This window comes from Macaca fascicularis, chromosome 10, assembly GCF_037993035.2.
Source record: "Macaca fascicularis isolate 582-1 chromosome 10, T2T-MFA8v1.1".
Classification (NCBI taxonomy): Eukaryota; Metazoa; Chordata; class Mammalia; order Primates; family Cercopithecidae; genus Macaca; species Macaca fascicularis.
The window spans coordinates 64,586,902-64,658,990 of record NC_088384.1 but is presented as its reverse complement, the minus strand read 5'-3'; the positions used below and the strand labels follow the sequence as shown (position 1 = coordinate 64,658,990).

Sequence of the window (72,089 nt, the reverse complement as noted above, 5' to 3'; positions counted from 1 at the left end):
TTGCCCACTTCCCATCCTTTTCCCCAAGTCCCCAGAGTCCACTGTATCATTCTTATGCCTTTGTGTCCTCATAGCTTAGCTTCCACATATCAGTGAGAACATATGATGTTTGGTTTTCTATTCCTGAGTTACTTAACTTATTATAATAATTTCCAATCTCACCCAGGTCACTTCAAATGTCATTAATTCATTCCTCTTTATGGCTGAGAAGTATCCCATCGTATATACATATACCACAGTTTCTTTATTCACTCATTGATTGATGGGCATTTGGTTTGGTTCCATGATTCTGCAATTGCGAATAGACTGATCTTCAACAAAGCAAACAAAAACATAAAGTGAGGAAAGGGCACCCTTTTCAAAAAATGGTGCTGGGATAATTGGCTAGCCACATGTAAGAGAATGAAACTGGATCTTCATCTCTCACCTTATGCAAAAATCAACTCAAGATGAATTAAGGACTTAAATCTAAGACGGGAAACTATAAAAATTTTAGAAGATGACTTTGGAAAAACCCTCCTAGACGTTGGCTTAGGCAAGGATTTCATGACCAAGGACCCAAAAGCAAATGCAACAAAAACAAAGATAAATAGTTGGGACTTAATTAAACTAAAGAACTTTTGCACGGCAAAAGGAACAGTCAGCAAAGTAAACAGACAACCCACAGAGTCAGAGAAAATCTTCACATTATACATCTGACAGAAGAGTGATATCCAGAATCTACAAGGAACTCAAACATATCAGTAACAACAGCAACAAAAAACAAACAATCCCAACAAAAAGTGGACTAACGATACAGTCAGATATTTTTCTGAAACATTGTGTTCTCAGCATCCACCTTAGAGAGCCTCATTGAGCTTTAGTTTATTTATCTCTGAAGAATTGTACAGAAAACCTAACAACATAGTATCTGAGTCTGGGTTCTCCCAGTGCAGACCCAGAAATAAGGTTGTACTTGTAAGTAGTTATTTGGGAGGTGATGCTGGGAAGCACTGCTAGGAAGTAGGGAAGTGAGACACAGGGGCCAGCAGCCAGTAGAACACATATGGTTAAGTAGGTTACTGCTGAGGAACTCAGTCCGGCTGGGGACTTCTGAGAGATGGTGGAGACATCACAGTGGTGAGAAAGGCAGAGTGGTAACCCACCCTTCAATCCATCACCCACTGAGGGAGGTTCCTGAAGCATTCACCCCAGGCTGCTCCAGCCTGACTTGAGCACACTGAGACAAAGCCCTCAGGCAGTGAGTTTTAGGGCTCTGCAATGAGAGGCCACAAGCATGTAATGGACAGATAGGTGTTTTGGGGATGTGGGTGCGCACTCTCAACTCTGCTACATTCAGTATTTCTCAAGTTTGACCACACAATGTCCTTTTCCTGTCTCTCCCCTGTGGATATTCCCCCACCTTTTGATAAGAGCTATCAATATTCCATGGACCCAATGTTTTGTTCCATGTCTTTGGGATCACTATAGTGTTAGGTTATGGTTTTTCTTCCCCAGATCAACATCACAACCAGGTAATGAGAGGTCCATAAAATTTGTTTTTGTAAAATAATGTCTAACCCAAAAGTAGAAACATCTTTTTTCTTTTTAACTTTTATTTGAGTTTTAGAGGTACAGATGCAGGTTTGTTATATAAATTGTATGTTGTGGGGGTTTGCTGTACATATCTTTTTGTTACTCAGGTAATAAGCACAGGGCTGGATACATGGTTTTTAGATCCTCACCCTTCTCTCCCACTCCTAAGTAGGCCTCAGTGTCTGTTGTTCCCTTCTTTGAGTCCATGTCTATTCAATGTTTAGTTCTCCCTTATAAGAGCACATGTGGTGTTTGGTTTTCTGTTCCTGCATTAGTTCATTTAGGATAACGGCCTCCAGCTCCATCCATGTTGCTGCAAAGGACACTATCTCCTTCTTTTTTTATGGCTGCATACTATTCCATGGTGTATATGTGCCACATTTTTTTTTAAATCCAGGCTAGCACTGATGGGACTCCAGGTTGATTCCATGTCTTTTCTATTGGGAATAGTGCTGTGATGAACATACACATGCATATGTCTTTATGGTAGAACGATTTATGTTCCTTTGAGTGGATACCCAGTAATGAGATGGCTAGGTAGAGTGATAGTTTGGTTTTATGTTCTTTGAGAAGTCAACAAACTGCTTCCCACAGTGGCTGAACTAATTTTCATTCCCACCAATAGTGTATAAGCATTCCCTTTTCTCCACAACCTCACCAGCATCTTTTATTTTTAAAATTTTTATAATAGCCATTCTAACTGATGTGAGATGCTGTCTCATTGTGGTTTTGACTTGCATTTCTCTAATAATTAGTGGTGTTGAGCATTTTTTCATAGGCTTGTTGGCTGTATGCATGTCTTCTTTTAAAAAGAAGAAACCTGTCTGTTCACGTCCTTCGCCCACGTTTTAATGGTGTTGTTTTTTTGCTTATTAATTTGTTCTTTACAGATGCTGGATATTAGACCTTTGTCAGATGCATAGTTTGCAAATGTTTTCTCCCATTCTGTGTGTTGTCTACTTACATCGTTAATAGTTTATTTTGCTGTGCAGAAACTCTTTAGTTTAATTAGTTCTCATTTGTTAATTTTTTGTTTTTGTTGCAACTGCTTTTGGCATCTTTATCATAAAATCTTTGCTAGGGTCTATGTCTAGAATGGCATTTCCTTGGTTTTTTTCAAGGGTTTCTTTTTAGTTTTAGGTTTTACATTTAAGTCTTTAATCTATCTTGAGTTGATTTTTGTATATGGTGTAAGGAAGGGGTCCTGTTTCAATCTTCTGCATATAGCTAGCCAGTTATCCCACTACCATCTGTTAAATAAGAAATCCCTTCACCATTGCTTGTTTTTGTTACCTTTGTCAAAGATCAGATAGTTGTAGGTGTGTGGCTTTATTTCTGGGCTCTCTATTATGTTCCATTGGTTGATGTGTCTGTTTTTGTACTACAGTCAAGCTCTTTTGGTTATTATGGCCTTGTAGTATAGTTTGAAGTCAGATAATGTGATGCCTCTAGCTTTGTTCTTTTTGCTTAGGATTGTTTTAGCTATTCAGTTTTTTTGACTCCATATGGACTTTAGGATATAGCTTTTTCTAATTCTGTGAAGAGCGTCACTGGTAGTTTGATAGAAATAGCATTGAGTCTGTACAATGCTTTGGGCAGTATTGCCATTTTAACAATTCAAAAGAACAAACTTCTACCTCTGTTTGCCATCTCCACTGCTAAGCCCCACATGCAAATATATCCCTCGGAGAATGTCTTATGCCACTGCCTGCTCCACTTACTCTGGTCATGCAATCACCTACATCCAAAATTAATGGCTTAAAACATGACATCTATTAAACTTACAGAGCCTGTAAGTTGGCTTAGACAGAGCACAATGAAGTTGGCTGGTCTCCGCTCTGCAATGTCGCGGCCTCACATGGAAGATGCAAGGCTGGTCTGGAGTCATCTGTTCCTCCCTCACATGGCTAGGACCAGCACTGGGGAGATTCACACAGAGAGGAGCTGGAACACTGGGGGCTCCCCGGGCGTGTCTGTCTCCAGGTGGCCTCTCAGCATGGCAGCCTTAAGGTAGGGAGGCTTCTTCCCTGAAGGCTCTGGGCTCCCAAGGTGGGGGTCTCAAGGGAGAGCCGGCCAGGTGGAAACATCACCTTTTATGATCTAACGTCAGGAGCCATGCATCATCACTTCTGCATGTTCTATCCGTCAGGATAGTTACACAGGTGTGCCCAGGTGTACAGTGAGGAAATACAGGCCCCACCTCTCATGAGGAAGTGGCGTTGCATTGAAAGGGCAGTGTGTGGAACAAGAGAGGTAAGAACGCAGCTGTCTCTGAAAAATGCAGCCCCCAACCCTGCCTAGGAATCTCAACAGGAGACAAGTGAGGTGCACCTCTCTAGAGTTTGGGGAAACTGCTCCCACTTCCCGGTCCCCAAGCCATGTTGGACTCTGCCACACAGAAAGAACGGCCGTCCTCCTCTTTTTATCCACGGGGTCTGGAAATGTCTTCTTTTTTGTTTCATTTTCTGCACTTGGCATCATGCTGCACACAGTAGGAGTGAAAGATCATGTTTGAGTGAATGAGTGCGTTGCCTCCTGCTTTATTTTAGCATCTCTTGTCAGGAGAAAAGGGCAGAGGAAACAGCACAAATGCCCAGCTTTGTGGAATTTAGTGGGAGAGCCGATGCCATCGACTTTCCCTTGGTGCCTGTTGCGGTGCTGGGGCTCCAGGGCCTCCCTTGCTCTGCTCCTCCTGACATTCATGGAACAAGCGCTCAAACCCTCTCCCTCCTCTTGTATGTGGAGGGGACTCATATGCAGAGATTCTGACTGCGATTCCCAAAGCATACAGGCACGAGGAGGAAGGGAACCCAAGTTTGCCTGATAGAAGAGTTCAGGCTTTCTTCCTGGAGCCCATATTCCTTTAGAAGGAGGAACTAGACCCCCAGGAGCTCTATTTCAAAGTCCTTCCCTCTGATCTCCTCCAGATGGATGGCACCGGGCTGGGGAGGGGCTGTGTCGGCTCCCTGCGCTCCCAAGCTGGGCTTACACCTCCTGCTCTGTGAGACCGACTCCTCCCCATTCTCTAAATGCCACCGTATATTGGAGTCTTCACCGCTCAGTTCAACATTCAGGAACTTCACTTCATTTTAATATGTTTTGCTCTGACAGAAAATTCATTTCCCTGGAGCTGAAGCTGCTCCCCCTGCCAAGAGCTGAACTGGCTGGTGCCAGTACCAAGGCTCTGGCTGTGCCAAGTTCAAGGATGAAGGGTAGGTCCCTTCTCCTGCCATTTACCTTCCCAGATTCTTTCACAAGTTGGGTTGGAACCAGGAACTGGAAGTCCAGGAGGGTGTTTTGTTTCTCCCATTGAGGTTTTCTGGTGAGTCCCACCCTGAACCCCACATGCGAAGAGGGACCCAAATGACTCACCGTGCAGGGGTGGAGCAGGGGCCTCCGCAGTCCTGAGCCTAACCTCCACCAGGGCAGCCTGAGCCTGCAGCCTGATCTCCACCCCTCATGGAAACAGCCTGGCTGCAAAGATTTTACTGCCCAAGAGACGCGGGGAAAAGGCCACCCCTCTGCCGCATATGAGTCACTGGTCTATAAACAGCTGCTGGGGCCTGAATGCCCCTCAAACTTCGTTTGCCAGCCCGAAAGCCTCATCGTTCCCTGCAACGAACTGCTACTTTTTTAGGATTGTAGGAGTTTTACAAGCTTTAAGAAGTTTATAGTGTCAGATTAAGTAAGATCTAGCACTAAGAATTCCATTTAATGTTTTCAAGAGAATTCATACACGTGGCTCATAAATTCCGGAACAAGGTCCCTGCAGACTCCAGCATAACTGATCTAGGAGAAACTCTCTATGAAACCTTTCTCTTTGGTGAGCTATGGAAAATATTTGCTGCCTACAGCCTGGGGTGATGGCAAACATTCTTGTGCAGGCCTGGTGTCGGGGTGCACCGTGATGTGGCACAGCTGTGACCATGCCGGTTGGTCTCCAGCTTGCGGCCTGTCACAGGGTGTTTACCTGAGAATGAATCTGAGAGGCCACAGGGCTGGAATTGTGTCTCGCGGGCGGAGGAAAATGTGCACAGCTATTTTAAAGCCGAGGGCTGTACATCTTGTCCACGGCCTGCTGTTCACATGGACAAACAGGGCTCACCTAAGGAGAGGGACAGTCTTTAAACAAACCCCGTTACACTTCAAGAGTCGCTTTCAAATTGGAAAGAAAGGGGGACAAAAGGGTCTTACATGCGTCTATGATGAATGAGACACACAGTCTCAGAAGCAGCGGCAGACTCACATTCTCCTCGCTGCTGGGGAGCCTGAGAGACAGCCTGGTGTGGATACGCATGTGCACATCGTCATACAGATCAGCCTCACACACAGATATGCACACATGCACACACATGGACACGACACACATAGCCACACACACCTGTACACGCACAGATGTATACAAACCTACACACACGCACATGCTCACACACAGATACACACACATGCACACAGATACACATCCACACACACCCATACACGCATGGCTACAAATCCACACACAAGGAAATGCTCACGCACAGATATACACACAGCCACACATCCACACACACCAAATCCACACACACCCATGCTCACACACAGATATACACACATGCACACAGACACACATCCACACACACCCATACACACGTAGATACACAAATCCACTCACACGCCCAGGCTCACACACAGATATACACACATGCACACAGACACACATCCACACACACCCATACACACGTAGATACACAAATCCACCCACACGCCCAGGCTCACACACAGATATACACACATGCACACAGACACACATCCACACACACCCATACACACGTAGATATACAAATCCACCCACACGCCCAGGCTCACACACAGATATACACACATGCACACAGACACACATCCACACACACCCATACACACGTAGATATACAAATCCACCCACATGCCCATGCTCACACACAGATATACACACATGCACACAAATGCACAAGGCACACACTCATATACACCACAGATATATACACATCTGCACACGTGCACATGCTCACATACAGACATACACACAAATTCATGTAAATGTATATACATGTGCAAGCACAGAGATATACACAGTCGCACATGCACACGTGCACACATACAGACACATGGAGATATGCATACACATTCACACATATAGACACACACACACACAAATTCACACACGTCCACATTCACACTCAGATAGATATACACACAAATTTACACATACATACATTTTCAAACATATATACATTCATACATGCACACACATGCACATAGATGCACACCGACATGCACACACACACATATGTATACAACATGTGCACTCACATAGATATACACACAAATTCACACACATTCATAGACATACATTCACACACACTTGCATACAAATCTAAAAACACAGACAAGTATAAACATGTGTTCGATACACGGAGATGCTCAAGCATATACATGCTCTCACTCATGCACACTCACATGCACACACACTCATCAGCACTGCACATGCATGCTCACCTCAGAGACTGACACACACTCCCACACATGCACACACAGTCTCACACTGCCTCATACACACCCCCACACCCACATACACATTTGTAAGCTCATTTCTTTACATGTAAGCCTTCACGCACGTTCTCACCTACGCACTCACACACTCCCTTACACACTCATACACACACAATTTGCACTCAAACACAAGAATGTCATGTCTCTGGTTCTTCTGAACATTTTTAGAAAGTGTTGTTGTCCCCAGCTCTGGGAACACCCTCCCCTTGGAGGCCCGCGTGGGCCCGTCTGCCTTAGTGTGCCCACCCACGCGCGAAGGAGTCTAGGTCAAAAGGTTTCTGCCACTTTCTCCCTCCTGTGTCCTCCATGAGGAAGACGGTGACTACTATGGTGGTTTTGAGGCCACCCGGGGAGCTGCAGATAGATTCTCCTTGGTCGGTTGAATCTTCATGGCCAGGTTCACTGACTCTGAGAAGTTAATGAGCAATTTGCATTTTCCTGTTTGATTACCTGTATTTTGTCAGCTGAAGTTTATTTTATGCAAACGGGTCACCTCTCTGCACCCTTCCATTCTTCCCAGGTGTTTTCATGTGCTACCTACAATGATGCAGACGAAATAATTTTTTGAGTGGGTCCCTGGCTCTTCTTCTACCTCGAGTTGTCTTGAAAAACACAACTCTAGTAAATGCCAGTTTGACTGCAGGAGGCTGTGACTCAGCTGTGTTTCGATATTGTTTTGGCTACAGATGGCGAGTCAGGGCACTTTCCCTGTATTATCCAAATAATTGTGTATTTTTACACGTTTAAATTACGTAAGCATTTAAATTATAATTTTATTAACACAAAAAGGAGTAAATTTCTCTTTAAACCCATTAAATAGTTTTGATATTGTCATAATTCCTTTCAGTTTCTTATACATATAACCATAAGTAAGCTAAATGGAGTTTTATAATTTGTATTAAAATTCTTATCTGAATCCCTGGGTTCTAATCCTTATTCTTTGGAATGATCAGATATCCTTCCATGTAAACGTTGATGTTGTTGGAGCAGCTGGTAAAACAGAAAAACAGAAAGGGACAGGCCGGCACAAGGATCATCATCTTTTTTGTTGTGTGTTAAAATACATAATACAGTTTATTATCTTAACCATTTTAAATGTACAGTTCAGTGACATAAAGTGCATTCACATTGTTATGCAACCAGCACCACCATTCATTTCTAGAACTTTCTCATCTTGCAAAATCAAAACTCGGTAACCATTAGACAACAATTCCTCATTTCCCCTCCTGCTATGTCTAGCACCCACCCTTTTACTCTCTGTCTCTATGAATTTGACTACTCTAGGTACCTCAAGTAAGTGGGATCGTATAGTATTTGTTCTTTTGTGACTGACTTATATCACTTAGCCTAATGTTCTCAAGGCTCATCCGTATTTTAACATGTGAGAACTTCCCTCCTTTTTGAGGCTGTATAATATTCCATTGTGTGGAGATCACCACATTTTGTACATCCATTCATCCACTGATTGATGAACACTTGAGTTGCTTTCATCTTTTGGGTATTGTGAGTAATCCTTCTGTGAACATGGGTGTTGACAGACTGTTGTTGCTGTTTTTTTAAAGACCTGACACTGTAGATTTGTTTTTTAAAAAAATTATTATTTTCTTTAGAGACTGATGAGAGTTGGAGCTGACACGTGGGTTTTCCAGAAGCTCTCCCCTCCCCATGATTCTAATGGGCAGCCAATATTGTCATCCACTAGGTGACAGGAAACCCAGATCTCCTTCAGGAACAATGTCCCCTACACCTGTGAAGTGGGGTGGGGAAGGGTCCTTGCCAAACTTCATAAGTCTGGTTTTCTCTTTACATCTATGAGCTCAATTTTTAGTTTCCACATTTAAGTGAGAACATGCAGGATGTGTCTGTCTATGCCTTGCTTATTTCGCTTAGCCTAATGTTCTCCAGGATCCTTCACGTTGCTGCAAAAGACAGGATTTCATTCTTCTTATGGCTGAATAGTATTCCACTGTGTATATATACCACGTTTTCTTCATTCATCTGTGGATGGATATTTAATATTTAGGTTGATTCCATATCTTAGCTATTGTGAATAGTGCTTCTATTATTTTTAAAAATAAATAGACAACAGCTAGATCATAAAACCTCATTTGGCCTAAATGCATTAGCCCCGATTCCCAGGGGCAAGCACGTCAGTTCCTCCTTAGTTGTTCCAGGGCCTTTTCTAAGCACCAGCGTCATGGGTGATCAGTAGAGTGTGTGGTGATGTCACAACTCCAAGCACACAAGTTCAGGCCTAGAGTGCTCTATTCCCTTGGTTGATGCTTCCCTTTTTGTCCTCCCCACAGGAGTAGTATGGATGGCCCACAAGTGTGGGGGCCAGTTCTGGAGTTTATACCCATCCACTGGGATGAGAAATGAGGGCTTGGAGCTCTAACTACAAAAATCTTTTTTTCTCACCTCTATCTGAAGCGTTACTTTTCATATCTGGATCCTGGCAGCGAAACGACAATTAGAAAACAAATGGAAACCAATTCCAACAAGAAAAGACCACCTGAGGGGCACTTACAGTCTTTCTTGGTTGAGTTTTCTCAGGACTCATTGGCTTAGAACTGTATCTGGAAATGGTTGCAGAGACGAGAAGGGATGTGTGGAGATAGGAGGGTGTATTGGAAGGGGGAGTTGGGTGACATCTTCCAGAATTTCCAGCTTGCTTTCTTTAAAACCACTCAAGGACTAACCACAGCAAGTATACAACGACAGTAATAGATGATTATATTTGGTTAATGCCTACCATTGCCTTATACTGTGCTTTATTTTCATTATCAGGTTTACTGTGTGGATGAATAAAGCAAGACAAGCAATTGTGTCTCTGTTTTACCAGTGAGGAAACTGAGGCTCAGAAGGGTAACTCACTTGCCCAAGGCAACACATTAGAAACCGACCTGAGAAGGTGCACATCAGACTTTGCTTTTCTTTCTCCCTCTGGAAATGCCTCCCTTCTTGTTTACTTACTGTTTACTTACCTCTCCTCCTCGGGGGCTGTCTGGGGTGGTGACAATCACAGACTCTGCGTTGGACCAGATGCTGGGTAATTTATCAGCCCTGCAACCTGGAAGAGGGATGTAACCACTGTAAAATGGGACAATAAGATCATGAATGTGAGATCGTAAACAAAAAGGACCCAGAAGATGGAGGATGTTCAATAAATCAGTGTTTTTAAGATTGTGGGTCACATCTAATTAATGGGATGCAGGCAGAATTTTTTTCAGGTGGACTTGAACTCCATCCTTCAGCCTCTGGCTCAAACTCTCTTGTGCTTATCTCAGTTTAAATGATCTTCCACTGCCTCCTCTGAAATTTTTCGAACCCTCTAAGTGGGATCTCACAGTGTATTATTCTATTCTCCAAATGCTTCAATAAATGGTAAATTCTTGAATTCAGTTTATTACCTGGTTTAATAATTTTTGGAATGTTGTGCTGGGTTCACAGTGAGTTCCATAAGGACATTCTGGCCATTGATCCGTCTAAACACTAGCTCTGTCTTTGCTGGAATTGGGAGAAACTCTGGAGGTGTTTCTTGGGACTTGGGCACCATGCTTGGTGTTTACAAAACCAAACCTGAAATTGCAAAGTCTCCCCAGCAACAATGAGTGAGAAATCCACCAGATGCACACATCCCCACTGAGAGCAGGACTATTTACTTTGTTACATTTTATACCCAGGAACAACTTGGTGAATATAAACAACAGGATACATCAAAGCAATTTCCCAGTCTAGGGGGCAGAGAAGATCCCTGGGGTAAAGTAGAATGATTCTGGGGAGCCTGGAAATCAGACTACCAGGTATGGCCTGTGGGCTGAGTAAACACTACACTTTCTGCCCAAGGTGTATTTCATCAAATTTAGGATACCATTGATTGTAAAGCCCACCGTTATTTATGTACTACTAGAAAATAAACACTGACATTATACCGTTGGCACAATGACTAAGATATCATCAATTCTCAACGACACACCAACACTACCAATGTTAAAGTTTTGTAAAATGAGAAAATGTGGTAAAATTCATCAAATAGGTTGTGCACTATTTTTGAAGTGAGAGTAGGCATTCCGTTAAAGGAAATTTGTAAAATTCAGATGGATTTGAAAATGTTACAGAATTCATAATAGCATTGTCCCTTTCTTCAATGATTGCTAAAAATACAACTATTAAGTGTTTTGACCTTAAAAGGAGCCTTGATTCTCAATAATTTTGAAACCATTAGTGAGGATTTCTTTCTCTCTGCCTTCTCTCTGGGGGTTCTTGTGAAAAATCATTGACTCTCCAGGGAGCAAATCAAATTCTAAAGAGGGTCCCAGAGGAGCTGCTAATTGGAAACAATCAACAAACGATTGGGTCTATTAGGAAGTGTGCTATGTCAGCACTTAGCTTGTTACCCTCCTAAGTGAATATAATTTCCAGAAAAATCCCAGAATGCAACAAAATATCCTAAGAAATGTTACACTTGGGGAAGTAAAGAACACGGGACTTAAGTTGTCAAAAATTAAAACCTTTCCCTAAGCACTCAGCTCTATCAGGTTTTTTAAAAGTACATTCTCAGATCCATTATCATATTTTAATCTCACAAATCTGACCAGAAAATTCATGGGAGACCTCTGTGACTATTCACATGTGGGACGGACATTCAGAAAATGCATTGCAAAGAGCATGGAAGTAAAGGCCACCAAGAGGTCACTGGAATCAATGGCAGCCTTTCCAAAAACATTCCAAATTCTTAACAACCGTGACTTAGATTTTCACAACTTGGTTTTTAAGGACCAGATGACTGTGTCTCAAATATTGAAATTTCCAATAAACAATGAAAAGTCTAAGTGTTTAGTGGGTTCAAAGGAACACAGCAGTAACAAATATTTAGAAAGATCAATGTCAGATAATTTGATGGGATTTTATAGAAGTGTTAGTATCACAGATTTAGTGATGTTTAAGATGATGGCCCATGAGTTTACTTTCTGGTTCCTTAAATAAAATGCCCGACAGTGCATTGTCCTATCTCATCTCTGTGTTTAGGCCACTGCCATGCAGAAGCACCCCTTCTTTCACAGGCAGACGGCACCCACAGGTGTGAATCCAGAAGGCAACGGCATCTGCACTTTCAGAAAATCTACCCGACTTTCCCACAAGATTGAGGTTTCAGAACCCACAAAACTAACTGTGGTTCATGTTACCAGATTCACCCCCAGTGTCTGCTCTGGACCAAAAGGACAAAAATCAAGTCATCTGGATAAGTGGCTGCTAGTCCTGTCCTTCCACTGACAATTAATTGAATCTGTTTGTACAGGTCTCTGGACTTCATCTGAAAGGTAGTTGCAGAAAGCAAGAGGAGCTGATGATTCTCTCTCTGCTTTCTTTTCAGGCCTAACCATCTGTTTTCATTTTAGTTTCTCTAGAGGATTTAATGGACTTGATAGAGACAATGCACCCTATTCCATCCTAACACCCCAGAATCATTAGAAATGAGACAGGCAGCCAGGCATGGTGACTCACGCCTGTAATCCCAGCACTTAGGGAGGCCGAGGCAGGTGGATCACTTGAGGTCAGGAGTTTGAGAGCAGCCTGGCCAACTTGGTGAAACCCCGTCTCTACTAAAAATACAAAAATTAGCAGGATATGGTGGTGCACGCCTGTAGTACCAGCTACTCGGGAGGGTGAGGCAGAGAATTGCTTGAACCTGTGAGCAGAGATCACACCAGTGTACTCTAGCCTGGGCGACAGAGTGAGACTCTGTCTCAAAAAAAAAGAAAAGAAATAAATAAAAAGACTCGGTGGCCAGGCACGGTGGCTCATGCCTATAATCCCAGAACTTTGGGAACCCAAGGTGGGTGGATCACCTCAGGGCAAGAGTTTGAGAAATAAGGCTCACCGGATGTCAAGAGGCATTTGGTGACACCAGATTTTCCTAAAACTTGCCAGAAAGATAATTTTATCTGATAAAAAAACTTGCCAGAAAGACATATGACATGTGGTAAAAACTCTCTATAGTTTTTAAAGTTTTTTTTTTCTTTTCTTTTCTTTTCTTTTCTTTTTTTTTTTTTTTTTTTGAGACGGAGATTTGCTCTTGTCACCTAGGCTGTAATACAGTGGCACGATCTCAGCTCACTGTAACCTCTGCCTCCTGGGTTCAAGAGAGTCTCCTGCCTAAGTCTCCCAAGTAGCTGGGATTACAGGCGCCCACCACCATGCCTGGCTAATTTTTGTATTTTCAGTAGAGATGGGTTTTCGCTATGTCAGCCCGGCTGGTCTCGAACTCCTGACCTCAAATGATCCACTTGCCGCAGCCTCCCACGGTGCTGGGATTACAGGCGTCAGCTACCATGCCCGGCCTGAATGGAAATTCTTGACGCCAGAGAGTTATTAAAGCTAGACAGAAATACACTTTTGGATCTCTTTTGCTGAAAGTCACCAGGCCTGGCAAAACTATAACTATTCAGCCACAGCATTTAGAGGCTGGGCCGCAGCATTTAATGGGAGCAATTCCTGCTGAAATAACTGGCAATGCCCAGACTCTAAGAGAAGGCCAAATACTAGTATCAATCAATGGGTGCTTCCTTAGTGCCTGCTATAGATACGACACATGCTACACACCTGGTCCTGACAACTAGTCTTAACTAAGAGCCAACCATTTTGGCCCATTAGACAATCTCTAAGAAGGGCACCATGACTACCTAGGACTCAAATGAGAGACCAAAGCCCCAGAAGCTAGAACCAACTGACAAAAAGTTTCTGAGAATTTGCTAATATTTTACTTGCTCTTATTATTGTGGAAGCTGAAATTTAGGTCTTGGTAAAAAAAAAAAAAAAAAAAAAATTAATTTATTTGATTAGAAAATGGTTATTGGGGTACTGGTATGTATGAGCCAGTATGGAAAGCAAAATCAATGTTGGCCTTGCTTTCTAGAAGTGCAGGTGTTTGTGATGCCACCTGAGAAGAACATGTTATGATACAGATGTTGCACATCTGGAATGCAGAGCTCATTTTATTTATTTATTTTTCTTTTTTTGTTTATATTCTTTTTGTGTAAATTTATGCAGTACATGAGAATTTTTTTTACAAGGTATGTAATGCATAGTGATCAAGTCAGGGTACTTAGGGTGTGTGTGTGTGTGTGTGTGTGTGTGTATATATATATATATATATTATTTTTTTTTTTGAAACAGGGTATCTTTGGCTCCCAGGCTGGAATGCAATGGCGCAATCTCCGCTCACTGCAATCTCTGCCTCCTGGGTTCAAGCAATTCTCCTGCCTAGTCTACTGAGTAGCTGGGACTACAGGCATGAGCCACCATGCCCGGCTAATTTTTTTGTACTTTTAGTAGAGATGAGGTTTCAATCCTGACCTCAAATGATCTGCCTGCTTTGGCCTCCCAAAGTGTTGGGATTACAGGTGTGAGCCACCGTGCCTGGCCACAGTGTATTTTTAAGTGTAGTCATCCTACTTTGGTATCAGACATTGAGTGTCTTCCTTCTATCTTCCTGTATGTTCGTACACTCTATCTCTCTCCTCTGCATCCCCTCCTTCCCTGCACTTGCCCTTCCCAGTGTGTTATCTGTTTTTCCACTCTGGACTTCCACGCATTTACATTTTTTAGCTCCCACGTATAAGTGACAAGATGTGACAGTTGTCCTTTTGTGCCTGGCTTATTTTTGCTTTAAAGTGAGAGCTGCGGTCAGCTTGCACATGGCAGCTCCCAGGATTGTGATCTGAGGATCTCCGCAGAGCATGGCTCAGAAGTACAGGCTTCTTAGACCAGTTAATACAGGAGTGGGGCCAGGAGAGTGCTGTCCCGTCAGCTCCAGTGGGTGGCTGCCCACCCAGAGCAAGCCTACAGCTGCCACCTGCCTCCTCCCTTCACCATGAAGTTGTACTCCCTGTGAAACTCCCATGTTTACTGTTGGTAACACCCTCACATTGTGTCCGGTTTCTGTCACTTTCCTATCTCAGTGCATAAAGTGCAGCCTGCCTGTGGTGTTTGTGATCTTGTCTTGTTTTAAGTCTCTGGGCAACTGTCTTTTCTCTAGTTTCTTCTCTCAATTCTTGACAATTTCTAGATTGATTTCAAAACAGGCAAATCGTCCCTCCCCATAACCTCTGATTATGGAGGAACAGAGCCGTGTGCAAAGGACCTATTCCCAACACCAGGACACCCCAAGCTGCTGCATTCCTGTTGCACTCCAACAGGCAGCATGTCCATCTCCATGGAAAAGAAAGGCATGATTTCCTAGGGCAACAGCTCCTAGCATATGAACTGCCTCTGACTTTGGTGTTGGGAGCAGACCTCTAATTTGTACGTTTTATGAGGAATCAGCAGGATACAACAGCAAATTTCCTACCGACAGCAGCTTTATTCCCCTGTGGCCAGGCCGGGTCCCTTAGTGTTGCCTTGCTGAGCTTTGGCCATCCTCAGGCAACCCTGCAGCACAGCCAAGAGGCACTGAGGTCCTCAGAGTATCACCTCATCAGCTCCCTGGGGTCTCAGACAAACACAGCCTTCCTAGTCAAGGAAATAATGTCCCCCTTGTGATGCAAAGCCCCCTGGAGGGACTGCAAGGAGCTTCCTGGCTTCACTTTGAGTGCACCTGTCCTCAGTTCCTCCTGCGAAGCAGTGGGGAATGGGTGGCCTGGCTGGGCTCAGGTGGGCAAACAGTCCTTCTGAAGGGAGAGACACCGGGCCGGGGATGTGTATTCAGCCCCTCAGGAAGTGTCCAGGTTCCATGCTGCTCCGTGTGCCATGGAGATGCAGATTTCCTCTCAGCTGCCCGATTTCAAAGCCAGACCTGGCTGGAGACTTTTTAGAGCATCACACCTGGGACCTACTCCTTCCAGAAAAAAAGGACTTCCACCGACTTTTCAGGGAGGTTGGCTGAACTCTGAACTCTGAGTCTCTTCAAGAAGAAGCACATTTTGTGGGAAGGAAGAGGGGTGTCTAAAGGGCTTTTTTTGACTGCATTAAAGCAGTGACTGGTTCTCTTAACTTTCAAGTTGCCTTCCCTAATTTCCTTAGTGAGCAATTTAAGATACATTTGAAGATTCCTGCCTTTGCCTTTTCTCCCCTTCACTGGATACACTTCTTAAAAACAAAATGAAAACTCTTCTACATTGTGCCATTTTGATTCTCAAGAACCTGCTATAGCTCCCTATTATCCGAGAATGAAATGAACCTGATTTCCTCAGGGACACCTATGTAGCCTGCAGGTTACACGTATGTCACGTCTTCAGGAAAGTCTCCCCACTATCTGACCCTAGGCAAAGTCAGTGTCTTCCTGCACTGCATATTTATGTGTAGTCCATGAGAGGAGACTCAGGTCAGGTTTGCCTGCTGCTGGCTCCTGATGCCTAACTCAGTGCTGCGCACGGCAGGCTTATCAAACTTGAATTACGCATTTTTTTTAAAGGAGTCTCAGGCTGCCAGGCTAACACACAACATATCCTTACTTCCCTGATAACTGGTTTCTGCTCCAAAATACCCACAAATTATCCATTCTTTGAAGCCCAGCTTGTCATATTTTCTCCAAGCAATTTTCTAATGACTGTAGCTCATGCTATTGTTTTCATTTTCACACACCTATTCACAGGTTACCATGAGGTATAAATTAGCATCTAAGCATCTTTCTCAGTTTGTTTTCTGCTGTGCTAATGGAATACCACAGACTGGGTAATTTATAAAAACTGGAAGTCTATTTGGTTCATAGTTCTGGAGACCAGGAAGTCCAAGAGCATAGTGCTGGCATCTGGTGAGGATCATCCCATGGTGGAAGGCTTCACGTGGCAATTGAGAACACAAGATAAACAGAAAAAAATGGGAGCCAAATTAAATTTTTTTAAGATGAGGTCTCACTCTGCTGCCCAGTCTGGAGTGCAGTGGCACCATCACAAGCCATGGCAGCCTCAAACTCCTGGCCTTGAGCGATCCTCCTGCCTCTACCTCCCAAAGTGCTGGGATCACAGGCATGAGATGCCATGCTCGGTGGAACTTATCCTTTTAGCAGGAGCTCACTCTCACAACAACTAACCTACTCCCCCAAGATAATGGCATTAATTCGTTAATGAAGGCAGAACCCTCGTGAGGTAATCACCTCTTAAGCGTCCCTGTTTTTAATACCATTGCAATGGCAATTAAGTTTCGACATAAGTTTCCAACATTCAGCCATAGTATTCCATCCCTGGTCCCCCCCACCAAAAAAAACCTCATGGCTTTCTTACATACAAAATACGTTCATTTCATCCCAATAGCCCCTAAAGTCCTAAGTGTTCTGGCATTGACTCAAAAGTCCAAACTCCAAAGCCTCATCCACATCAGCAATGTGTGAGGCTCAAGGCATGATAAATCTTCGGGCAAATTTCCCTCCAGCTGTGAGCCTATAAAATTAAAACAAGTTATCTGCTTCTAAAATATAGTAATGGAACAGACATAGGTTAGATGTTGTCATTTCAAAAGGGAGAAAAGGCAAGAAGAAAGGAGCAACTGGTCTCAAGTAAATTTAAAACCCAACAGCAAAAACAACTTTAAGTGTTAAAGTTGGAGAAAAATCTCCTATGATTCCTGTCCTACATTCTGGGTACACTGGGGTGGTCCCCAAGACCTTAAGCAGCCTAACCTCTCTGGCTTTGCTGGGTTGGAATCTCATGCCTGCCGCTTTTCTAGGCTAGAGTTGCATGCTGGTGGTCCTACGCTTCTGGGGTTTTTCAGGTAGTCCCACTTCCATAACTACACTTGGCATTACCCTAGTGGATGGCTCTGCCTCTGCAGCAGGTCTCCGCCTGGGTCCCCAAGCAGCCCATGGCATTCTTTAAAATGTAGGTGGAGGAACTTGTGGTTCCAAAGTTCCTGCATTCTGGGAGCCTGTGGAATTACCACCACATGGACACTGCCAGAGTTTGCTACTTATATCTTTTGGAGCATCTAGTCGAGTCACACCTGGGCCCACTGGAACCATGGCTTGAGGTGTCAAGGAGTGCTGTGCTGGAATGTGAGAAGCAGAGTCTCCAGCTGACCATGGGCAGTGCGCCCCACAAAGGTGCCCCAGGTTCATTTCCTGAAACCACTCTGCCTGCCTAGAGCTCTGGGCCTGTGATGGGAGGGGCAGCCTCAAAGACGGCTGAAATGTCTCTGGGGTCTTTCTCCCATTGTCTTGATGAACAGCACTTGCCTCTGTTCTATCCATGATAATCTCTTTAGTAAACAATCAGTTCACCACACCCTCGGTTTGTTCTCCCGAAGAGACACCTCTACACTATTTACATGGCTGAAAATTTTCTATATTTCCCATTTTACTTACCTTTTAATTATAAATTCTGTCTTTAAATAAGTTTTCTTCACTTGCCTCTTACCATATACAGTTAAAAGTAGCCACACAGCTGCCTGAATGCTTTACTTCTTAGATTTTTTTTTTTTTTTTTGCCAGATATCCTAGTTTAGTAGTACTCTAAAGTTTTGCATTCCACAAAACCCTCGGGCCAGTATACAATTCAGCCGCAGCTTTTGGTACTTTGCTACAAGGATTTTCTTTTAGTTCAGTTTCCGATACTTTGTTCCTCAGTTCCATCTGAGTCCTCATCAGAATGGCCTTTACCTTCCATATTTTGACCAATGTTTTGGTCACAAACATGTAAGTAATCTCTAAGAAGTTTCAGATTTCCCCTACAGCTATCCTTTCCTTCTGAGCCTTCATTAGAATTGCCCTTAACATGGCTGGGCGGGGTGGCTCATGCCTGTAATCCTAGCACTTTGGGAGGCCGAGGTGGGCGGATCATGAGGTCAGGAGACCAAGATCATCTTGGCTAACACAGTGAAACCCCATGTCTACTAAAAACACAAAAAATTAGCTGGGCGTGGTGGCGGGCACCTGTAGTCACAGCTACTCAGGAGGCTGAGGCAGGAGAATGGTGTGAACCCAGGAGGAGGAGCTTGCAGTGAGCTGAGATTGTGCCATTGCACTCCAGCTTGGGGGAAAGAGCCAGACTCGGTCTCAAAAAAAAATACAAAAAAAGAATCTCCCTTAACGTGTTATTCACAGTAATCTAGGCTTTTCCTAACCAGCTACTTCAAAATCTGTCCATACCTTTCACAGGTATTTTCAGCCTCTGTCCATTACTCAGTTTCAAAGCTGCTTCCACATTTTCAGGTATTTGTTACAGCAAAAACTCCACTTCTCGGTACCATTTCATTTCTTCATCTATTTGCTGCTACTATAACAGAATACCACAGACTGAGTAACTTACAAAAAACAGGGGTTTATTTGGCTCATGGTTCTGGAGGCTGGAAAGTACAAGAGCGTGGCATCAGCATCTGGTCAGGGTCATGCCGTTGCAGAAGGCTGTGCGTAGCAAGGAAGTGTGCAAGACAGAGAGGGAAAATGGGGGCCAAATGCATCCTCTTATCAGGACACTCCCATGATAACTAACACACTCCCATAATAATAGTATTAATCACCTTTTAAAGGTTTCACTTCTTAATATTGTCACAATGGCAATTAAATTTCAATGTGAGTTTTGGAGGGGACATTCAAACAATAGCAGAATCTGTTCTCTCTCTAAACTCTTTGTACTGTCTTATGTTCTGAAAAAATATGTCAGAAAAATGTATAAATATGCACTTATCTATGACAGGCAAACATACTTAGAAATTGATGCTGCATTATTTACAAATCTTTCAGTGAATATGTCAAATGTGTTCAGTTTTACTATAAGCTCCCAGTAGGGAGACATTATGGTGTGTTTTTCTTTTATGACTTGTAGATCTTAGCATTGTCCCAGGAGTATAATATATCATAAACTAGTGTTTTTGAATGAATTTGTTTATTGGTTTTACATGGGAAATAACTTTGGCATGCAATCACACCTCCTACCAAAACTCTGTATTAGCTGGATGTCACTGAATCCCCAAGTCTGGATGTGACATGATCCATGTGATGCTCTTATTATGGGAGAAATCATTTATTGGTGACAATCTGTGGGAGGCTGACCACATTTTTAGCCTCCCTTGCAGTTAGATGTGATCATGTGACTGATCCACCAATTAAATATGGGCACAGGGATGTACACTACTTTCTAGGCCTACTGCATAAAACTTTCTGATGTATCACCCTTTCTGTCTTCCTCTGTTTATTGGATTGACTCTCAGTGTGGCCATAGAATTTGCATGCTGAAGATGACTAAGCCACTGTGTGGAGTATACTTTCTGTACCCAACCCAACCCTCCATCACCTATCTTGATGGCTCATTTTGGACTTTACATGAGTGAGAAATAAACTTCATCACAGGGGCTAGTACTTGTCTTAATAAATAGATTGTGGGGACAGCCCTCCTTTCCCAGAAACTAATTTAGAATGTTCAAAATAACCTTTTACTTTATATGACCCTCTAGGAATCTATGGCTTTTGTTAGGGACAGGTGGACAGCATCTCAGGATGTCAGAACTCTACATAGGATTATGTATTTATAAGCTCTTACTCATCATATACTCCAACTCTCTCATTTTCAACATTGACGTGAAACTCTTATGTACATTTTTGTGGAAGCATTTTTAAATGATAGAAAGTCATTTATATATATGCAAATTCCTTTTAACTATGAAAATAATATTTTCAGAGAAACTTTACTTCTCAATTTTGTCAGCTGAGATTCAATTTTTAATCATCCCCACCTCAATTCATTTGAATTAGCAGACTCTTCCATTCCCTTTGACCTCAAATTCTCTGCAGGAACTGAAGGAGAAATCAGAGAGAGTATCTGAGTCTGAAGGGTGAGATTATATTAATGCCCATGGTCTTTGAAGCCCTAGCAAAATGCTCCTCCATAGATCCTACAGTTGATTTCAAAGCTTATGATCTGTTGGCTTTTTTTTCAAGAAGATTTGATGTAGCAGGTTTGTTTTTAGCTGGTGCCTGGGGACCTAAGCCAGCCTCTAAAGGAATTAAATTACTAACTGATCCTTGAAGCACAGTGGAAACTTTGGACGAGATTGTCAATCAACAAACATGTCCTCTGCTCCTTAAATGAGTGAGGCAGAATCTAAGTCCTGAAGGAGTTTCAGAGGATGTCAGTCAAAGTGGTTCTGTGGTCAAGGATGCTACAATTAAGTTGGAATATAGAAAGGCGTTGTGAAGGTGTCATATCAGGCAGTTTTTGCTGGATAAGAAATCAACTCAAATATAGAGATTTAAAGTAAGAAATATTACATATCTGTCAGGTTCCCTTGGTTATTGGACAGTGTTTCTGCTCTGTATCAGCTGATCTGAAACTGGGTTATCTTAGATGGTCACAGTCACATGCCTGGTGGTTAGCTTGATGTTATCTGAACAATAGCCATGTGACTCTCTTCCTTCAACAGGACAACCCAGTCTCATTTTCTTGGAGGCAGAAGTATCTTGAGCAACAAAAGAGGCCAAGATCCAATGAACAAGCACTTTTCAAATCTTCACTGTGCCATATTTTCTAATGTCTCCTTAGCCAAAGCATTTGTCCAATCTGGATTTAAGAGGCATCAAATTGACTCCATCTCTTGATGGAAATTGAGTCAGATTGCAAACAGGTGTGGATATATGCTTGGGAGGAGCTTTGGGGCCACTTCTGCAAGCCATTTATCACATGTGCTAGGGGCTCAAGGAAGAGCTAGGGAGTCAAGGCAGGTCAGCAAGGAACATGAACACTGCTTTGAATGGTGGTGAGATGTCAACAAAGAAGGATGGGTTGAAGTGAAAGGCAGCCCAAGCAGAGGCAGCATGAGAGGAATGCTCTGGAGAAGAGAAAATTTTGAGCCTGGTAAAGGAATAACTACAGTGTCATTAGAGTGAAAGGATAGTATCAAGAAACCAGAGGAGCAAAGCAGAAAGATGGGAAAATAGAAAATAAACTACCTCAATGAAATTTCAACATCAGCATAGGGATGTACAACAAATGCCATGTCTCACTCTGCATTCTGTTTGATATATAAAGTGTGTAAAAAAAGATTTTTTTCAGGATGCATACAACTTACCAAGATTGAACTATGAAAAAATAGATCAATAGACTAAATAGAACGATAATGACAAAAGGGACTGAATTGATAATAAAACATCTTCCATCAAAGAAAAGCCCAGGACCTGATGGCTTCACTGCTGAATTCCACCAAACATTTAAAGAAGAATTAATACCAACTTTTAAAAACTAGGCCAAAAACTTGAACAAAAGGAAATTATTTCAAACCAATTTTGTAAGGCAAGTATTACCCTGATAGCAAAACCAGACAAGGATACAACAACAAAAAAATAAACTACAAGCCAATATCCCTGATGAAAATAGATGTAAAAATCCTCAGCAAAATACTAGAAAACCAAGTTCAATAGTATGACACAAAGATCATTCAGCAGGATCAAGTGGGATTCATCCTAGGAATGCAAGGATAGTTCAACATACTCAAATCAATAAACATAATACATCACATTAACAGAATGAAGGATAAAAACCATATGATTATTTCAATAGATGCAGAAAAAGTATTTGACAAAAATCAACATCTCCTTCATGATAAAAAAGAAAAGAAATTAGGTGTAGAAGGAATGTACCTCAACACAATAAAGGCTTTGTTATATATGAAAAACACACAGCTAACATCATTCTGGAAGGCAAAAAGTTGAAAGCTGTTTCTCTAATATTAGAAACAAGACAAGGATGCCCACTTTTACCACTTTTATTCAACAAAGTACTGAGAGTACTAGACAGAGAAAATAGGCAAGAGAAATAAATAGAAAGTATCCAAGTCAAAAGGAATAAAGTTAAATTGTTCCTGCTTATTGATGACATGAGCTTATAGATAGAAAATCCTAAGCACTTCACTAAATAGCTGTTAGAACTAATAAACCAATTCAGTAAAGTTGCAGGTTCCAAAAATCAACATACAAAAGTCAATAGCATTTCTGTATGCTAATAACAAACTATCTGAAAAAGAAGTATAGAAAACAATTCCATTTACAATAGTTACAAAAATACCTAGGAAAAAATTTATGAAAGAGGTGAAATGTCTCTGCAATAAAAACTATTAAACATTGGTGAAACAAATTTAAGAAGATATAAATAAATGTAAAGGAGGTTCCATGTTCATGGATTAGAGGAATTAATATTGTTGAAATGTCTATACTACTAAAAATATTTATAGATTTAATGCCATCTGTATCAAAGTATCAATGATATTCTTCACAGAAATATAAACAACAATTATAAAATTTACATAAAATCACAAAAGACCCCCCAATAGCCAAAACAATCTTAGGCAAAAAGAACAAAGCTGTAAGGCATCACACTACCTGACTTCAAAGTACACTATAAAGCTATGATAACCAAATCAGCATGGTACTGGCACAAAATCAGACAGATGGACTAATGGAACACAAAAGAGAACACAGCAATAAATCTATACACTTACAGCCAATTAATTTTAGACAAAGATGCCCAAGAACACACGATGGGAAAAGGACAGTCTGTTCAATAAGTAGTGTTGGTAAAACTGGGTGTCCAAAGTAGAAGAATGAAATTAGATTCTTACCTGTCATCATATATAAAATCAACAAAAATTAACTCAAGTGGATTAAAAACTTAAATGTAGGCTGGCGTGGTGGCTCAAGCCTTTAATCCCAGCACTTTGAGAGGCCAAGGTGGGCATATCACGAGGTCAAGAGATCAAGACCATCCTGGCCAACATGGTGAAACCCCATCTCTGCTAAAAATACAAAAATTAGCTGAGTGTGGTGGTGTGCGTCTGTAGCCGCAGCTACTCAAGAGCTGAAGCAGGAGAATCTCTTGAACCCAGGAGGCAGAGGTTGCAGTGAGCTGAGATCGCACCACTGCACTCCAGCCTGGTGACAGAGCAACACTCCATCTCAAAACAAACAAACAAACAAACAAATAAACAAGAATTTAAATGTAAGACCTAGAACTATAAAATTCCTAGAAGAAAACACAGAGGAAGTGCTTTATGACATTGATCTGAGCAAATATTTTTTGGGAGAAGACCAACACAGAGAATAAAAGCAAACATAGACAAATGAGATCACATCAAACCTAAAAGCTTCTGCACAGCAAAGGAAACAATCAACAGAGTGAAGATACAACCTACAGAATGGGAAAAAATACTGGCAAACTATACATCTGACAAGAGGACAATATCTAAACTATATAAGAAACTCAAACAACTCAATAGCAAAAAGAAAACAAAACAAATTTAAAAACCTTATAAAGTTAAAGAAGAGCAAAATACTTGAATAGGCATTTCTCAAAGGAAGACACACAAATGACCAACTGGTATATGAAAAAATGCTCAACATCACTAATCATAGGGAAAATGTAAATTGAAACCAAAATAAGATATCATCTCACCCAGGTTAGAATAGCCACTATCAAAAAGACAATAAATAATAACTGCTGGTTAGGATGTAGAGAAAGGGGTAACCCTTTTATATTGCTGGTGGGAATGTGCATTAGTGCAGTCATAATATTAGTAGTTTTACTTTCAATTATTTTAAAGGAACCTCCTTATCTTTTACTACATACCCCACCCTCAAAGCCCTGGTAGACGGTGGCCTCCATATTTCTTCATTCACTCTGCAGGTGGTAGCAGAGCAAGGAAGCAAATGCCAGCCTCTCAACTTTCTGGAAGCTTTCAGGAAAAATATGATTCCCCAGGGACAGAGGCACTGGGCTCTATGCTTCCTGCATGCTCCAGCATTAACTCATCAGACTATTTGTTTGTTTGTTTGTTTGTTTTTAGAAGAGGGGTTTCTAAGTCCACTGAGTCAGGAATGATTTTGGGAATCTGATGGAACAGTGGCTTCCATTCCTAGAAAACTCAATATATGAACGACATTTTCTATCTTATTTTAGGGGATTTTGGGGCCTCTGTCATAATACATCCTTAGACCAGGACAAGAACCCCTGGTTAAGACATCAAATTGTTGTCACTCATCAACTTCATGTATATGTGACAGAGTGAGTTTTTCAGGCCACCATTGGCAGGAGGATTTTCCCTGCCCTATTGATTTAGTTTTGTTTCTCAAATACATAAAACATAGACATGATCTCAGAAATCATAATCATATACAAGGTACTCTCAGAGAAGTGTCACTCCCTCTAGTTCAGTGAGGTTTGACAGAAGATGTAACGGTTTCCCCAAATCAAAATCTAGAACATTCCACTGCTCCAGAAAGTCCTTCACATGTGTGCCCAGCTAACCGCCTTCCCTGACCCTACTAGGGCAACCTCTGACTTAACTTTTATCAGGCTAGGTTAGTTTTGTCCAAACTTTACATAAATAGACTACCAGCTTGGGTTGACTGTAATCCACATCGATGTTTTCAGTTTTATTCTCATTGTTGGATGCTAATTATCTTCAGTCATTTGATACCTTCACACTGTCTAACCAGGGCAAAACTCACGGACAGCGGGGACCTGGTTTTCTGCATCCACCAGCACTGTGGGCAGAACTGGTCCCTGTTTGTTGACAAATGGGCAGATGAGAATGTGTGATTGAGCCAAGCCTTCAGGGGGAGTGCTGCAGGCTGCCTGCATCCTACCTAGAACTGAGCTGCCATTCTCACGTGTTCCTTTCCTGTGTACAGGAAGGATTACCAACCCAGAGCGGAGAGAGGAATTAGCACATCCACAAGGCTTGGGCGGGAGGTACTGGAAAGGAAGAGATGACACTATCAGAGAGGGAGGCAGGACGGCAAGGGTTGAAAAACTAACTGTTGGATACTATGCTCAGTACCCAGGTGACGGAATCATTTGTGCCTCAAACCTCAGCATCATCAACGATCAGGCCATGTCTTCCCCATGCAGGCATAGGCCTGCCTTCCCTATGCAGACCACATTACTGGGAGAAATGGAAACAAGAGACTCCCTGACTTAGCTACTCCAGGCACAGCAGAAGGCAGGGTGGGACCCAGGGCTTCACCAAATAAAGTTTGTATGACATCCTGAAGCTGAAGGGTGAGGTGCAGACACCAGCCCCTATCAATTTTGCATCACCCACAGTGCAGGTGGCCCGCTCCTCACCCAACTGTTGATAAAAAGCTTGGAGAAACTTTTCTCTTTAGATACTGAATGAGTTCAGAGAAAAGGTATCCTTATCTTGACATTTACGGAGTGGGTTCCCTAATGAAAACTCTAGGTCACTGCTTAATTAAGTACAAACTTACAGCCAACTGGTTTCTTTATGCTCTCACCATCACATAATTTTATCCAGTAAATGTTTTGCTGTGTACCACTAAAATATAAGAAGTCGTCTTAAAAAATATAATCATATCGACTGGATAAAGAAAATGTGGCACAAATACACAATGGAATACCATGCAGCCATGAAAAAAAGAACAAAATCATATCCTCTGCAGCAATTTGGATGCAGCTGGAGGCCCTTATCCTAATTAAATTAAGGCAGGAACAGAAAGCCAGTAGTTCTCATTTATAAGTGGAAACTAAACATTGAGTACTCATGGATATAAAGAAACAACAACAGATACTGGGCACTACTAGAGGTGAGGGGTAGGCAGGGGGTCAAAATTGAAAAAGCAACTATTAGATACCATGCTCAATACCCAGTTAATGGGATTATTTGTACCCCAACCTCAGCATCACGCAATATATCCAGGTAACAAACCTGCATATGTACCCCCTGAATCTAAAATAAAAATGGAAAAAAATACAATCACAATGCTATTACTGTATGTAAAATAATGAGCAACAGTTTCCTCGGTATCATCAAATAATCCAGTTCATGTTATATTTCTAACTGCCTCATAAATATCATCATCCTTTTTTAGCGGTTTCTTTGAATTAGCAGCTAAATTACCTATTGCAATGAGTTGTTCTCAATCTCCTTTAACTGGTAGGTGTCCTCCCCGTCTCTTTCTCCCTTTCTTTCTCTTTGCCTCGCACTCCACTGCCCTGACCTTCTCCCTTTCTCCCTATCTTCCCGTCTCCCTTCTTTGCAATGCATTTATTCGACAAACCAGGTTGTATTTCCTGCAAGATGGGTACCTTCCTAAACTCTGTGCAAGGAACAAATGAGCAAATGGGCCCAGATCTTCTATGCCTGCTTCAGCTGGTGACTTTCTGGGCACTTCCTCTTTTGAGGGTGAGCTACGGAGTAGACAAGCCCACCAAATAAAAATCCCGAGAGCTTGCCTATGTTGCTGCTATCAAACCAGCAGGGCTGCGTGGATGAGGCCTTGTGCTTGGGGTACGATGAGGCCACCCATCCCTGGCTTTCTCATATGTGGCCGTGTATAGGTGCCACTGAGCCATGGGTCTGGCCATGCTTCTTAGAGTTATGTAGTCAGTAAGAAAGGGAGAGAATCTGGTTATTTGACATTTTTATGCACCACTTCTTTTGATAACTCAACAGTGTAAACAAAATCAAACAAAACCCAGCCATATTGTTATACATGTGAAGTAACTAAAGATTCTGTCTCCCTTTGCTGACTCTCCAGACAGCTGCAGAGTCTTGCACCTCTTACCTCCCTCCTCTCCTGATTTCTATTTGTGAGTCATGGGAAAGAATTTACACAGAAGATGACCAGACATTCTGTCCAGGGAGTGCTCACACAAGGGCACAGCTTGATCCAGCCTGTCCTGAAAACTTTTATGTCAGATTTAAGTGAATTTGAAGTAAGCACGGGGCCAGGAGGCTTGGACTAGCCCTAGAGAATGAACAATCTTCTTACAGAGTTGAGGGCAGGTTAGAATAAATCTGCCCAGAGACAGAAACAGAAGCCACATGTGGGAGGAAATATTGATGGTCAACACTGACAGGGAAGTAGGTTCTACCTTCCAGTTCTCAATAAATGCAAATGAAAGTACAAGGAGACACATTTCATAGTAAATAAAGTTCTAGGGGTAGGGTGGCAGGGTTAGAGATGCATGGTTGTGCTGTTTCATAACAGAATACAAGATGGTACACCATCTGAATGCAAGCAAATTATAAAACATGGCAAGTAAATTGTAGCATTTTGGCTTTAAAATATTATTCAGCTATTTTATATAATTTAAAAAGAACACTTTGACAAGGGAAAGGAGATTTCAAAATAACATTAGAAGGCAGAACTAATGTTTACATGTACAAAATGTCACATACAATGTATAAGCATGTATATGTAAAGCTGGCATAAAATTCGAAGTCAAAACATGTCTGTTGGGCCAATGAGCAAATACATTTTACATTTAGGCTGACAGTGAGGAAGTAAAACACCATTTGTTGAACCTCTTCTTTGTGTCAGACAATTTTCCAGTGATGCCATTGAATCCCGGCACACCTATGAGTAGGATTTTACAGTATTTGCGTTCGTCCTATAGTGGTTACATATTCTTAATAATAACATGCTTATCATTGTCATGGGTTGAATTATGTGCTCCCCAAATTCCTATGTTGATGTCCTAGCCCCTAGTACTTCAGAATGCTACCTTATGTGGCAATGGGCTATTTGTGATGTAGTTAGTTAAGATGAGGTCCTATTAGAGTAATAGTACTCATGTAATGCGACTATGTCCTTATAAACAGGGGAGGCTGGGACACAGACACACACTCAGGGAGAGCGCCGTGTGAACACGAAGGCAGAGACTGGGTGATGTGTCTGCGAAGCCAGCAATGGAAAGGTTGCCTGCAAATCACCTGGAGTTGCAGAGAGGCGTGGAACAGTCTTCCCCACAGTCCTCGGAAGGAACCAGCTCTGACCACACCTTGATCTCAGACTTCCAGTGTCCAGAACCCTGACACAGTCAGGGTCTGCTGTTTCAGCTCCCCCAGGTTGTGGGACTTTGTTGCAGCAGCCCCAGGAAGTGAATGCAATAATGATCGCAGAATGGCAGTGAGCGTTTAATGAGGCACCTGCTGCTCTAAGTGCATTAAAGGCACAGGGTGCAGGTCGTCCTCTTGGAGAGCTTGTGGCGAGGCCCTCTCACCCAGTCTAGGCATGTGGAACTCAGGCCTGGGGTGAAGTCACTTCCCCTCCAGCATGCAGCTCATTGGTGGTAGAGCTACGATTTGAACGTGGCTTCAGAAACTTATAGGAATATAAACATTCTTCAGATGCTTGGAAGGTGCTGAGCTTATCAAGCGAGATAGGGGTTTAGAAGCATCCCCTGTTGCTGGTCCTGTGCTCCTCCCTGGCTGGGTTTCTCAGAAGGGGCTGGCCCATTAAAACTGAGGGCTGCCCATGTGGAGCTGGGGTTTTGGTTCTGATCCGTTAAGCCCAGGTCTTTGCTGAGTCCCAACACTGCCCACAATCCCCCTGTCCCCTTCACTTTAATGAAACTCCCAGGCTGATCCACCCCAAGGACAGTGGGCCACCACAGACAGGCAAAGTCTGAGTAGGGCAGTCAGCGGGCACAGGTTTGTCTGCTGTGATGCTGCCAAGGCTCCTTTGGATTCCTCTGTGCCGGTTCCTCCTCCCCCAGCATCACCAAGCCTTTTCTTGCTACACTTGGCTCTGTGACTCTGCTTCAGAGGATAGCCCTTAGGCTGCTGGAGCTGCTGACAATATAGGGACAAAGTGCAGATCATTGGTTTAGTGTCTGTTACTCTTGTTTAGCCACAGTCCCAGGTCTAGACAATGTCCAGGATAGTGCATTTGTCAGGAAGGAGAGAGGGTCTGGGCTGCCACCTCACTGCCCCCTGGTGTATTTATCAATGCTAAAATCCGGGGAAAAGATGATCAAGGCCACTCTGGACAGGGAAAGGAAGGGAGACCACCAACTGGACAGCCTCTCCAATGCCTGATGGGAGGAGGGTGCAGGGAGCTGTGGTGCCAGGTGACCAGCCCCATCCTGCATGGCCTGCATGAGAAGGAGCTGCTGTCCTATCACCTCTCCTAACGTTCTGCTTGTTCACCTCAACCTCCTTAAAGCCTCCAGGGGATACCTCTGTAAAATGGGTAAAGCCTGGGCTCCTTAGCTTTATCCTCAGGGACCTCTGTAATCTCCATGCTCTTTAATCCTTAGTTCCCACTGTTCTGTTTTCCATACCCTGTTTTCCCACTGTTTCCAGTTTCCATCCTATATAGCCCCTCCATCAGACTATTGCTTATTCAACAGCCTCTGGTATTGAAATTATCAGGAATAATGTATCAGTTAGCTTTAGCTGCATAACAAAACATCCTCATATCAATGGCAAAATCCAGCAGTCATTTACTGTTGCTCATGTGCCTGTGTGTTCTCTGGGTTCAGCTGATCAGGGCTGGGCTTTGCCAGGCAGTTCTGCTCCATGCTGCCTTGGCCCAGGTGGTTCTGCTCTCAGTGCTGGTCTGTGGGTGGGCAAGGGGTGCTCAGCTCCACCAGTGCTTGTTTTGAGCCAAGGCTGCAGGCACAGTAGTGACCCAGGAGGACTTCTTCTCATGTCATTGGAAGAAAAATAAGAGGGAATGTGGAAGCATAAAACGCTTCTTGATTCCTAGGCTCAAAACTGGAAAACAGTCCCTTCTTCTACAGGCTATTGGTGAAACAAAGTTGAATGCTCCAGCCCAAAGTAAAGGGGCAAGAAAATAGTTCACATGCACCTTACCTTGGCAAGGGTGTGGATGCAGGAGAGATGAAGATTTATGGCAAATAATGCCTCCTACCACAAGTGGTGAGGATGATAACAATAGCAAACAGCACAGTAGTAGCAGAGGCAATCACACGTACTGTAAAGTACTTACCAAGTGTTAGTCCCAAGTTACAGGATTTTCAGCAGTGTTGGTTCTTATTGTTGCCCTGTGGGAGAGGACCTGAGGCTCCTAATGGTTCCTAACCTCCCCTAAGGTCGCACAGTTTTTAATAACAGAATCTTGAACTGAGCTGAAGATTTCTTTGTGGATCTGAGCCCAGAATTTGGAAGCTGCAGTTTGACTCCAAAGTCCAATTCATGTCAAAATCTAACCTATCCTTCAAAGTCTTCCTCAATGTTGGCTTCCTCATGAGCCATTTCTCAATTCAGTACAGGTTGAATTTGCAGATCTGAAAATTTGATCTCTGAAATGCTCCCTATTGAAGGCCAACATGATGCCTTAAAAAATGCTCATTGGATTTGGGATTTTGGAGTTTAGATTTTGGGATTTGCAACACACAACCAGTAAGTATATTCCAAAATGTGAAATCTGAAACACTTCTGGTCCCAAGTATTTCAGATAAGGGATACTCAGTCTGAATTATATTATGCCTGCACACTCGATTAATGAAATTGTGGACATAAATCTTTGCTGTGTTCTGCCACTGTTGGATATTTTAATGGAGTTTGGTCTAATAGAATTTCGCAACAGGCAAATGTGTAATAAACCCAGCTCTACACACACAAATGCAATACTGAAAGACCAAGAGGGATTCCATTGCTTTTCACATCTGATGTTATTTGTTAAACGAAGAAGTCCTTTTCTTGAGATTAGAACATGTTAATGATTTGTATTGTCCCAAGCTGGGAAGTAAAAACCTTGGAATTGCTAAGCATGAATGTGCTTATCTAGGGTCACTGAGCAACCACCAGAAGCCCCAACAGTGTTGACATTCAGCAAAGGCCGGGTATCCCAGACTCGGTCACCTGAAATGGAAAATACTTTCTCACCAGCAAAAGTATAGGTGACTCTTGGTTAAACAAGATTCAAGTCACACCTTTGTGAGAGGAATAGCACAGCCAAAATTTAGGGGGCCCACCTGGTGATTCTGAACATTTTATTTGGACAAGTTGCATACTTTTTAAACGTCGGCTCTTGAAAAATTCCTTTAGAAATGTCAAGGTGACTGGTGTATTAAAAAAGTGAGCCAGAGCAAACAACGGTGACATTCTTTTAATTCTTTCCCTGCTGGGTCATTTTCTCCTTGCTGTCAGCTCTGCGTACGGCCATCGTCCATAATGGACCCTCGACCTGCTCAGAGGTTCACACTTGAGGGAAATTGCAAAGCAGAGAAAATTTTGACCCAGAGTCCCCTTCACCTCTTCCCACCAAAGCTCCAGCTGATGCTCAAACTTAAAGCTAGAAAGTGAGAGAACCAAATCATGCTGGCAAGTTTTCTCCGCTACATCTTCCAAAAACATGGTTATAAGAACAGGAGTCGCCAAAGATGTTGTTCCCGGCATCGTTCATCATCCACTGGGGAAGAAGCTCCGTCTCGGGAACCCTGAGCTGCCTCTAATTATCTATCACCCCGCCAGCTCTATCTCTTCCCATGGCCCATCACATTGTCAGCTTTGCAATTTTGTTTCCTGAATAAGAAGCTTCACATTTAGTTTTTAGATTTGAAATCTGGCTTGGGGATTTTTTTTTTTTTAATGAGAATGCCTGTGCATCATATCGATAAAGCTGATGATATGACTATATTCTATCAGACTGAATCATATGTTAATATATTTGCCTCTATGTTTGACCTACAGAAATAATAATTCCATGTGGTTTTACCCATAGAATTGTTTGCTTCCATGACCCCAAAGATGAACACAAGCACAAAAACAAAATCAAAAATTACAGACATAGGTGAATTTTGAAAAAGAATATACTTCCTGGACAAATTAATAACCTAATTTCTACACATTAAATATTATTTCCCACTCACATAACAAAGTCAGCAAACTGTTTCTTTGGTAAACAATTGGCTCTGTAGATGTTATAAAATCATTTTTAGGAAAAAAAGCTGACACAAAACTATGGTAGAAAATCAGAATGCAGACTAGTCAACATTCCTCGAACTATGAATGTGAAGTAAAAGTTTTACAAGTGGCAACCTAAGCATCTAAGAAAAAACACTTACTGCTTAAGCAAGAAACCGGTTGCATGGAAAACCCACCTTCCTGTGTACTCATAGGACAAAATGTATTGTACTCTTAGGGATCCCCAAGTTCAAATGAGAATCTCAAAAATTTCCATTTTCCTGAAGACATGGCACACACTGGCTAGCAATGCTGCCCAACAGCAGAACTGCCCAGTTGCAAAGGTCTTTATGTCTTTGTTACCAAGCTGGCCGGGAGCCACCTATGTGGAGAAGCCTTATAATGCATCAACAAGAGGGAAGCAGCAAGAACTGAGTCACAGTGGCTTATCAATTCCCAAGTGGCTGGCAGCAGCTAAGATGCTACCTTTTTCTGAGCCAACAGCTTTCTCAGGCTGTATATGTGCCACCTTGCAACTGGTCTCTTGCAACACAGAGAATATGAAAGAAAACTTTTATCATTCTGTGGTAGATTTTTGCTTTCTGGAGTATTCTGGTCTGTAATGCACAATTAGAAGTGATTTCTCCATCGACATAATGAAAGTGTAGTTAAAATGAGTTCACTATTTTCAGGAAAATTACTGAAAATGTGAGGATGATGTCACCAAAGCCATTCCATCAGGAAAGCATGCAGCCAAGACATCTTTCTACTATTCAACATGACCATTTAGTTTCACTCAAAACACCATCGATCATGTTAAACTAATGCTGATAATTTGAATTTGTTGGTTTTATAGGGTTTAAAAAATGTGCAAAGATGTATGCTGCTGTTGGTTAAGAGCTACATTCACTAGGTGTTTCTTCCTGGAGCTGTATAGGTTTATGAGATATGTTGATAATTCTCTGATATCTTTTTCCTTACAAGGAGTTGATACTTTCTCAGGTTTGATGAGGACCCATGTAGCATTACAAGTCAGAATCCCCCTCTGGCTACCCACTGCTGAGTCTTAACACTGCAGTTGGCTGGATCGGGGCAATTCGTGCAACTTGTCACAGAAGCAGAACCAGGATTCTTCCCTAGCAGTGAATAGACAGGGACTGTGTGGGGGGCACCAGAAGCAGCTAAGCAGGCACTCTAGACAGACCTTCCCATCTCTGCACAGGGGAAAGTGGGTCCCAGTCAGCTGCTGCCTTCCCGGGCGTGCACCAGCACATGCACATGCAGTGCAAGCTTCTGCAGGTTGACGTAGTGTGATGTGAGAAAGTATCATTCACACGTTTCATGTCGTCTACTTTCAGAGTTGGGCAGAGAAACCATGTCCGCTGTGTGGACCGCCTGCAGGCTCTCTGGGACAGACCCAGAGGAGAGAAGCCAGCCCATTCCCCGTGTGCCTGCCTAGGCTCTGTTTCCCAGACACTCATTAGAGCCTGACCCATTCTGACATATTCCACTTAGAAACACCTTATCAATAAAAGCCAAATGCTTTTTATCTTTGGCCACGTAGGAATCCCACACTGGGGACACGGTCCACGTTTGGTGGGCAATGCTTTTGGCCAGATGAAGCGCAACTAAAACTTCAGTACAAGTTTGGGGTAAAGTGCTGCATTCGCTCAGGGACTGGCAAACTGTGGCCAGGAGGCCAAATCTAGGCCACTGCCTGCCTTTAATAAACAAAGTTTTATTGGTACACAGCCACTCCCATTTGTTTTCATTTTGTCTATGACTGCTTTTGTGCTGCATTGACAGAGTTGAGTAGTTGTGACAGAGACCATATGGCCTGCAGGGTCTAAGCTATTTATTCTCTGGCCTTTTACAGAAAAAGTTTGCCAACCCCTGCATAGGAATAAAAGGAAAATAGCTCCTTTCAAGGAACCCCTCGAAGGGTCCGGACACAATGCCAGCTCGTGGTTGTTTTCCATTCCTGCTCTGACTCCCAGGCTGCAATGCAGTCAAAGCCCTTTGAGCTCCCCTTGCTAAATAACTTTAACCTTTGTGAACCAAGCAGCCATCCTTCTTTTGCAGAAGGAATGACAACAACCATTTTTCCTTGCAGGTTACGGGATGGTTAGCCATGTGGGCGCCGGGTCTAGACAGCTGGGTTTGAAACCCTCCTCACCCACTGAGCCCTCTGTGCCTTGGTTTACCTTTATGTAAGATGCAGGTAAGAAAAGCGTGTGTCCTGTAAGGCTTTTATGGAAATGAAATGAGGTGCTAAGAACAAAGTGTTTAACTTGGACTGCCTCATCCTACACGATCAATAGAGAGAGGGATTGTGGAGTTAGAGGGTATCTTGAGAGGGCATCATCACTGCTGTCTTTCTGAGGAGTAAACTGAGGTCCAGTGAGGAAAAGCGACTCTGCTCCCACCCTCCATAGATATTGGGGCAGGTCTAGGAGGCAGAGGCTCCAATGGTAAGGGCTGCTAATATTTTTTGAGCTCCTCTGGGAGATGGGCCTGGGCTCCACACTTGACTAGTCGTGTCTCATTTAGCGTTTGTGGCCGCCCTGTGAAATAAGCGTTTTGTTTACCCCGACTTTACAGACAGGGAAGAAGTGATGGTGCTGGAACTTACACCTGTCCCGGGTGAGCTTGCAGGAGCTCATGGCCAAGCCCTGGCTGCCTCTCCACACAGCTGCACCCACAAACGCACTTGGGAGAAATACAACATTTTGGGTTCCAGGACTTGAAGGGGTCAGGAGAATTCAACTGGAAAATGCCTCAAATACCAAATTCTCCATCTCAGTGAAACTGGAACCTTTCTGGCCACCCCTCGTCTCCTGGGTACGGCATTGCAATGGGTCCATCTAGTGGACAAAGGCAAGAATGTCCACCAGTCAGGCCTCTGAAAAGCAACTGAGCCAACAAGCCCTCCTGTCGCTCAGCAGGCAGCCTGGCCAGTCACCGGCCTTAAGGAGGACCTGGCAAGGGACATGTCCATGAATGTGCAAAGGAAGGGGGACACTGGCAGCGGCCAACTCTCCGTCCTCATCTTTTCAGAGCCCTGTACCCCAGTTCCACAGGAAGCAACATTGCCCCCTAGGGGACATTTAACAGTGTCTGGGGACATTTCTGGTTGTCACAACTGGGGGATCTTTCTCGTGTCTAGTGGGTAGAGGCCAGGAATGCTTCTTACCACTCTACAGTGACAGGACAGCCCCCATGGCAAAGAGTGAGCCTCGAATGCCAACAGCGCCGCCCAGCACTGGAAACCCTGACGTGCCCTCCTTCCAAACGGAAGCGGGCAGGCCTGGGGATTCCATGAGGCCGTGCGTGCTCAGAGCCCTTGCATGTGCATTCCTGCCTAGACCACTCTCCCCATCCCCACTCTCTTACCTCGTCCTCTTCCTTCACCTCTCAGCCCACTTATCTCCTGTTCAGGGGAGCGCATCTGCTCACATCTACCTCTTTGTCTGGGTTTTATCTCCTCACATGCAGGCCTAAGACAAGGATTTGGAGTCAAGCAGTTTATCTGAGAGAGGATTCCAGGAATCACCTGTAAGGGCACGAGGAAGAGGGACCAGAAGTGTGGAGGTGGGGGCATGGAAGGGTGAGTTGATGGGCAGCCATCGCTGTGAGCAGCCGAGGTGTGGTCTCTGAGGGAGGGGGGCGGGGACATGAGGACTCAGAACTGTCCCCTCCAGGAGAAGGAAGCCAAGGTGTTTATCCTCCAGCTCTCTCGCTGTTCCTGCACACTAGCCACTTACATTGCAGCTACCTGTGCACTGATAGAGGAACTGATGCCTGTACAGTGTGCACACATCTCTCCATTGTGAAGGGCATTCAAGCTTGTCCTCTCTCACCCTGGTCCTCAGAAGCTAACGGGTCACTTTCCCGAATAAAAGCTCCAGAGACCAGGAACAGAGGACTGGTATAGTGATGAGTCTACACAACAGGAGGCTGGCCCCACCTAGTGCAAGGATTCAGGAACTGTGACATCACCCTGGAGGCAATGCTAGCTCCCCATGGTCCACGGCTACATTGTTAAGGCTATGGAAACCTGACGGTTTGAGGGCAGACCACCAAGAAAATTGTTACATCATATCCCCAGCTAGACCAGGCTTAGTTTGCTTAGTAAGAAAGGCAATATTTTTGTTGAATTTCACATTTTCTACCAAGTAATGAATTAACCTTTTTGAAATCACAAAGGAGATCACAGCAGGAAAATGAAGCCATATCCTGTACACGCTGGCTACCACATATGAACAGTCAGAGAGATGGAGGGCAATGCCTGGAGGAAGGATGGGAGGAGGGAATATAAGAACATTCAGTACTAATGGATTCCAAACCCCATGTGATAACCAGCCGGTCCTGGACCAGTTTATCTTCTCGGTGTGGACTGAGGAAGTTAGTTCTGACTTCACCAGCTGGATTGGAGGGCACCTGTGCCATCCCTTGTCCTGTTGCTGTGGGGAACTTCTTCCAGCTTTTAGACATGCAGGACTAAATGTGAATACCATCTATACGCAAGTGACTGAGGAAATGCTGTGAAGAAGCTTACGGTTCTCCATCATCAGCGATATAAGTACACTTTGATTAATCAGGTAAACTGCCTACAATCGGGTAGTCTTGCTGAGGATGAAGAACTTCATATGGATTTGGGGTAATAGGACTAAAGCCCTTAGCATCACTTGTTTGGATCTTCTTGTTTCATGAGTAGTTGATAATTCAGCAAAGGTTTCTTAAGCACCTAATCTGACCATAGCACTGACGGCTAACTTCGGGGAATACAGCAGAAATGACAGCTAAATGGCACATAGGGTACCACTCCCCAGCTGTGCCTATGTGATGCAGTGAAGGGAACTACATTTCCCAGGAGCCCTTGCTTCCTGGTAGAGTCAGCCAATGGGAGTCACTGGCAGGAGATTGGCTGCTGGGAGGAGGAGAGAAGCCTGGATGTGCCTGCCCCTTCTTCCTGTTTCACATGACATCTCCAGCCCTGGCTAGGCTTCATCCGTGAGTTCAGCTCCAGCACAAGGCAGTCCCTCTCTGTGCTCCTGTTGTGCCTGGCTGGGAGGGCACAGAGACGTTGGGCTCAGAGAGCCCCACATGCATTCTCCCTTTGCCCCTCTGGCCTAGGGGTGGGATCAGTCTCCTGGTGTTGCTCATATCTGGATTTTGTCACTGCTTCTTGTTTGACTCCTCAACTCTTCATTCACCTGTGCCACGAACTCCCATATTAAATTCTCTCTGCTTGAAATACCTACTGTGGTTTCTGGGATTTTGGAGATCTTGCCTAGTCCTTCAAACATATTCCATATCCCTTTCCCTCCTGTACAAGGCATCCCACTCCCTGGTATCCTTGGTGTTCTAAGACTCCCGCCTCTTTCTTACCCCAGGGCCTTTGCACTTACTTTCCTTCTGCATTAAATGGTCCTTCCCTGGAGCTCCACGTGGCTGCCACTTTCTCATCCCTCAAATTTTATGTTGCCCTCTCTCTCAGGTAACATGGGAAGAAAAAGCAAATGTTACTTTATCAGAGGCTCTCATTGACAATCATAGCTAATGCAGCCCACTCGCCCCACCCTCACTGCAATTTACTTGACTTTCTATCATGTTGCCCTGTCTCTTCCTTTAACATCGTGTATCCCAATCTGCAATGATTTCATTTATTTGTTTGCATAATTTGAACTCATGACAAGGTCAAACTTAAGGTGGTTTTAAAATATGTTTCTTTATCATTTTTGGAGCTAAATTTTGGGCAAGGGGACATGGGTGTTAGAGTTTGCAAATATATCCTCTTCCAGTGGATGTGCCCTTGCTCACTGTCACTCATCCTCCTGAATGGGGTCAGGGTCTGTTTTAAATGGTAGGTGGCATTTTTCTGCTGTTAAGCACATGATTTTCTCTGCATCAGAATCCTGGGCAGTCACTGTCTGGGTGGCAGTGGGCACCCTCTTCTGTCAGTGCTTCGAGGGTGACAAGCATCTCATTGCAAAACATAGACATGATTCTTGTCACTTTATTACATGTTGATCAAACCCCTAAGATAATATGTTGGTGCCCCTTCCTGTATCCCCTCAGCCTACCTGTGTTCATCTTCAGCCATGAGGGGCAGATCGCTGTAAATTGACAACTTCCCATTCAAGCCCTTCTCTCTACCTGAGGGCTTCCCCATCACAGGAGGCTGCTTCACTGTGAACGTACTTACCTGGAAAGGGGAGCACAGGCAAGACCCCCAGCCCAGAGAATTGAGTCTGTTTGCCCACACGGGTAACCTGCCCTTGACACCTCCTATATCTTCTTCCTTGCCTCCTCCATTCATTTCCCTACTCCCTCATTTGGGTTTCCTGGGACCACCTTCTACATAAGCTGCCTACACCCAAGCCCTTGTCTCTGGATCCACTTTGGGAAGATCCACACCAAGCAGAACCCAATTCCCTTTTTCTTAGCAACTCTTCCTCTTTGTGCCACATCAAGATTCACTTCTGCGAAAAAAGCCTGTGTGGGCATGGGGGCTTAAGCCTGCCAAAGTCTGAGAAACCACGTGAACCACACCTGGGCATTGTCCCCCTTGGCAGTTGGAGACGTGGGCATTTTGTCTTCTACTCCTGTCCCTACCCATGCCCACCTCGAGCCCTCCCTGCCCCCTTGGCCATTTACCTTCCCTGCTAGCCTTTGCTCACCGTCTTCCTCACCAGGATGGAGAACTGACCCCTGGCAAGCTTGCCCCATGTCTGCATCTTTAAAGTTGCCTTCTCCAAGCATATGCTCGGCTGCCAGCAGCGTCACCTAGGAGCTGGAAGTGCAAATGCTCAGGCCCTGCCCCAGACCTGCTAAACCCTTGTGTGCCCACAGCCCTCCAGGGGAATCCAGGGCTTGCTGCAGCCCTAGACGCACTGCTCTAAAGCCATACTGATTAGCATTAGATGTGTAGTTCACAACAGCTTGTTCTGCTTCTAACCACTGGTCAGGGGGGTTGGGATCTGATTATGTAGCAGCATATGATGACTCATTAATGATGAGAGATGTTTTCGTGTTTGCCAATATCTTCATATCAGTTTGCCAAAGTAATTCTTCATATCACACCCAGATGCTGGGAAGAACAGGGGCTTTGGGAACTGAAGCACTCACATTGACCCCCAGCCCTGTCAGTGCCCCATGCATCTCTGGGGTACCTCTCCCCTTCCATGCACGCTGTTCCTGGGTGCCGCTGTGACCCCCACAACCAGTGCCAGCTTCTCTCCATGAACAGCTGTCCGAAGGCTGCTGGAGCCCTTGTGCTCACCCTGCTTGCATGGGGGGGCTGAGACAGTACTTACCCAGTGATGGGTAGATGCAAGGGTCCTCAAGACATCCCCCAGGTTCAATGATTTAAGAGAACTCATAGGAACCAGAAAGGCCAGCAGATTCACAATTACCTTTACTACACATGGTTCCAACACTACGCGGCAGGTTGAAGTCAGCAGTGGGAAGATGCACCTAGGGTGGGTCCCAGGAGAGCTCTAGCTGTGGAGCTCCAGTGTCCTCTCCCATAGGGGCTGTGCAGCAGCGCTTAGTTCTCCCAGTAATGATGTGGAACATCATGCATGGAATATTGCTAACCAGGGACACTGACATGAGCCTTGGCTTCCAGGGATTTTATTGAAGGCTTGGTCACGTAAACATGATGGATGATCTACGTGGCTGACCTGGTCTCCAGTCCCTTAACAGATCAAGCTGATACAAGGCCTCCACTGTGAATCCCATCCTTAGCATCAACTACCTTGGTAAACAGACACTTATCAGGCAGGACATTAGAGGACTTACAGGCTCCCTCCCAGGAGCTGTGCCAGGGCCACACCTTTCTTTGGGCAAGGTTAACCCTTTACTGCTTGCAGGATATGAATACTCCAGCTCTTGCATCGCCAGTGCGGCCTCTCTGGGGTGTGACCAGTCCTGACTCTGTCTCAGAACTCCCCAGCAGGAGGAAGCCAGCAGCACAGTCTCCTGGCTCACTTTTTTCACTCCCCAGTCTCACCTTTCCACTCTTCTGCTTCTTTTTGTTGTTGTTGTTCTGGGAACACTTTCTAATAAAGCTTCACACAAAGACTTGTCTCAGATTCTGCTTCTAGGGAATCCCAAAATAAGACACTGTAAGAATTTACAAAGTGATAAATTTTCTGTATTTCATTAACCTTCTCATGTGAATTACTGTTACTTTCAAACCTCAGAAACTAGCAGCAGCTGCTCTTAAGATTAGATCTGCAGAAGCCAAGATAGAACCTGGAGTTGAGTTTCGCAGTGACAACTGGGTCTAAGGAAGGGTCACCTGTCTAGAGCTGGAGCTGACACCCAGCCGGTCCTGGAGGGGCAACTCCCACCAGGGACTCCAATCAGAGGTGAGGGGTCAGGGTGAGGAGAGAAATGCTCTCACTTCCCTCTTCCTCTCACCTCCATCTCTTGACATCACTTCCCATTGGCCAAACCTAAAGGGAAGCCAGTAGGCAAGAGAGCCTGGAAAATAGCGTTTGCACGGGGCAATTGTGAAATGGATCTGAAGGCAAACAACACGTGATGGACACATGTTTCATAACCACTGACAGAGAAAAAGGCAATAGAAAAACACTGATATTAACTTAGTAGCACTTTGGATGATTAAAGCTAAAACAAAATCAGAAGCTAGAAGAGCTGTATATACTTACAAACAATAGTGCAAACGTGTATGCAGCACCTTTTTGGAGGCCCTGGCATTAATTCTAGGCCCCTCCATCCTTCTGTAGGGGTGAGCAGCCAACAGGGTGGTGCTTTCTGTACTAGAGGAGTCAACAGCCACAAGCCCTCACCCCAACAGCTTCCAATGACATGCTGAGAACAGCACGTAGAATCTCCTTGTGTTTACATGGTATCGGTGCCCTTTGAAAATCTGATTAGCTCTTTTAATTACCATAGACCCTTTCAGCACTTAGCTGGCAAATAGCTAACTCTAATTAATAACTCTCTGTATGCTTGGGAAATATCACTTATTTTACTGTCTGTCCTCCTGGTGCCAGTGGCGGCCAGAGCTCAGGACCTGGGAGTGACCCCACTTTATTGTCCCCTGACCTTCCACTGTTGCTCTGCCCCATTCCCCTAGACCCTGAAGCTTCTCCACCTGAGGGGAACGGGATCAACTGTGCAAACTGCACAGAAAGCACGCATGCCAGGGAGCACTTCCTGGACTGTCTGTAGTGAGCTCTGTGGACAATGGGTGTCTTTTTCTCTTTAGGGCTATAGATAAACCACCTGACGGCCAAGCTGAGAGCTATGTGTTCCCACCATACGGAAACATCTGAAGAGCTGGTGAGAAAACTGCCAGCACCCTAGGGGGTAGAGTTCAAGTGTCTTTGACTGCTGTCCCATCCCTGTGCCCAGAGAAGTGCCTGGCATGTAGCAGGGCTGCAGTGTGTCTTTGTGGATGAAACAAGCCCTGATATTTGGGCCAAGCGACCAAATGCTAGGCTGGTAGTCCCACATAAGTGTGGTGGAGTGGGTCTGCCTAGCCACCCACCACCTGGTAAGGAGGGAGCGGTGGTGCCCGTGGTCCATAGAGCCTGAAGCCTCAATTCGTGGTTGATCTGCTTTCTGGGAGGATCAGACATCCCCAAACTTTAATCATGTAGCACTCCAGATGAGTCCAGCGACTCTGCACAAAAAAAAAACTGGAAGCCCTTGAAGGAGACCTACGTTCAGATCAGGGCTCACATGTTTTCTGGTCATTGGATGTGTTTTTCTATTGCGTAGATTTACAGGCGCTGCAAAGGAGAATGTGTGCCCCGGCCCTTACTAAGCACATCAGCGAAAGCTTCACAGCGCACCATCAGCCAGGCCTGCTGCTGATAGACCCTCCGCCAGACACTGAAAAGGAAGACGTTTGTGTCCTGGGTCAAAGGCAAGCCCTATTCCTAGGGAATATCATTGAGGTTTCCTTAATTAAAATATTGTCAGTTAGGTTATCTATGCCAATAAAATGAGGTAAAATTCATAAAAGCAGGTGGAAGCGAAATCACGTCTGAATGCAGGATGCTCTTCTAGTTCCCTTTTGAAGCAGCCTTTTAGGCCGTCTGCAATTAAGCCTATGCGACAGTAGAGGGCAGCAGAGGATGCCGTTTCATGGTTCATTCGGCCGCCCAGGCACAAGCTGCCTCCCAACTCGGCCCCAGCTGGAGGCCCTGGCAGAGCTCACAATGGCCAGCTCCGCGAAGGTGCAAGCAATGAGCTGGATAAGTCTCAAGCGATCCCCAGCTCAGGCCTGATGGAGAAGCTGGTTATGTGCACAGCCTCTAACTCTGACCGACAGCAGGTTAGGTCAGAGGCAGGACTAAGGGGAGACACATTCGTGGTGTTTCTTTTCCTTGTCCGCATGTCCAGGGTGTGGGGCAGCTGCCTGATAACCCCAACTGGTGTTGGTGTTATCGTGGTGTTCAGGCTTCCCTGTCCCTCCTGCAACCAGCGAGCGGTACCTTGAGCCCGCAGAGAACATATGAAGATGAAGAACCTCATCTTCTAATTCCTCCAGCTCCCAGATAACTTGCCTGGAAACTTCCTCCTTGGGCATCCTCTCTGGGTGGGGATGGCTGGGCCTGACCAGACAGCCCTTCTTCCTTCCTCACCCCCTCAGTGCTGAGATGAGCACTATGAAAATATCCAACAATGGGGAAGAGAAAAGATGGAGGTAAAATGCAAGCTCTTGGAGAGGAGAAAGGGCCTGGGGAAAAAAGTGAATCACATTTTGAGCCCTCTTCCTTGTTTTTTGTTTCTAAAGATGCTGCTGCCCTAGCTCTGAGTATCCAAGCTCCTAAGTGATCCACACAAAGACAGTGGGACTCTGCTTCCTTATAGAAACCACCGATGAACCCAAGCTATTTTCTTTTTTTAAATTTTATTATAAGTTCCGGGATGCATGTGCAGGATGTGCAGGTTTATTACATAGGTAAACATGTGCCGTGGTTGTTTACTGCACCTATCAACTCATCACCTAGGTATTTAGCACTGCATTCATTAGCTAGTTACCCTGATGCTGTCCCTACCCCTGCCCCACGACAAGCCCCAGTGTGTGTTGTACCACTCCCTGTGTTCATGTGTTCATTCTCACTGTTCAGCTCCCACTTACTATTTTTTTTTTTTTGCAAAGTGAAAGCAAGTTTATTAAGAGAGTAGGCTGGGCGCATGCCTGTAATACCAGCAGTTTGGGAGGCTGAGGGGGGTGGATCACGAGGTCAGGAGTTCAAGACCAGCCTGGCTAGCATGGCAAAACCGGGTCTCCACTAAAAATACAAAAAAAAAAAAAAAAAAAAGAAAAAGAAAAAAAGAAAAATTAGCTGGGCATGGTGGCATGCGCCTGTAATCCCAGTTACTCAGGAGGCGAGGCAAAGAATTGCTTGAACCTAGGAGGCAGAGGTTGCAGTGAGCTGAGATCATGCCACTGCACTCCAGCCTGGACAACAGAACGAGACTCAGAAAAATCAAATAAAATAAAGGAATAAAGGAATGGCTACTCCATAAACAGAACAGCCCCGAGAGCTGCTGGTTGCTCTTTTTTATGATTGTTTCTTGATAATCTGCTAAAGAAGGGGTGGATTATTCATGCCTCACCTTTTTAGACCATATAGGGTAACTTCCTGACGTTGCCATGGCATTTGTAAACTGTCATGGTGCTGGTGGGAGTGTAGCAGTGAGGATGACCAGAGGTCACTCTCGTCACCATTTTGGTTTTGGTGGGTTTTGGCTGGCTCCTTTACTGCAAACTGTTTTATAAGCAAGGTCTTTATAATCTGTATTTTGTGCTGACCTCCTATCTCATCCTGTGACTTAGGATGCCTTAACTGTCTGGGAATGCAGCCCAGTAGGTTGCAGCTTCATTTTACCCAGCTCCTGTTTAAGATGAAGTTGCTCTGGTTCACACGCCTCTGACATTTCCCCCCCTCCCTTTTGTAAGAGAATCCTTAATCCTAAGTGTTGCAGAGGGACAAAGATCCATCTTCTGTAACTTCTTCAGGCTGAATAGGGGTGATGATATTCCTGTCTAACTATGAGGGTCTCTTGCATTCAGGGTAGAGAGGCAGCTCCCACTTATGGATGAGAACATGCTGCGTGTGGTTTTCTGGTCTTGTGTTAATTTGCTGAGGATGATGGCTTCTAGTTCCATCCACATCCCTGCAAAGGACACGATCTCATTCCTCTTTATGGCTGCATACTATTCCATGGTGTATATGCACCACATTTTTTTTATCCAGTCTGTAATTGACGGGCATTTGGGTTGATTCCATGTGAACCTAAGCTAATTTCTTACCCATTCCGGTTTGATATTTTTATTCAGACAGCCACCCCTCCCTAGAGTTTATCCATCTACCCCTCTGTCTGAAAGGAAGGTCTGCCTGGTCCCCACACCTGCATCACCCACCTGCTGAACTGCCATCCTCAGGCCTGGCTCTTCCCCAGGCACTGGGAGCGCTCTTCCCAGGCCACGAAATATCAGTCAGCAGCTCCCAGCTCAGTAAAGTCAGCCTCAGTGTCGGTTGTGTTGTCCAGCATGTTCTGGGGGTCAGATGTCCCATCTTTTACCTGGATATCCTCATAACCCTGTTGTTGCCCAGTGTACTAACCCCACTAGCTCAATTCTTCTTATGCCCTATTTCTTGGTTCTGGACCCAGGAAGCACTTCCACCTCCCCAAGTTGTGGTTCTCAGGTGTAGAACTAAAGTTGGTGCTATCTGTGAGGATGAGGGGCAGCTTTTATGTTGTTTTTTTTTAGACATAATATTCAACGTAATATTTTTTAAAACTTCTATTTCTTAGGGAACTCAAAGCATTCCTTGGGCCGAAGTCTGCTCCTCAGAGGTCATATTTGGAGGTGGTCCACAGAAGCCGAGGGAAGGATGCTAGGGGAGTCCTAAGTAGGAGGCTGGGGGTTCTGGTCCTTCCGCTCTGCCAGTCTCAGCTCCAACGAATGACACTCCATGCTGGATGCCTCTCTCTGGCAGCAACCATGGTCTGTCTTTTCTTTGCAAAATAATTCCAAATTTATCTCTAAGCCATCCTGTCTTCCTTCATTTAAGAAAATTAACTCCTGAGTTAAATTGTTCAATCTAATTTCAATTGTTCAAATTGCTCAATCTTTGGTTCCCTCCTAGCACCATCGTTTCACAGGGATCTTGGATGGCAGCCACCCTGGGTTTTAACTTCATAGTCTTTATGTCACCATAATGCCCACGGTGCAGAGTGAAGGTTGCCTTAGCCCCTCCAATAAAGCCAGGACTGTTTAACACTCACTCCTTCCTAAACTGGGAGAGAGCAAAGCTGGTTCAAAAGTACACGGGAAATATAGAGCAATTGAGTTCCTTAAAGATTTGAAGCCCAAGAAATATTCCATTAAAAATGGCACAGTCTAAGGCAGCTCAAGCTCAAAATAAACGAAAGGTTCAGGCTGGGATAATCCCACCAACATATTCAAGAAGGGAGCTATTTCTGGATTGACCACATCTGACCTCCAGCTTCATTTCTTGCTGCTGTGGGGACTAGATAGGCAACAGGAGGAGAAAAGGAGAGGATTTGTTGTTTTAAGCCCAAGCCTGTGGCCCACACTGATCCCAAAGAGGGTCTCCTCAATTGTTGCTGCCTGGCTGTCCTCTTCCAACTTATTTCCCCAGACATTGGCTAGTGCTATTCAACAGAACTTCCTGCTATGATAGAAATATTCCATAACTGCTCGTGCAAAATGATAGCCATCTGCCTCATGTGGCTACTGAGCACTTGAAATCCAGCTGCTGCAACTAAGGAAGCATTTTTTTAAACTTTATTTAACAGCAGTTAAAGTTTGAAAAGTAAAATGGAAATAGCCATGCACAGCTAATGACTGTCGTAATGGATGATGCTGTTCTAGATGATTAAAGATCCTGGCTTGCTATCATTCTCTCCAGTATTGCATCTATCTTAACTCTTAAGTTTCAGTGTGTGCACACATGATTATTTGTACAGCCTGGCCTCTCAGTTCTTGAACCCTGATCCTTCACCCATTCTGTCCTCCACTCACTTTTATCATTTATTTGAGATGTCATTAGCAATAACTACAGCTCTGCTACTATCTTACTTTTAAGGACTTCCCTTTCTGATCATATTTCTAGCTTACTTTCTCTAGAATTCTAAGGCCAGCAATCCTGCAAGCCTACTAGGATGTTCATCCCATTGGTCCTACCACATTTCACCTCGTTGGTCCTGAATATTTTTGTATTTTTTTTTTTTTTTGAGACGGAATCTCGCTCTGTCGCCCAGGCTGGAGTGCAGTGGCGGGATCTCAGCTCACTGCAAGCTCCGCCTTCCAGGTTTACGCCATTCTCCTGCCTCAGCCTCCCAAGTAGCTAGGACTACAGGCGCCCACCACCATGCCTGGCTAGTTTTTTGTATTTTTTTAGTAGAGACGGGGTTTCACCATGTTAGTCAGGATGGTCTCGATCTCCTGACCTCGTGATCCGCCCGTCTCGGCCTCCCAAAGTGCTGGGATTACAGCTTGAGCCACCGTGCCCGGCCTATTTTTGTATTATTTTAATACAAAAAATATTAAAGCTTTGTTCTGGGATATAGGTAAGGGAACAGAGGCTGGGTGCTGTGATGGGAGCCTGTAATTCCAGCTACTTGTAAGGCTGAGACAGGTGGATCACTTAGGCCCAGGAGTTCAAATGCAGCCACTGGATCTCAAAAGTGAGATCCTATCTTTAAAACAAATAAGAAAACAATTTTTGATCTTTTAGGATCTTCCTTTTAAGTTTCGCTCAATAAGGCCAGAGTAGCCCGATTTTGCCGCCATGTTGAGATAATAACCTTCTGAGTACTCTATCGATGCCTGTGTGTTAGGAGGCTTTGCAGTGTGGCTGGTAAAACACTCACTCTTCTGAGCTGCATGAGTGCTGCAGGCTGTCCCCTCCTCTCCTTTCTGATGGTTCTTCTTCAGCCTTGCCCACTTGCCTCACACTCAAGTACACCCTGCTGGAGACCTATAGAGGACTCTGGGCCCTCTGTTGCCGTCTGTGGATCTCTGCAGCCCTCTCCGGCTGTCTGCAGTTCCTTGAGGCCCTCTGTGGCCCTCTGCAGCCCTCTGTAACCCTTTATTACTCTCTGCAGCCCTCTGTGTCCCTCTGTAGCCCTCTGCGGCCCTCTGAGGCCCTCTGCGCCCCTCTGTGGATCTGTGTGGCTCTCTGCGCCCCTCTGTGGATCTCTGGCACTCTGTGGCCCTCTGTGGCCCTCTAGCTCTCTGTACCTCTCTGCAGTCTTCTAGAGTTCTCTATCTCTGCAGTGGACCTCTCCGGGATTCTACCGCTGTAGCCTCCCCACATTTCCAGCTCCATCTTCTAAACTCAGGGAGATCACTGGGTCCCGTACATACGTGTACACACACACACACACACACACACACACACACACACACACAGAATGGGGGAGGGGGGGAGAGAGAGAGAGAGAGAGAGAGAGAGAGAGAGAGAACCAGGTTTTTAGTTGTTTAAGATGGGAGGGTAGCTCTGATTCTCTTACTCCATCTTTGTTGGAAGCAGAAATCCTCCTTTCTACTGTTCCTCACCCCCACTTTCCCAGCTCCAATCTCGTGGTCAGTCACTATCAGCACCACCTTGCTCCTCTCTCCTCCTAGCCTGGCAACCCGCAACCCTGGTGAAATCAATGCTGCCTACTGCTTGCCGGCTTCGGTGCAGCTGAACATGCCTGCAGGGAAGCACACACCATGGCCGCATGTCTAGTTTCTACTTCATGGCTGAGAAAACCTGAGGCCCTTCATGCTGCCTGGCAATGCCGTTGTATGTCCCTCCCCTCTCATATTCTCTAAATGGCCATGTCACACCTTCCCTTCCCTTCCCTTCCCTTCCCTTCCCTTCCCTTCCCTTCCCTTCCCTTCCCTTCCCTTCCCTTCCCTTCCCTTCCCTTCCCTTCCCTTCCCTTCCCTTCCCTTCCCCTCCCTTCTCTTCCCTTCCCTTCCCAATTCCCCATATCTCTTACCCCATTCTCTCTCTCAGCTTCTATCTTTACTGGAAAAAACAGTAACCAGATAAGTTCCAAAGACAGTCACTGCCACCTTTACTCATCTGCCTTTCTTTGCACCTTCACTTCTGCCTTCGTGCCTCTTTCACAAATTAACACCACCTTTCTCTCTAGTGCACGAGGTCTCAGCTTTGTTAGGGATTCTACCCTCTCTCTCCTACCTTGCCAGCTGCTGGCTTTGTATTGGGTCATTCCTGTCACTCAACAAACTTATATCATTTCTCTCATCTGAAGATCACTCCCATGACCCTTTTCCTCCAGTTTATGTACATTTCTTTGCTTTCTATTTGAGACAAAACTCTGAAAGATGTCACTTGCTGTCATTAATTCATTGCTTCCCACTTTCTGTTGATTCTGCTCTCATCAGGCTTGGATCCCTGAACTCAACTGACTGCTCTTGTCAAGATCACCATGACCTACGTGTTGCTGAAGCCAAAGGTCCATTCTTAGTCCTCATCCGACTTGAGCCTTCAGCAGCATTGGAAAAGATTTGTTGAGTGCTTCCATCTCCTTGAAACATTTTCTGCGTTTGGCTTCTAGGACACCACACTGCTTTGTTTTCTCTGCTACCTTTGCCGGTTTCTCCTTTGTCCATGACTTTGTCATGTCAGCTCTTTGTCTTCTTGATAAAGACACTCCCCTTTGATGACCCCATTTTGTCTCATAGCTTTAAATGCCATCAGTATAATATGACTTCCATGTTTATATCTTTAGCCTAAATCTTTTCCTAAATTCCAGATTTATATACCCAACTGCCTACTCAACCTTTCCACTTAGATGTTTAAGAACATCTCAAGGTGATCATAGCTAACACAGAACTCTTGTGTTTTAGCCTGAACCTGTTCTACTGCCGCCTTTCCATGCCGGTTAATAGAAACTCCACCATCCCAACAGCTTAGGGCATATCTTGGTGGCATCCTCGACCTCACTTTTTCACTTATACCTATATCAAACCTGTTATAAAACCCATTGGCTCTGTCTTCAGAATACTCTGAGAACCTGACCAATTCTCACTCTCTTTTCTGCTACTACCTTGGTCTAAACACCATCATCTAATTTGTTTTCTTGTCTCTGTTCCTGTTTCCTTGTAATCTATTCCCAGCATGGCAACCAGGTTTAAGTAATCCTTAGAAAACTTGAGTAACCTGATATGAATCCTGTGCTAATAACCTTCAGGGCCTCCATTTTATTTAGTATAAAAGACAAACACCTTGCCATGGCCTGGAAGTCCCATGGATGCGGGTCCTGTTACTTCCTGACATCAGCTCCTGGGATATTTCCTTTTGCTCATTTTGTTGCAGCCACGCCGGCCCCTGTAATCTCTGAAATGTGAACACTCTTCCTCCATATATCAGTTTGACTCACTTCTGCACTTCCTCCAAGTCTTTCTCAAATGCCACCTTTTCAATGAGGCCTCCCTGACCACTTGGTTTAATTCTGTAACTGCCCCGCCCTCTCTACTCTGACTCAATTCTGCTGTACTCTTTACCATTTCCTAGATAATTTTCTTGCTTATTACTCTGTTTTACTTGTTTCCAACTGCTGGGATGCAAGCAAGTTCAAGGAGGGCCAGCATTGTTTTGCTCATTGATGTTTTCAAGTACCTAGAACAGTGTCAGCACATGTGAATCTTTAATAAATATCTGTTAAATATTAATTGAATTTCACAATTCTCTTGTCTAAGTTTGTGTGCTTTTTTTCATCCATCTTGGAATTTCCTGCTGTTCATTTTAATCTGATCTGAACTGGATAAAATATATCAAAGTGAGGAGGCAGAGAATGCTGTTTCAACAATTTTGGACCATGGAACTATTTTACCTTAAAAAGTTTATGCCAAAGAGGCTGGGTTTAAGACCAGGCAGCACAGTGTGCTTCTCCTTTGGACAAAGATGTCACAAGTGCCCCTGTCCATTGTGATGACAAGTCTCTGCTATCCTCCTGTAGTGGTGGTAACTGTGCACTGATTGTTTACCTGCTCTCTTCCTTGCAGGCCATGGAGTGCGAGCGGGCAGCCTCATCCCCAGTTAGGGCTCTGAGACAGAGTCGTGCCAATTGAGCACACAATCTGATGACCTCAGTGCTTCCAATTAAGCTCAGTCTCCCAACTCTCTGCTCAGCTTCACTTGATGGTTAATGGAAATGAGTTGTGTTTCTAGATCTGAGCCACACACTTGGTGTTTCCACTGTCATTTGCTGAGTGCAAGTGCAGTATCAAATGGCTCCCCTCTGTGCCTCATGGGTGAGACCTAGGAATCCAAAGCTTTCACTTGCTCTGCTCCACCCCATTATCCATGGATGCAACTATTGCACGTGAACCTGCCCTGTGAGGCTGTGGGCGACATTGCAATAAGATTCTCTGATGCAAGTTTGTAGCCCCTAGACCCAGGGCATCCCTGACATCCAGCACCAATGAGGAACATTGCAGAATGAACTGGTGGTGGCCAATTCAGCAGCCACAGCATCTTCAGTGGTTTAATGTAAATATACACAATTATGAAAACAATGCCCTGCAATTGTGCTCAAAGTCTTTGCCACAACAACCACTCTCCTCTTCTCCTTGCCGTAATTCTCTTTTCCTATCTTATGACTTAGGAGGTTCAGTCTATTCTCTCCTTGCCAGAGGAATTCAGAATGCTGTCAAATTTAAATAGCTGTGTAATTTATCCATGGGCAGGTTGGCTGTGGGAGGCTTGGGAATCAATGGTATTTTAAATATTCTTTCTCTGTGTTGAAGACTGGACCCCAACATGTCTGGACAAGTACAGAGAAAGAAATGGCAGTAAGACCTGCTCTGTCTCTATTCAGTGTGCAGTGGGCAAGTCCAGCTCCTCACTCATGCAGGCATCCTCTGATAGGCACAGTAGTGTTTGTTTCATGCGTGTGACACATGTGCATGTACATCCATGTATGTGTGCATGTGTGCGCATGTGTGTGCTGAGCTACCTGTAAAGAGTAAGGCAGTAATTACTCCCGATGAGCTGGGCAGAAGCCTCCCACTTTACTAGAGAGAACTACTTGAAACTGAGTGTGGCAGAGTTGGGGGAGAGAGTGCTGGCACCAGCAGCTGCTTTAATAATGCCGCTCACCTTTACTGATTAATATGCTTGTCAAAATAAAAGGGAAATGGAAATGACCCCACAGCACAGAGAGTGGGATGGGATTGGCCGAGCCATCCAGTCCCTGATTAATTGCTAGCACTTTCATCTCCTCTCCTGGATACAATAGGATGATAATGGAAAAGAAATGAACACAGATCTGTCTATCTTGCTCCTTGTATTCCTAGCTGGGCCCAGAGCCTGTCATGCTTTACTGGCATTCAGTTCCCCAGGGGGTTGGAGGAGTTCAGGCATCTTTCCCAGAGAAACACTCCAAAGGCCTCAACAGTTTGCAGCAGAGCTCTATGGTAGCTCTACTCAGCTTCATCAATAAGGGCACCATAGGGCAAAGCAAACAGCTTCCCACCTGAAAACAAGAGCACCCTATCGGAGGAACTCGAAGAGGTCTGTTTGCTTTACCCAGAAATGAATGCAGCTGAGTTAGGAGGCCCAGGAAGGGAAGAGCTTGTCCACAGCCGGGATAATGGAGAGGCTCTCCCAACAGCAGACTGGAAAGATTTGGACACCTTGGTCTGCACAAATGGATCTGGAATTACACTGGAATTGTAGATGGTATAGATAATGAAAATGGTTATTCCCACAGCCCAGAATGATGGCACTAGGAATCATCCCAGGAAGCTTCAAAGGAGCTCTGTACTTATAGTTCAAAAAACAGCTTGCGTTTTGGGGCAGAAACAGTGAAATGCTATGTTTTCACCAAAAAATACTTTATTTTCCCCCTAGATATACAGAAAGAGGGTATTTCCATCTCCCTTGTGGTTGAGGGTAGGGAATCTGACTCTGTTCTGGTCAATAAATATGGGTGCAGTGAGGTAGCTCAATCCTAAAGCCTGCCATGGGGTCTCTGTGTTCTCTCTACTCCATCATTGCTTCTCTTGCGGAGGTCCTAAAGGAGGGTGGAGGAACAAGAGAGAAGGACTCTGGGTCCCTTAGTGACTCTGTGGAGCAGAGCCACTCCCACCTCTACCCCAGCTACTCCTCTGAGCCAAAGTCAGGGCAAACAAGGAGTAACCTCCCTAGTGTGCTAAGCCTCCAGAATAAAGTACCGCAGCAGGCTGGGTGCCTTAAGACAAGAGAAAGGTATTTTCTCACATTCCCCGAGCCTGCCCTGGGCCATGTTTGCTGTCAAGGCTCCAGGGAAGGATCCTTCCTTCCTCTTCCTTGCCTTTGTGGTTGCTGGGAATCCTTGGCACTCCTTGGCCCATAGAGGCTCAACCCCAGTCACTGACTGTGTCCACACGTGGTGCTGTCCTTCTGTGTTTGCACATGTCCACATTTTGCTTTCTTATACGGACACCAGACATGACTCAGGGCCCAGCTTAAGCCAGCATGACTCCCTCCTCAGTTGATTATATTTTCAAGGATCCTGTTTCCAAATAAAGTCACATTCACAGGTACCAGGAATTAGGAGTATATCTTTACTCTTCGGGAACACAGTTCAACCTGTAACAGTGTTTATAATTTGGAGCTCATTTGTTACAGCAGCTGGTGTTAGTTGCTCTGACTAATGTATGTCCAGCATTGGTCCCAACTTGGGCATAACTTTTTCCAGGAAGCCCTTCCTACCTTCCTGACTTCAAACCTAGATGGGATGCTGCTTCACAGTGGGTTCTCCACATTGCCCTAAACTTCCCGTATCACAGCATTCACCATGCTGTGCCATCATGTCCTGCTCACATGAACAAGTGGAGTCTTGTCTCCTCTCTGCTATGCTGTTCATGCCAAAGGCAAGAACCTGCCTTTCCTGCTCCTTGTTGAATATCCTGGGCCTGGCATGCAGTATGTTTCTTCATCAACAGCTCTCACATGAATCATTGGATAGTGTGAGAAAGACTGCATGCTCTGGCATGAGCAGCATCAGGTAGACCTTCTACTTTCAAGAATCTTGCAGTGATTGATGGCCTCCTTGTTGCCAACTCCCCTGGCTTATTCTCCTCCTCATGCCCCTTGTCTTCCCTGCTTTGTTCATAACTGTGGACACTCTGGAACATGTACATGTATTAATGCCATTTAACAGTCTGGCTCCTCCAGGTGGTTATCTCAGCTCTCTGCCTCTCACCCCAGCATCAATCCCACCTTGAAACCTGCTTGTTCTCATTACACTGGGACTCCTTGATTCTCCCCTCAAACACCACACCTCTAACAGAAGGGTTTTTACTGACTCCATGCATAGAAGGGGTTGGTCACATTGAGTTGAATTCCTTCTAAATCCAGCTCCCAGTCCATGACATGCATGGCAGTGGCCACTCATACTAACTGAGTGAGTCCCCCCGTCAAGCTTGACATTTACTTGCTTCTTTCCTCTATTTCTCAGAAGTATCACATCTCAGACTATTGCAAGATGTTCTTGTGGAACCATTTTAGCCCTCAGGGATGGCCGGGTCCTGATGATCACTTTGACCACAAGCACTGACATTTTTAAACTTAAAAAAAAAAATTGACTTTGTTTTTGTGTATTAATTTATATTTTTTAGAGACAGGGTCTCACCCTATCACCCATGTTGGAGTGCTGTGGTGTGATCATAGTTCACTGCAGTCTCGAACTCCTAGGGTTAATTGGTCCTCAGCCTCCCAAGCAGCTGGGACTACAGGTATACACCGTGATTCCTGGCTAATTAAAAAAAAATTTTTTTTGTAGCAATAGAGTCTCACTATGTTGTTTAAGCTGCTCTCAGACTTCTGGCCTAAAGTGATCCCCCTGCCTCGGGATCTCGAAGTCCTGGGATTACAGGTGTGGGCCATTGTGCCTGGCCAGACTTTATTTTCTGAGCAGCTTCGGGCTCACAGAAAAATTTAGCTAAAAATACAGTTTCCATATATCCCCTGGCCTCACACATGTAAGCCTCCTCCACTGTCAACATTGCCACAACTGAGTGGCTCATTGTCACAATCAATGGATCTACACTGACACCTCATTATCACTCAAAGTCCATAATTTACATTAGGGCTCATTCTTGGAGCTGTACATTCTGTGGGTTTTAATGAACATATAATGGTATCTATCCACTATTGTAGTATCTTACAAAATAGTCTCACTGCCCTGAAAATTCTCCATACTCCACCATTCATCCTCCTCCCCTAACCCACAGGAAAGCACTTTTTACTTTTTTTACTGACTCCATAGTCTTGTCTTTTCCAAAATGTCAAATAGTGGGACTCATACAATGTGTAGCCTTTTTAGATTGGATTTTTAAAATTTAGTAGTATGTATTTAAGGTTCCTCCATGTCTTGTCATGGTTGAATAACTCATCTTCACCACTGAAGAATATTTCATTTTCTAGCTCTATCACAGTTATTCACCCGTTCATCTACTAAAGGACATCCTGGTTGCTTCCAAGTTTTGGCAATTATAAAGGAACCTGCTATAAACATTTATGTGCAGGTTTTAGTGTTGACAAAAGTTTTCAACTCACTTGGGTAAATATCAAAGAACACATTTGTTAAATTGTATGGTAAGAGTATGTTTAGTTTGGTAAGAAACAGTGAAACTCTCTTCCAAGATAGCTTTACCAGCTTGCATTCCTACCAGCAATGAATGAGCTCCTGTTGCTCCACATCCTTGTAAGCATTTGGTGTTGTCAGTGTTTTGGATTTTGGATATTTTAATAGGTGTGTGGTGGTATCTCATTTTAATTTGCATTTGTTTTAAGGCATATGATGTCACACATGTTTTCATATGCTTTACTTGTCATCCATATATCTTTTTTTGTCAGTGTTTGTTATTTATTATTTATTGTTATCTTATTGATAATAGCCATCCCAACTGGGGTCAGGGTGAGATGATACTCCTTGTGGTTTGAATTGCATTTCCCTGTTGATTAGTGATATTCAGCATTTTTTTTCATATATTTGCGGGCTATTTGTATGTCTTCTTTTGAGAATGTCTGTTTTTATATTATTTGCCCATTTTTCAATTGGATATGTATATATATATTTTTGCTATTGAGATGTTTGAGTTTCTTGCATATTCTCAGTATTAATCCCCTTTGAGATGAATGGTTTGCAAATATGTTTTCCCCTTCTTCAGGCTGTTGTTTTACTCAGTTAATTGTTTCCTTTGCTGTGCAGAGGCTCTGTAGTTTGATGTAATTCCATTTGTTTATTTTTGCTTGTGTTACCTGTGCTTTTGAGGTCTTATTCTTAAAATATTTTCCAGACCAAAGTAATGAAGCATTTTCCCTGTTTTCTTCTAGAAATTTCATAGTTTCAGGTCTGACAATTAGGTCTGGGATCCATTTTAAGTTTATTTTTGTAGAGTGAGAGTCTAGTTTTATTCATCTGCATATGAGTATTCAGTTTTCTAAAGACCACTTATTGAAGAGACAGTCCTCTCCCTCAGTGAGTATCCTAGGCAAGTCTGTTGAAAATTAGTTGGCTGTAGATATGTGGATTAACTTCTGGGTCCACTGTACTGTACAATTGGTATTTGTGTCTGTTTTTATGCCAGTACCATGCTGTTTTGGTTACTATAGCTTTGTGGTCTATTTTGTAGTCTGGTAATGTGATGCCTCCAGTTTTGTTCTTTCTGCTCAAGATTGCTTTGAGTATTTATGGTCTTTTATGTAGTTTAGATTTTTTTCTACTTTGTCAAAAATATCATAACTATTTTGATATTTTATTTTCTTTTTTTGTTGTGTCATTTTCTGGTTTTGGTATCAGTGTTATGCTGGCTTTGTAAAATGAGTTAGGAAGAACTCACTCCTCTTCAGTTTTTTGGAATAGTTTGAGAAGAATTAGTATATATTTTTCTTTAAAGATTTGATAGAATTCAGCAGTGAAGTCATCTGGTCTTAGACTTATCTTTACTGGGAGACTTTTTATTACTTAGTCAATATTTTTGCCCAATATTGGTCTATTCAGGTTTTCTATTTCTTCTTGGTTCAATTTTGATAGGATGTATGTGTCCAGAAACTTATCCACTTCCTCTAAGTTTTTTAATGTATTGGCATATAGTTGTTTATAGTAGTTTTTAAGGCTCCTTTTTATTTCTGTGGTATCCATTATGATGTATCCTTTTCCATTTTTGATTTCATGTATTTGAGCCTGTTCTCTTTTCTTTCTTAGTCTAGCTAATGGTTTGCCAATTTTTCATTTCAGAAAAATAAATTTTTTTTATTTCATTTATCTTTTGCTTTTTAAAGTGTATTTTTGCTTTTTTTTTTTTTTTTTTTTTTTTTTTTTTTTTTTTTGAGACAGAGCTTCACTCTGTCACAGGCTGGAGTGCAGTTGTACTATCAAAGTTCACTGCAGTCTTGAACTTAGCCTCAAAAAATCCTCCCACCTCAGCCACCTAAGTAGCTAAGACTAGAGGCATGAATCACCACTTCTGGCTAATTTTATTTTAAATTATTTGTAGAGACAGGGTCTCACTATGTTGCCAAGGCTGATATTGAACTCCTAACCTCAAATGATCCTCCCTTCTTGGCCTCCCAAAATGCTGGGATTACTGGCATGAGCCACCATGCCTGGCCTTGATCTTTATTATTTCTCTTCTACTAATTTGGCGTTTGGTTTGTTCTTGCTTTTCCAATTTCATGAGGTGCATCATGAGTCTATTTATTTGAAATCTTTCTAATTTTTTTTTTTTTTTTTTTTTGAGATGGAGTCTCACTCTGTCGCCCGGGCTGGAGTGCAGTGGCCGGATCTCAGCTCACTGCAAGCTCCGTCTCCCAGGTTTACGCCATTCTCCTGCCTCAGCCTCCCGAGTAGCTGGGACTACAGGCGCCTGCCACCTCGCCTGGCTAGTTTTTTGTATTTTTATAGTAGAGATGGGGTTTCACCATGTTAGCCAGGATGGTCTCGATCTCCTGACCTCGTGATCCACCTGTCTCGGCCTCCCAAAGTGCTGGGATTACAGGCTTGAGCCACTGCGCCTGGCCATCTTTCTAATTTTTTGATGTAGGCATTTATTGCTATAAACTTGCCTCTTAATACTGCTTTTGCCATGACCTATAGGTTTTGCTATGTTGTGTTTCTATTTTTATTTGTTTCAAGGAATTTTTAACTATCATTGTTGATTTATTCCTTTACCCATTGGTCTTTCAGGAGCATGCTGTTTAATTTCCATATATTTACATTATTTTGAATATTCTTGCTATTGATGTCTAGTTTTATTTCATTGTAGTCAGTAAGGTACTTGATATAATATTATTTATAAAAATTATTTTTAAACTTGTTTTGTATTCTAACATATGGTCAATCCTAGAGAATTTTCCATGCACTGATGAAAAGAATGTGTATTCTCCAGCTATTGGGTGAAATGTTCTACAAATATCTGTTAGGTCCACTTGGTCTATAGTGCAGTTTAAATCCAGTGTTGTTGCTGTTTTAGTTGTCATTGTTAATTTACTGTCTAGGTGGTCTGTACAATGCTGAAAGTGGGGTGTTCAAGTCCCTAACTATTATGATAGCTTCTCCTTTAGATCTAATAATATTTGCTTTATATATCTGGTTACTCCAGTATTAGGTGCATATATATTTATCATTGTTATAGTCTCTGGCTGAATTGATTCCTTTGTTACTATATAATGTCCTTCTTTGTCTTTTTTGACAGCTTGTGACTTGAAGTCTGTTTTATCTGATATAAGTATAGCTACTCCTTGCTTTTGGTTTTATCTAAAAAACCAAAAGGGATATATTTTTGGGACACATTTTTATCCCTTTACTTTCAGGCTAAATGTATCTTTACAGAAAAGATGAGTTTCTTGTAGGTAGCATATAGATGGGTCTTGGTTTTTTAATCATTCAGTTTGTCTACCTCTTTTATGTGGGGGAATTTATCCTGTTCACATTCAAGGTTATTATTGATAAGTGAGGACTTACTCCTGTCATTTTATTGATTGTTTTCTGGTTGTTTTATATATCCTTTATTCCTTACTTTCACTCTTATTGTTTATTTTTGCAGTTTGGGTGGTTCTCCATAGTGATATGGTTTGATTTCCTTCTCTTCCTCCTTTGTGTATCAGCTCTACCAGTGAGTTTCACAGTTTTCCATGTTTTCTGATGATGGTTATTGTCTCTTTACTTCCACATATAAGACTCTCTTGAGCATTTCTTGTAAGTCTAGTGGTATTGAATTCCCTTTGTTTTTGCTTGTTTGTGAGATATTCAATTTCTCCATTTCTGAAGGGTAGGTGTGTTTAGTGTATATATATATATACACTATATATAAATATATATATATATATATATTTTTTTTTTTACTGTCAGCCTTTTTTTTCAGTACTTGGAACATATTATCCCACTCTTCCTTGTTTGTATGATTTCTGCCAATACATTTGCTGTTAGTTGACTGTGAATTTCTTTATATGTGACCTTATGCTTTTCTCTTACTATTTCTAGAATTCTTTCTTTGTCTTTGAATCTTGATAATTTGATTATACTATGCCTCAGAGAGGACCTGTATAAGTTGAATCTATTTGAGGTTATTTGAGCTTCCTGAACCTGTTTGTCTATCTCTATTCTATGACTTGGGAAGCTATTATTTTATTAAATATGTTTTCTACCCCTTTTTCCCTTCTCTTCTCCTTCTGGAATATCCATAATACAAATACTTATTTACTTAACGGGTCCTAGAAATCTTGTAGACTTTGTTCATATTTTTAATCTTTTATTTTTCTCTGCCTGTGTTATTTCAAAAGATCTGTCTTCAAGTTCAGAAATTATTTCTTCTGCTTGGTTTAATTTGTTGTTGAACCTCTCAATTGTATCTCCGTTTCATTCATTGAACTCTTTAGTTGTAGGATTTCTGTTTGGTTCTTTTTAAAAAAATAATACATATCTTTTTGTTGAAATTCTCATTCAAATCATGAATTGTTATCCTGATATAGTTAAATTGTCTGTCTGTATTCTCTTGTACCTCACCAAGTTTTAAAAACATTATTATTTTGAATTCTTTTTCTTTATGATTAGGGTCTGTTACTTGAGAATTATTGTTTTCCTTTGGAAATGTTATGTTTCCTTGCTTTTTCATGGTTGATGTGTTCCTACATTGATTTATATGTAACTGATGGAAAAGTTGCTTCTTCCAATTTTATGAAGTAGATTTCTTAGGGAAAAATTATTCATTTGAATGGGTCTTGGATTGTCAGTTTGATGGGTGTGTTGGCCTTGGCTCTAGGTGGATGCAGTGGTGTAGTCTCCAGGTAGTTTCTTTAACTGTAATCCACACCAGCGATGTTTGAAGTGTCTTAGTGGCCCAGGCTGAGACAGACAGCTTTGCAAGGAGTGGACTGGCAGGGCTATTTCTCAGAGGAAGCATGTGTGTGTACACACTGGGTCAGCCAACTTGGGGTCTGGCTCACTAGGGTTGGGGACATGGAGCTGTTACTCTGGCTGGGACCATGGCCATGTGGTTACTCAGCTAACCTGGGGTCTGTTTTCCAGAGGAAGCCCACAGGGATGTTTCTCAGGCCCAGGACACAATCTCATGGCTTCTTGGCTGACCTGAGTATGTTTCTGCTAGTGGTGGCCTGTGGGGCTTTTTCTCAGCTCCAGTATATGGGTGCACAGCTGCTTGTCTGGCCTGGGGTTCCACAGGGCTGTTTTTCAGGCCTGAAACATGACTGCACAATGGCACAGTTAGCCTGGGGACATGTCTGCAGAGAGCGGCCTATATGGCTGTTTCTCAGGCCCAGGATACAATCTCACGACATCTTGGCTTGTCTGGGTGCATGACTGCTAGGGGTGGTCCCCATGGAACTTTCTCAGGCCCAGGATGTGGGTGCGAGGCAGCATTTTACTTACTGATAAAAATATATTGGGGCCCAGGGTGAAGCTATCATACACTTTGCATTTTTAAAACCTAGGCGGAAGAGTATCTATTTGCAAAAGTTAGAAAGAAATAATACTGATAAAAGAATAAAAGGGTTCACCCAGCCAGAGTGGAGTTTTCCGGGCTACGGAGGGGGAGGGCAAAGGAGGGAAGAGGGAGACTGCAGTCTGGCCCATTTCCCATAGGGTGAATGGATATAGATGGCTGGAGCTGCCTCAGGCCAAGGTTGCTACTGTGGAAGAGTGTTGGACTGTGCTCCAGAACCTGTTCCCCTTACCCTCTCAACATCATCTCACCTTAACCATCCCAATGTCCAATAAAAATGGCCACTAGCTGATGTCAGCAGTGGGTTGCTGGCCTCCTCCTCATTCTCCCTGGACCATGTTTCTGGACCCAGGACATCTTCCCAGGTGGTCCCCACAATGGTTGATCAGAACCCCTGGGGACACAGGTGGAATTTGAGTAGTTCGAATCATCTAGAACCTCATCAAGAGCTAGATTCTGGTTTCTGGCCTGTATCATTTTCCTTCTCTGAAACTTTTTTTGCAAAGCAATTCTACTGGCAACAAATTATCTCATTTTTTGTTTGTCCGAGAAAACCTTTATTTCACCTTAACTAATGGATAATAATTTCACAGACTATAGGAAATTTATATGAGTGGGGGTAATTGTTTCTCAATATTTTAGATATTTCATTCTATCTTCTTCTTGCTTGCATGGTTTGAGAAGTCAGATGTGATTCTTATTTTTGCTCCTCTATAGATCAGGTGTTTTTTCCTTCTGACTTCTTTTGAGATGTTTTTCTTTATTTTTTATTTTCTGCAGTTTGAATATGGTAGGCCTAGGAGTCATTTTTCTGGCATTTATGCTGGTTGGTATTCTTTGAGCTTTGTGGATCTGTGGTTTGGTGTCTCACAAAAAAAAATTGATGTAATTCTGTTATTTTTGCTACAAATGTATCTTCTGTTTCTGTCTTAATTTTTTCTTTTTTTCTTTTTTTTTTTTTTTGAGACAGAGTCTTGCTCTGTCGCCCAAGCTGGAGTGCAGTGACATAATCTTGGCTTACTGCAAGCTCCGCCTCCTGGGTTCACGCCTTTTTCCTGCGTCAGCCTCCCAAGTAGCTGGGACTACAGGTGCTTGCCACCAGGCCCAGCTAATTTTTTTTGTATTTTTAGTAGAGACGGGGTTTCACTGTGTTAGCCAGGATGGTCTGGATCTCCTGACCTTGTGATCTGCCCGCCTCTGCCTCCCAAAGTGCTGGGATTACAGGTGTTAGCTACTGCGTCTAGCCTTAATTTTTTTTTTTTAATTGTTGTTGCTATAACAAAATGCCGCAGATTGTGCAATTTATAAAAAAAAGAAATGTATTTCTTACAGTTCTGGAGCCTGGGAAGCCCGATATGAAGGTGTCAGCATCTGATGAGGGCCTACTTGCTGAGACACAACAAGGTGAAGATCATTTTATCGTGAGAGGGCAAGAGCGTGTGAATAAGCCTAGGTCTTTCTTCTCTTCCTGTAAAACCACCAGTCCCATCATGGGGACCTGATGACCTTATCTAATCCTCCCGAAGGTTCCACCTCTAATCAACATGTGAATTTCGTGATTGAATTTCTAACATCTGAAATTAGGGAAACACACTCAAACCACAGCTGCTCCTTTTTCTTCTCCTCCTTCTGGTATTCCCATTACCCATATATAACCTCTTTTGTAGCTGTTCCATAGTTCTCGGATATTCCGTTTTATTTTTTCAGTCTTCTTCTCTTTGCTTTTCAGTTTTGGAAGTTTTTACAGACATATTCTCAAGCTTAGAGATTCGTTCCTCAGCCATGCCCAGTCTACTAATGAGCTTATCAAAGGCATTTATTATTTCTGTTACAATGTTTTTAATATTTATAGTTTCTTCTTGTTTCTTTCCAGAATTTCCATCTCTACTCACATTACCCTCTGTTCTTGTGTATTGCTTATTTTGTCATTTAGGGCCCTTAGCATACTAATTATAGTTTTAGGAAAATCCCTGGCCTTACAATTTCAACATTTCTGCCATATCTGACTCTGGTTTTGATGTTTACTCAGTGCCTTCAAACTCTGTTTGTTTTTTGCCTTTTAATATTCCTTGTATTTTCTTCTAGATACTTGCATATGATATACTGTGTAAAAGGAATGCCTTTAAACAGGCCTTTAATAATGTGGTGGTAAGGTGTGGGGGAAGGGGAAATGTTCCATAGTCCTGTGATTAGTTTTCAGTCTTTCAGAGAGTCTGTGACTCTGGGCTGTAAACTTTGTAAGTGCTTTTCCGTCTCCCCACTTCTTAGGTGGGACAAGATGGATAGAGAAGTCAGGAATTGTGTATTTCTCTTCTATGTGGAAGGGTAGAGCCGCTGGAGTTGGGAAGTTTGCTTCTCCCAGGTAGGGTAGAATCTGATAAAACTTAACCTTAGGTTAGATTCTGGCTAAATAGTTTCTCCTAAGGGCAAATCGTGTTAAAAAGAACGGAGTGCTCTGGCGTATTTCTTAATGGTTTCTATTTCCCTCCTCTCTTCAGAAGCATGAAGAAATTTTTCTCCCATCTTTGTTGTGAAGCAGGTTGGGCTCCTGGAGGTAAAACTCACCAGAGTGTTAAGGTTTCCCTGTAACTGCACTCTCCCACCCTGTTTTCATCTTGCTGGCTTGTCCACGCTGAACCTCCAGCAATTTGTCAGTTATGGGTCAGGTCTTCCTACCACAGCACGTGTTCCTACGGAGGTGTCTGCTTTGGGTTTCTTCCATGCTAAGTTGTGATTCGCTGTACCACCGTCTTTACAGTTTTAAAGGCAACAGTTTTCCTTGTGATCTTACTTCTCTGAAGAGTCTATAAAAAGTTACTGATTTTGTAGTTTGTTCAGCTTCTTGCTTGTTGTGAGGACAGAGTGACAGCTTCCAAGCTCCTTACATGCTGGACTGCGAAGTGGGAGTCAGCATTGTTGTAAGTGGAGAAAGTCACAGCGCAGAGAGGCTGGCTTGCCTATGGCCACCTGATTAGTAACAGAGATACGTCTGTGATGCAGGTCTTTAGACATTAGAGTATGAGTAGACTCCATGCCTTCTTTCTAGTTGTTTCTCAGAGATACCACAAAATGGTTGCAATACACTTTAAACTGTGATCAGCCATTTGTTGGAAGCTAATTTGCTCTGTGAGTGGCTGTTATTGTGCTTGATATGGGGATGAGAGGGAATGTTTACTGAATGTCCACCATGTGCCAGAGACTGTTAGGACTTTCATGCACTCTATCTCCTTTAATCATCCTCAGGGATTAATGGGCTAGATCCCATTTCAAAGATGAGGAAAAAGGTTTAGATCAATGGACCAGATACCACTTTAAAGATGAAAAACAGGTTTAGAGGTTAAGCAAGGTTAAATGTGGTCACACCGCTTGTAGGAGGTGTTCTTTAGATCTCTGACCCCCAAGACCCATTCATGGTGTTTGGGGCAGGGTCTGGTGGAAATGCTGTAGGCAAGAAATGAAGCCCACTAACCCTGACCCTAGCTTCTTTGAATAATAAGAAGTGACTTCTAGATAGGATGACTATATTTGCTATCTATGTTGTATAACAAATTACTCCAAAATTTAGGTGATTAATACAATAAATATTTATTATCTTTGTGGGCCAGGAATCCATTTGTGGCTTATCTGGGTGCATCTGATTCAAGGGCTCTCATGAGGCTTCAAATTGTGGGCCAGGGTTGCAATGTCATTTGAAGATCTGATGAGCTGGGAGTGGGTGAAGCTCACTCATGTGGCTGTTGGCAGGCTCGGCTCCTTGCTATATAGGCTGACTCTACAGGACTGACTTACTACCTGCTGCCCCGGGGTGAGCAAACCAAGAGAGGGAAGAGAGAGATGAGGGGCGAGAGAGAGAGAGAGAGAGAGAGAGAGAGAGAGAGAGAGTGTTCAAGACAGAAGCCACAGTCCTTTTTTTAAAAAAACGATTATTTTTAAGTTCCCGGGTACATGTGGTGAATGTGCAGGTTTGTTACATAGGTAAATGTGTATCAGGGTGGTTTGCTGCACCTATCAACCCATCACCTAGGTATTAAGCCCAGTATTCATTAGCCACTTTTCCTAATGCTCTCTCTCCCACCTCCCCACCCCCTCTACAGGCTCCAGTGTGTGTTGTTCCCCTCCCTGTGTCCATGGGTTCTCGTTGTTCAGCTCCCACTTATAAGTGAGAACATGTGGTGTTTGGTTTACTGTTCCTGTATTAGCTTGCTGAGGATAATGGCTTCCAGCTCTATTCATGACTCAGCAAAGGTCATGATCTTGTTCCTTTTTATGGCTTCATAGTATTCTATGGTGTATATGTATTACATTTTCTATATCCAGTCTATCATTGACTGAGCATTTGGGTTGATTCCAGTCTATCATTGACTTTATCCAGTTTATAATTGACTGGGCATTTGGTTGATTCCATGTCTTTGCTATTGTGAATAGTGTTGCAATGAACATACGTGTGCATGTATTTTTGTAGCAGAAGGATTTATATTCCTTTGGGTATATATTTGGTAATGGGATTATTGGGGCAATTGGTGTTTCTGATTCTAGATCTTTGAGGAATCACCACACCGTCTTTCACAATGGTTGAACTAATTTACACGCCCACAAACAGTGTAAAAGTGTTCCTATTTCTATGCAACTTTGCTGGCATCTGTTGTTTCTTGACTTTTTCATAATTACCATTCTGACTGGCATGAGATGGTATCTTATTGTGGTTTTGATTTGCATTTCTCTAATGATCAATGATATTGAGTTTTTAAAATATGTTTGTTGGCTGCATGAATGTCTCCTTTTGAGAAGTGTTTGTTCATATCCTTTGCCAATTTTTGATGGACTGGTCTGTTTTTTACTTGTAAACTTGTTTAAGTTCCTTGTAGATTCTGAATATTAGACCTTTGTCAGATGGACAGATTGCAAAACTTTCTCCCACTCTGTAGGTTGCCTGTTCACTCTGATGATAGTTTCTTTTGCTGTGCAGAGGCTCTTTAGTTTGATTAGTTCCCATTTGTCAATTTTTGCTTTTGTTGCAATTGCATTTTGCAATTTGTCATTAAATCTTTGCACATGCCTGTGTTCTGAATGGTATTGCCTAAGTTCTCTTCTAGCGTTTTTATAGTTTTAGGTTTTACATTTAAGTCTTTAATTCATCTTGAGTTAATTTTTGTGTAAGGTGTAATGAAAAGGTCCAGGTTCAATTTTCTGCATATGGCTAGCCAGTTTTCCCAGCACCATTTATTAAATAGGGAATTCTTTCTCCATTGCTTATTTTTGTCAGGTCTGTCAAAGATCAGATGGTTGTAGATGTGTGGTTTTATTTATGAGTTTTCTATTCTGCTCCATTGGTCTATGTGTCGGTTTTTGTACTAGTACAATGCTGTTTTCGTTACTGTAACTTTGTAGTATAGTTTGAAATCTGGTAGTGTGATGCCTCCAACTTTGTTCTTTTTGCTTAGGATTGTCTTGCCTATACAAGCTCTTCTTTGATTCCAAATGAATTTTAAAATAGTTTCTTCTAATTCTGTGAAGAATGTTAATGGTAGTTTGATGGGAATAGCATTGAATTTATAAATTTGCTTGGGCAGTATGGCCATTTTTATGATATTGATTCTTCCTATCCACAAGCATGGAAAGTTTTTCTATTTGTTTGTATTTTCTCTGATTTCCGTGAGCAATGGTTTGTAGTTCTCCTTGAAGAAGTCCTTCACATCCCTTGTTAGGTGTATTCCTAGGCGTTTTATTCTCTTTGTAGCAATTGTGAATGGGAGTTCATTCATGATTTGGCTCTCTGCTTGTGTGCTGTTGGTGTACAGGCATGCTTGTGACTTTTGCACATTGATTTTGTATCCTTAGACTTTGCTGATGTTGCTTATCAACTTAAGAAGCTTTTGGGCTGAGACAATGGGGTTTTCTAGACATAGGATCACGTCATTTGCAAACAAACACAATTTGGCTTCATCTCTTCCTATTTGAATACCCTTTCTTTCTTTCTCTTGCCTGATTGCCCTGGCCAGAACTTCCAATACTATGTTGAATAGGAGTGTTGAGAGAGGGCATCCTTGTCTTGTGCCAGTTTTCAAGGGGAATGAAAGCCACAGCCTTTTTACAACACACACTAGAAAGTAATGCCCTACCACTTCTTCCATATTCTATTCATTAGAAGGAAGTGACTAGATCCAACACCCAATCGTGGGAAGGAAATTACCCAGGGATGAGAAAATCAGGAGGCAGGCATCAGCAAGTGCCATTTTAGAGGCTACCTGCCACAATGACCACTTGTTTATTTTCCCAACACAGTCTCAATCTATGCCTTTAAATATTTGTCCCGGTTAGGTTTCTTCTTTCTCTGTTTCTCTTTTCTTCCTTTCCCTCTAATGTCTATACAATTAAAACTCTAAGCCATAAGGTAGGGCCAAGCACGCTAAAGAATATTTACATAGTCAAAAAATACTCCCCTTAGTATACATATTTATTGCAAAGGGGAAAAAGGTAGCTTTACAGTGGAGAAGTATGGCAGACATCACCTGAATTTGATGATGAAAACTAACATCACCAGCCATAGGACAAGTCAAAAGCACGTGCAACTTGACAGGATGCAATGAGAAGAACACAGCATCGTGTATGTGATATTCCTGCTGGAGATGGATATCCTGCATTTAATTATGAAAGAACATTAGACTAATAAAATTAAGGGACATGCTATAGCCTGTACTCTTCAAAATGTTGGAGTCACGAAAGTCAATGGGAGATCAAGGGACTCTTCCAGATTGTAGGCAATTAAAAACGCATGATGAATAAATGCAACCTGTGATTCCGAGCTGTATCTTTTTTTTTTTTTTTTTTTTTTGAGACAGAGTCTAGCTCTGTCACCCAGGCTGGAGTATTACAGTGGGGCAATCTCTGCTCGCTGCAAGCTCCGCCTCCTGGGTTCACGCCATTCTCCTGCCTCAGCCTCCCGAGTAGCTGGGACTACAGGCACCTGCCACCATGCCCAGCTAATTTTTTGTGTTTTTAGTAGAGACTGGGTTTCACTGTATTAGCCAGGATGGTCTCGATCTCCTGACCTCGTGATCCACCCACCTCGGCCTCCCAAAGTGCTGGGATTACAGGTGTGAGCCACCGCACCCAGCCGCTGTATTCTTTTTCTACAAAAAAATTACTGAAGTAATTGATAAAACCCGAATGAAATCTCAGGACTAGATGGGGTAATGCATCAGTGTTAATTTCCTGATTATGATGGTTCTATTTTGGTTATGTAGGAGAATGACCTTGTTTGTAGGAAATATATGTTATCATATTCAGAAGTGATGGGACAATGCCTTAGCAACTTACTCTTAAACGGCTTCAAGGGAAAAAAAAGTTCTGTACTTGTAAGTTTTTGTAACTTGTAGAAGTACTTATAGTTTTTCTGTAAGTTTAAAGTTGCTTCAAAATATAATTTTTAAATGCCACAATTAGAGTAATAAGGTATATGATTACCTCACTTGTGGATATAGAGGCTCCTCTAAAAATTCTCTGTCCATACTTATTCCTGCCCAAAATACTAATTCATTCTCATAGTTATGTCCTTTTTTCTAGAGAAAAATTATGTGCAAAGCAATGTGGAGGACAAAGCAAAGTTCTGTGGCAGAACTTTGGAATGTCAAATCTCATTAAACTCTCCTATGCAGAGGAATTAGAGGAACGAAAATAAATTCCAGGTTTGGAAACTAAATGTATATGAAGGAGAAGTTGAAAGATGTTTCATTGCCCAGCAAATTCTTAAAATGTCATTTCAGTCCAAAAGTGAAACTCCTGATCCACTATGAGGCCTTTACATATTAAATGAGCCTCATGTATTTTCATATTTAGTCTATAAAATAGAAACAAAAAGGCATTTGTACATTCTACCAAACTATATGCCAATGATCATAGCCCAAACTCTTTCTTTACATAGGTTGTCAAGGTTATTACCACAAAAGCAGGTATCATACACTCCCCAAGATTCACAGGGCCTGGGTAAGAGAAGATGGAAGGCAATGAAAGTATGAAGATCCTTGAAATACAGATGATCTCCAGTGGCGGTAACACCAGAATCCAGATATACAGAAACAGACTGAAGAAATGGGAGGAATAAAAGGGAATAAGTAGAAGTTAGAGTTTCTAAGAAACTCCTGTAGAAACTATTCAATGCCTGAATAACTGCAAATACTTTAGGCAAATAATTATGCAGAACTTAGAAGATATAAGTAGCTTTTGTAGTTTTTGCTTTGCAGAAGGAAGGAAAGCTGTGACTACTCCACCTGCCTTGGCTGGAGACCATGGGCAGGTGGGTCCTTCAGCGGGCACTGTGTGGTGCCCGGCTTCCACTCCACCCCACCATCACCGTGGTCACTGGCTGCTTGCTTTTCTTCCTCATTCTGCACTCTCCTCCAGCTGAGTTTCACTTACCAAAACAGACGATGTTCAGCCTTCACAGGTGAGAGTCATGAAGGTCAGACATTACGTTCCCCAAATCTAAAATATGTAACACACTCAAGTGCCTCTGCTTTGTTGATTCTGGAAACTACACCAAACACAGTTTTGAGACATTTGCTATTTCCTTTCCATCTAGAGCCGCTCTTCACTCTCCTCATATTTTCCCCTGAAGCTGTTGGACTTATTTCTAAGCTCTGGAACCTTGACTGGGATGATTCATATTTCAAGTATTTTTTCCTTTTTAATACATTTCTTAAGTTATATTTTTCAAGGAATTTGTCCATATCAACTAAGTTGTGCAATTTACTGGCATCAAGCTGACCATAATGTACTCTGACCATTCTTTTGATGTCTCCAAAATCTACACTGTTGCTTCCTCTTGCATTCCTGATATTAGAAATTAGAGTTGTCTCCTTTTTCCTTGATCAGTTCAGCTAAAGTTTCATTATCTACATTTGAAATCCATACTCTGTTTGTCCCTTTTCCTTGTCCTCAAATGCAATTCGGTCAGAAGCTGGAGGATTTACAGGACTGGGTGAAGTCAGTGCTGAATGAGGAGGGGAGGGTGCAGATGGGGTCAGGAGCAGAACTCTGAAGGTCAGGAGGCTGATAAGGAGGGAATTCAGTGACTCAGAACTGGGTGGACGCAGCGCTGAAGTGTAGAAGAGCCATGGTTACACGCCCTTCCGCAGTTGTTACAGGGATATTTCCTGGTAATGTATTGTAAAAGGACAATTTCCCAGTATATTTTGCTCAAGTCTGGAGAACTGAACATTTATGCTCTACACCTATGTATTAAACTTGCAGGCACTTCAGGCAGGTTGAGATGTATAGTGTAGATCTCTCTCTCTAATACAGGGAAGAATGGACACAGGACTTAAGACTCCAGAAAGGGCAGAAGAGCTGCCTCTTCAAAGCTCTGTGTAAACCATAGTTATCTCTGAGATGTTTGAATGATGGTGATTCTTAGTTTCCAATTTTCACCATGGCATGTATTATTAATTATTTAATAAGAAAACCAAATATTTTATTATTACGCATGCTACAATTTTGTGTATAGAAAGTGTGCTAAACAGCAAAGAAAATACCAATGAGTTATAAATGAGCTGTAAATAATATAAATGAATAAAATGAAATATATAAAATAAATAATACAAATGCAAGGCCAAGCTGAAAAACAAACAATGTACGTATATAAAGCCTAAACTTCTTTTTATAAGACACTAAGCCCTTCCCTTTGGCCTCAGACCAGAATAGCGCCCTCAGTCTGAACTGCGGGGCAGTAATTTTTAAGACTTGGTTCTTCTTTTCAGTGATGACATGTTTGCTTGGGTTATGCAGCAGGCACTGCACCCATGTAATCTGGAGTTGCTAGCTGACCTTCCTCTGAGATACACAGTGGAACAAGGACAGTATGTTCAACCTTCTGCAGCATCCTGAGTAGATGAGAGAGCCAAGTGGAAAGACATGCTGAATGTGAATCTTTAAAATTACAAGCTCCTCCAGGTTGGCAACATGCGCGTGAAGGGTAGACCACTGTGTCTCTCTCTATGTGTTCTCGATTTAGCCACTTGCTTTTCAAGATTCCTTTGTGCCCGGATTTAAAATGGGAATTTAGTCTGTCTTATAATTTGTGAGGTAAGATCTTTAAAATGAGAGACAACACTGAAACATAAATACATGAAGAGATGATATTATGCATTCAAATTTAACACTCATCAAGAATACATTAGACTGTCACTTAGGAAAACCCACCAAGTGCAGTTGTTCTGTCTTCTTTTAGGGTCCAGGATCCCTTTGTGAGCCTCATGATGCATGGACATATAGATATTTTGTTTCGTGCCTTCTTGTTGCATAAAGAAGGTACGAAATGTGACTTAGGAAGTTCATGATTTCCAGAACCCAGAGTGGATCCTGGTTCAGAACAACTGCTCTAAGGGCCACACTTCTGGGCACTGTTCCCCAAGAGGTCATTCAGAGGAGGACTTGAGGGATGCTCCCTGGTGCTCCTCCGTCAATGCTTTCTTTGTTTTATTCTGCTTTATTCTAGGTCTTCTCAGAGCTCTCAATATGATTACATGCATGGGAAATCTTGTTTCTCAAACTTGCTCTTGGAGCAGAGCTGCAGTGAGGGAAGTGTGGTCTATGGGCAGAGCTCCCATGAGGGCCTGCAGCTTCCTGGTTCAAGCAGAAGCCTTGCAAACATACTCATCTGGAAAAAGCATAGCACAGAGGCCCCAGTTGCAGAGATGCTCCGGAAGCGTGGGGTACACACAGGGCTAATGAGCTAAGGATATTCCTCTGTCTCCTTTTCAAGGACAAGGGAAGCCAGGGTGGAGACTGTGCTGAGCTAAGGTAAATATAAAACAATCCCAGGGCGGTCCCTCAGAGGAAGGCTTAGCTCCCCGGAGCCTTGGGGAGAAACGCTTCCTGCCTGCCTCGGGGGGTCCTCCTGCTGGGAAGAGGTCTGAGACTTTGCTTTCTCCTGGCCCTGTGGGGTGATCCCACATGCTGCGAAGGAGGGAAAAGCGGGATGGGACGGGGCACCCTGACATTATTTCAGATCTCCTGCAGTACGCCTCACAACATGATAAAGCAAAATTAGACTTTGTTTTAAAATAAAATTTTAATTTTAGATATTTTTTTCTCTTATGGCCTTCCCCAAAGACAGATTCAAAAGAAATTATTTTATTATGGAAAATTTCCTGCAAGTGCATGCATCAACGCCCATGTACTCATCGCTAAGGTACTCCTGACCTGTGTCCTCTGTAACATCCAGCCCTCCTGCAAGGCCCCACTGGACTATTTTGAGGCAAATCCAAATATCATATAATTGCATCCTTCAGCATGTATTCTAACAGATCACGGAATATAAACGCATACTGTGATACCATGAGCATACAAAAATATC

The 72,089-nt window shown here is 43.2% G+C and overlaps 1 long non-coding RNA gene across 1 annotated transcript; it reads right to left on the bottom strand.

The window, feature by feature from the left end:
- Window positions 1-35,075: 35,075 nt before the first annotated feature.
- LOC107126583 (uncharacterized) lies at window positions 35,076-36,734 on the bottom strand. Its single transcript, XR_006690214.2, has 3 exons — window positions 36,507-36,734; window positions 36,136-36,239; window positions 35,076-35,306 (listed from the first exon to the last, which is right to left on the bottom strand). It is a non-coding gene; the product is annotated as an uncharacterized lncRNA (long non-coding RNA).
- Window positions 36,735-72,089: the final 35,355 nt, after the last annotated feature.